Genomic DNA, 72,089 nt, shown 5'->3' on the forward strand with positions numbered 1-72,089 from the left:
GCAAAATAGATAAAAAGGCATGACCCAATTCTGTTTGCAAGAGAATCATGTTAAACTCAAATATACAGGCAGTCTGAAAGTGGAAGGAAGGAAAAAATTATTCCATGCAAATTAAAAGCAGAAGATAACTGAATAGCTATACTGATATCACATAAAATGGATGTTAAGTCAAAAACTGTTACAAGGGACAAAGAAGGACACTACATACTGAAGAAAGAATGAATTCAATAAGAAGACCTAACAATTATAAATATATATTCATCTGACAGCAGAAGTCCCCAAAATATAAGAAATAGATACAGACAGAATTAAAGGGAGAAATAGATGGTTCTGTATTAATGGTAAGAGACTATAAGCACATCACTTTGAAAAATAGATAGAACATCTAGGCAGACGATCAGTAAGGATATAGAAGACTTGAATGATATAATATAAACCAACTAAACCTAACAGAAATATAGAACACTGAGCCCAACAACAGCAGAGTACGCATATTTCTCTAGACGTGGGTCATGTTCTAGGATAGACCATATGGTAAGATAAAATACAAATCTTAATTAATTTTAAAATATTAAAATCATACAGCATGTCTTCTACAACCACAATGGAATGAATACCAGAGAGAGAACTGGAAAATTCAAAAATATATAAAAATTAGTAAGTTCAAGTGTTCATGGGGTATTTTCTCAGGGGGTGGAGATCCACACAATAACCAAAAGAATATTGAATACCCATCCTGGGGTGTTTGGCTCCATTCTCTAATAGGACAGCAAGAATCACCTAAGTACAAGGACAATGTCTAGTGAAGGAAGACAGATCATTTTGCCAGGTCCCTGATATTGATGATTGTATTTATGAGCATTTTCTTGTGAAATTGAAACTTAGCCTAGTAATATATATTGCCTAAGAGTTACCTCCTGAAAACCTTCTTGTTGCCCAAATGTGACCTCTCTCTGAGCCAAACTCAACATACAAATGCAACACCATCTCCCTGGTATCTGACATGACTTCCAGGGATGAGTATCCCTGGCACTGAGGGATTATTACCAAGGACCAACTGGCTACGCATCTGGAAAAACACCTTGATCAAAAGGAGGAAATGGTAAATACAAATGAGTTTTTATGGTTAAAAGGTTTCAAAGTGAGTAAGGAGGTCATTTGAGAGGTTATGCTTATGCAAGTCTCAGCAGGATTTCATTGATTACCATAGTAAACAGTGCCTCAAATAGTGGGGCTTCTGAGTGCCCTGAAGATATCCAGAAACTACAAGCCAGACAGACAGCTCAGGAATTCAGCCCTCTGTCAGTGGGTCTTACTTCGAAATTTTTTTCTTTTTTTTTTCTTTTTTTTTTTTAATGTTACATTCAAAAAATATGAGGTCCCCATATACCTACCCACCCCCCTCACCACACTCCTTCCATAACAACAACCTTCTCCATCATCATGGGACATTCATTGCACTTGGTGAATACATCTCTGAGCACTGCTGAACCACATGGTTAGTAGTCCACATTATAGTTTACACTTTCCCCCAGTCCACCCAGTGGGCCATGGGAGGACATACAATGTCCAGTAACTGTCCCTGCAGTACCATCCAGGACAACTCCAAGTCCTGAAAATGTCCCCACATCACATCTCTTCTTCCCACTCCCTACCCTCAGCAGCTACCATGGCCACTTTCTCCACATCAATGCTACATTTTCTTCCATTACTAATTACAATAGTTCCAGAAGGCAATATCAATAAGTCCACTCTAATGCTTCCCAGTGTAACCATTAGACTCATTTATAGCTTCCCTACACATGGCTCTTCTGCCCCTTTTATTTGAACCTATAATTGGCAATATACTTGACAAATATATGTCCAGAGACTTACATCTTTGATCCATTCATGTTCCAGTTGTGCTCCAAATTTCAGCAGAGTTGCAACACCTACTCTCCAGTTTATTGGACTCATCCAGGACAACTAACAAAGAGGTGATGATGGACAACACCCATCCCAAGGAACAGAGAGTATCTGCAACTGCAAGCAAGAGAGTTCCATACATCTGCCCCATGGAATCTCAATCCCCTCTCAAAAGAAGCAGAGTGGGCATCACCATCCCCAAATCTCAAGATTGGAGAATGAACAATGAACTAAAGTAGACTCATTATTATTCTACTATAGACTTATTATTATTCTAGCAATGGAAGAACTCTTACAATTGATGTAAATGTGATTGCCATCAGAGGTTCTGAGGGACAGGAGAGGGAAGAATAAGTGTAATATGGGAGTGTTTTCAGGACATCGGATTTGCCCTGCATGACAATGCAGTAAGAGATACAGGTCATCATATATTTTGTCATAACTTATAAACTTGTGCAGGACAGAGTGTAAACTATAATACAAACTGTAGTTAGGGTTAGTATCAATGCTTCAATATGGATTCATCAATTTTAACAAATGTACCACACTAATGAAGGATGTTGTTAATGTGGCAAAATGTGGGAGGGGAGAGGTTGGGGCTAATGGGAATTCCTTATATTTTTTATGTAACATTTCTATAATCTAAAGCTTCTTTAAAAATAAAAAAAATTAAACAGCACAATTTTAAATAATGGTCAAAGAAGAAATGGGAAATTAGGAAATTTCTTGGGGCAAATAAAAATGAAAACACAGTACGCCAAAAGTTATGGGACACAGCAAAAGTAGTTCTGAGAGGGAAATTTATAGCTGTCAATTATTACATTGAAAAAGAATGATCTCAGATCAGAGACCTAAACTCACACATAGAGGAAATAGACATAGAAGAGCAAATTAAACCCAGAGCAAATGGAAGGAAGGAAATAAAAATTAGAGCAGAAATAAATAAATAATTAAAAAACGATAAAAAGAATCATAAACTAAAAGTTGGTTCCCTGAAGAGGTCAATAAATTTGCCAAACCTTACAAAGCAAAAAAGAGAGAAGACAAAAATAACTAAAGCCAGAAATGAAATGTGAAAATTATTACCAACCTCACAGAAATAAAAGGAATTATGAGAGGACAGTGGGAACAAGTGTACACAAATAGCCTAGATGAAGTAGACAACTTCTTAGAAACACAAAAACTACCTATACTGACTCAAGGGAAAATAGAAGATCTTCACATACTAATAACAAGGAAAGCAATTGAATCAGTCATCAAAAACCTCCAAACAAAGAAAATCCGAGGACCAGCTGGCTTTACTGATTAATTTTGTCAAACAATCCAATAAGACTTAATATCAATCCTGACCAAACTCTTCTAAGAAACTGAAGAGGGAGGAACACTTTCTAGTATGATTTCTATTCATACTATGTATGACCCTAATAACAAAGCCAGGTGAAGATAACACAAGAAAAGAAAATTACGACAAACATCTCTTATGAATATAGATGCAAAAAATCCTCAAAAAGTACTAGCAAACCAAATTCAATGGCACATTAAAAGAATTATACATAATGAATCCAGTGGGATTTATCCCAAGTATGCAACACTGTTTCTCCATATGAAAATCAATAATGTAGTAGACAACATTAATAGAATGAAGGGGGAAATTGCCTGATCATCTCATTTGATGTAGAAAGGACATTTGACATAATTCAGCACACATTCTTGATAATGACACCTAGAAAACTAAGAATAAAAGGAAACTTCATCAACATGATAAAGGGCATAAATGAAAAATCCACAGCTAACATTCTACTCAGTGTTGGGAGATTAAAATCCTTCCTCAAGATCAAGAACAAAGCCTTCACCAGTGTTTTTCAACATTGTACTGGAAGTTCTATCTAGAAAAATTAAGCAATAAAACGAAATAAAAGCATCCAAATTGGTAAGGAAGAAGTAAAACTTTTCCTTCTTGCAGAAGATATGTTCTATATATATAGAAAATCCTGAAAAATCCACAAAAAGCTACAAGAAATAATGAATGAATCCAGCAACGTGATGTGGAAAAGATCGACATACAAAATCAATGTTGTTCCTATAACCTAGTAAGGAACATTCTGAAGATGAAATCAAGAAAAAATTCCATTTACAATAGCTCCTAAAAGAATCAAATATCTAGTAATAAAATTAACCAGGATTAAAAGATTTGTACACAGAAAACTACAAAGCATTACTGAAAGAAATAAAGACAGTCCTAAATAAATGGAAGGACATTTTGTGTTCATGAACTGGAAGACTAAATACAGTTAAGATGTCAGTTCTATCCAAAGCACTTACAGAGTTAATGCAATCCCAACCAAATTTCCAAGAGCCTTCTTTATATTTATATCAAATTTGAATGGAAGGCGGCGGACTTGGCCCAGTGGTTAGGGTGTCCGTCTACCACATGGGAGGTCCATGGTTCAAACCCCAGGCCTCCTTGACCTGTGTGGAGCTGGTCCATGAGCAGTACGGATGCGCACATGGAGTGCCCTGCCACGCAAGGGTGTCCTCTGTGTAGGGGAGCCCCATGCGCAAGGAGTGCACCCCGTAAGGAGAGCCACCCAGCGCGAAAGAAAGTGCAGCCTGCCCAGGAATGGTGCTGCACACACAGAGAGCTGACATAAGATGACGCAACCAAAAGAAACATAGATTCCCATGCCGCTGACAACAACAGAAGTGGACAAAGAAGACGCAGCAAAATAGACATGGAGAACAGACAACCGGGGGGGAGGGGAGGGGGAATAAATAAATAAATCTTTAAAAAAATTTTTTATATGGAAGGGAAAGGGGTCCAAATGAATTTGGAGGACTCACATCTCTCCATTTTAAAACTTATTACAAAGCAACAGCAATCAAAACTGTGTAGTGCTGGCACACGGCCAGGCATATAGACCAATGGAATTGAACAGTGAGCTCTAAAATAAGCCTTCACATCTACAGTTAACCGACTTTTGACAAGTGTTGTCACTCTTCCTCTTGGGGCCTGGCCGGGTGAGGCCTGCGGGTTTGTTCTCTCCATGTACCGTCGCTTCCTACTTCCTGCTCAGCCACTTATGCCACCCGTTCGATCCCACTGGAGTGGGGGAGACAGAGGGCGCATGGAGAGGGTCCATAGGAGCCGGACAGGAGAGGGTACACCACTGTGCCAAGGTTACCGCGGCCAAGGAGGACCCAGAAGAGGAGCCGAGCAGGTAAGGACGTGCAGAGACTTTCACACACAGCGACCACTCTGGAGATGCAGGCTGATGGTGCAGGTCTGGTTTATTGAGGAAGTGCTACAGCTTATATGGGCAGGGAGAGGGGGTTGATGTAGCGTGGCGAGTTTTCATAGGTCAAGGTCCAGGTGCGATGCTGATAGGCTGCCGGATTCTTGTTGCCGGGGTAAGAGGAAGGTTTCAGTTTGGCGGGCGTGGGAAGGTAGTGCAAGCTGATGCCATTTGGTGTTATCGGACATTTTAGAAAGAGCTGTGGCTGCATGAGCCTACAGATAAGTGTGCCAAGTCCACTCAATGGAGAAACAAATGGTTGTGGGAAAACTGTATATCCGTAGGCAGAAGAATGACAGTGGACACTTACAAAATTGCATACAAAAATTAACTAAAATGGGATCAAAGTCCTAAATGTAAGAACCCAATCTATAGAACTCTTAGAAGACAACACAGGAAACATCTTCAGGACTTTGTGTTAGGCAATGGTTTCTTAGCCTGTACACCAAAAGCATTAATAACAACAAAAATATAGCTAAATGGGACATCATCAAAATTTAAAACTTTTATGCATCAAAGAACTTTATCATTAAAGCTTAAAAGACAATCTATAGTGTAGGAGAAAATATTTGGAAACCATATATGCAATAAGGGTTTAATATCCAGAATATATAAAGAAATCCTACAACTCAACAACAAAAAGACAAATAACCCAAGTAAAAAATTAGCAGAAGACTTGAGTAGATAGTTCTTCAAAGAAGATAAAAATGGCCAATAAGCACATGAAAAAGATGTTTGTGGTTGTTTGAAACTGTATGTACCCCAGAAAAACATGTTCTTAAAGTTAATCTATTCCTGTGTGTGAACCCATTGTAAGTAGGACTTTCGACTAGACTACTTCAGTTAAAGTGTGAACCACCTGATTCAGGATGGATCTTTACTTCATTACTGGAGTCCTTTATAAGTAGAATCAATACAGAGAGAAAGAATGTCATGGAAGCAAGCTGAAAGCAACGAATCCTAGAAGAGAAGGGAGAGACCAGCAGATGCTGCCATGTGCCTTGTCAGGTGGCAGAGAAGCCAATCTTTGAGAAGAAAGCATCACCTTGCGTTTATTTGGATATTTTCCTGGCCTCAAAACTGTAAGCTATAAATTACCATTGTATAAGCTAAGCCATTTCATGTTATTTCTTAAAGCAGCCTAAGAAACTAAAATAATGTTCCTTATCATCAACCATTAGGTAAGTGCAAATGAAACCACAATAAGATACTATTTCACACCCACTCAAATAGCTACTAAAAAAAAAGCAGAAAATAACAAATGTTAAAGATAATGTGCCAGAATAGGAACACTCATTAATTGTTGGTGGGAGGGTAAAATGGTACAGCCCCTGTGGAACACAGTTTGGCAGTTCCTCAGAAAGTCAAGAATAGAATTACTGTATGACTCTGCAATCTCACTTCCAGGTATAACCAAAAGAATTGAAAGCAGAGAGTCAGACAGATATTTCCACACTGATGTTCATAGCAGTATTATTCATAACTGTCAAGAGATAAAAGCAACTCAAGTTTTTATAAACAGACAAAATCATAAATGAAAGGTGATATATACATACAATGGAATATTATCCACCCATGAAAAAGAATGAAGATCTAATCATCCTGCAACATCAATGATTCTTTTTTTTTCCTAACCTAATTTTTTAAAATTGATTTTGTAAAAATATTACATTAAAAAAATATGAGGTCCCATTCAACCCTACCACCCCCAACCCACCACTCCATCCCCAGCAACCCTCACTCCCATCATCATGACACATCCATTGCACCTGGTAAGTACATCTCTGGGCATCTCTGCACACCATGGTCAATGGTCCACATCATGGCCCATACTCTCCCACATTCCATCCAGTGGGCCCTGGGAGGATTTACAATGTCCGGTGATTGCCCCTGAAGCACCATCCAGGGCAACTCTAAGTCCCAAAGGCGCCTCCACCTCTCATCTCTTCCTGCCATTCCCCATACCCATCAGCCACCATGTCCACTTTTCCCACTCCAATGCCACCTTTTCTCTGTGGACCTTGGATTGGTTGTGTCCGTTGCACCTCTATGTCAAGAGGAGGCTCAGATTCCACAAGGATACTGGATGCAATCCTTTTGCTTTCAGTTATAGGCGCTCTAGACTCCATGGTGTGGTGGTTGTCCTTCTTCAACTCCATCTTAGCTGAGTGAGGTAAGTCCAATAAATCAGATTGTAGGAGCTGAAGTCGTTGGGGCTCAGGGCCTGGCTATCATATTGTCAGTCCAGAGATTCAAATCCCCTAAATATATCTTAAACCCCAACACCAACTACAATTCCAGTAAAGTAGCATGAAAGTCTTGTGCAAAGAGAACCCCTCTGAGTTCAACTCCATCACGCAGAAACACCAGCTCCAAAGAAGGGCCATCTGATATGGCAGTAAACCCCATCTGCCATGACCATAGAACCCGTGGGTCTCTTTAGCCCTCAAAGGAACGAATACCTGGGGTTGTATCTACTTTATCTGTCTCTTAGACTCTGCTCAGTTGTGCTTAAGGGCAATCCTTCTGAAAGCCTCCAGACTCTTTTTTAGAGACTTGTAGCCATATAAACTCATTTCTCCTTTCCATTTCCCCCTTACATTAGGTCAAACAGCATTTTAAAGTCATGTTATTATATGTAGACAGGGATATTCTGCTGATCCACATTGAACCTTCAATTCAAGGTTATTTTCCAGTTGCATCATCAGTTGGTACTTGGTAGTGATCCCTCGGTGCCAGGGAGGCTCATCCCCGGGTGTCATGTCCCACGATGGGGGGAAGGCATTGCATTTACATGCTGAGTTTGGCTTCGAGACTGGCCACATTTGAGTAACATGAAGGCTGTCAGTAAGAAATTCCCAGGCACAGTGCTGCTCTAGGCCTTGTTCTTATTTCAGGCATATAGGCTCATAAGCATAGTCATTAGTATCATGCTTTCACTGTTGGACCCTCATTCCTTCCTGGTCCTTACCGTTGCACCTGGGGGACTGCCGCTGCTCCCCTAGGGGCCACGACAGAGCACCCCCAGCCAGGAACCCAGTACCCCCCCCAGCTTTAGTTTTTAATTGTTGCCACTGTGAGTATATCCAAACATTACAATGCACCCTGGACATATGCCCTGTATAGCTCCCTGTCAGCCCTATATCACCTGTCAATAGTGTCCTATACCAGTATTCCTCCGCCACCACTGCTGAACCACTCTGTGATCCAAAACCTCCCAAAAATTGAAGCCCAATATAATGTCAGGATCCCTTACTAGCAAAATGGGATAAGGCTATGGGTTTAAAGGTCAGATACAGAATACGTGTTGACTTGGAAAAATTCTACATCTTAACTTTTTCTTTTTTTTTTTCCCTAATTATTGAACTTCTCTTCACAAGAGCCCTAGACCACAGCAATTCATATATACAATATACAGTACGCCCACACATCCACCATAGAACCTTTTCCCTTCCACAGTCATATTCTTATAACTTATTCATATCATATTTATTTAAAGTGATGTACAGACTCTGAGACAATACCTTTCAAACAAGGCAACATCCGCGCTTACATTGTGGTCCATGCTTTAGGATATACAGTTTTCTAAATTTTTAGTTATCCTATGTTTTACATTATGGTTTACATTATTAGTCTGTCGTCCCCTATATGTTTATGGTGTAATATTACATGTTTTATATCCATCCCTGTGCACTCTCGTGAAACTCCTCTCTTACCCCACATTTACTTTGCTTCCACACATTTAACATCCATTTTCCCATCCCCTTGGTGCCCACAGTGACAGCCAACCTCCATTTCCCGAGGAGCCACGTCCAGAGACACTTGCAACAGTGTTCAGGGCCCAACTTGCTCAACTGCCCCAATGCCCTGGGAGCCACCCTTTCTCTCGAGAGATATGGTTCCCTCTATTTGATGGCATTAGTCCTCCCCAGGATGTGGGTCCATCTCCACTCTCACTACTTGGGTCTCTACCCAATGGTACCACCCACTTTGGCAAAATGAGTTTTCAGACATTTCCCAGGAGCCCGTCCCGCATCAGACCATCCCCTCTGAGCATCCTAAAAAAGTAACCCTCTTAATTATATTTTGATACGATTTTCTCAGCATTTTACTCTCAACCAACACCTGACACTCTCCTATGTTTGTATGCTACCCCTCCCTCCCCCCACTTTTTGGGAAATATTACCCATCCGCCCATCCCCAGCCCCCCTCAAACCCCGCAAAGCCCCACCCAAAGGCAACCCCTTGCCCCCATTTTATCTCTTCTTTGTGTTCATACTTACCGCCAGCTCCTCATAAATTCCACCCCTGCAGACGTCGGCTCACATCCTTCCTCCACCCCCCAATTTCCTGTAAGCCTATCGTTCAGTCTCTAGCTCTCTGAGGCAGCTTTCTTATTTCATATCATTGAGGTCATGTAGTATTTGTCCTTCAATGCCTGGGTTGCTACACTCAACATAAGATTCTCAAGGTTCATCCATGTTATCACGTGTGTTTGTAGTGTATTTGCTCTTACAGCCGAGTAGTATTCCATTGTGTGTATATACCACATTTTATTGATCCACTCATCTGTTGATGGGCATTTGGGTTGATTCCAACTTTTGGCGATAGTGAACAATGCTGCTATGAACATTGGTGTACATATATCGGTTTGTGTCCTTGTTTTCAGTTCTGCTGGGTATATACCCAGCAGTGGTATTGCTGGGTCATATGGCAAATCTATGGTTAGTTTTTTGAGAAACCGCCAAACTGTACTCGAGAATGGTTGAATCCTTCTGCATTCCCACCAGAAGTGAATGATTGTTCCCCTTTCTTCACATCCTCTCCAGCATTTGTATTCTTCTGTTTTTTTCATAGCTGCCAATCTTATGGGAGTAAGATGGTATCTCATTGTAGTTTTGATTTGCATTTCCCTGATAGCTAGAGATTTGGAGCATTTTTTCATGTGCTTTTTAGCCATTTGTATTTCTTCTTTGGAGAAGTGTCTGTTTAAATCTTTTCCCCATTTTTTAAATGGGTTGTTTATCTTTTTATTTTCAAGAAATAGGAGTTCTTTATATATGAAAGTTATAAGTTTCTTATCAGATATATGGTTGCCAAATATTTTCTCCCACGGTGTGGGCTCCCTTTTTACTTTCTTGACAAACTCCTTTGAGGTGCAAAAGGCTTTAATTTTGAGGAAGTTCCATTTATCTATTAGTTCATTTGCTGCTCGTGTTTTGGTGTGATATTCATGAATCCATTTCCTATTACAAGGTCCTGTAGATGTTTTCCTACACTGCTTTCCAAGGTTTTTATGGTCTTGGCTCTTATATTTAGGTCTTTGATCCATCTTGAGTTGATCTTTGTATAAGGTGTGAGATGGTAATCCTCTTTCATTCTTCTACATATGCCTATCCAGTTCTCCAGGCACCATTTGTTGAATAGGCCATTCTCTCCAAGTTGAGAGGGTTTGGTGGCTTTATTGAATATTATATGGCTGTATATGTGATTTTCTATATCAGAGCTTTCAATTCGATTCCATTGGTCTGTGTGTCTCTCCTTATGCCAATACCATTCTGTTTTCACTACTGTAGCTTTGTAGTATGTTTTGAAGTCAGGTAGTGTGATTCCTCCAATTTCGTTTTTCTTTTTCAATATGTCTTTGGCTATTCGGGGCCTCTTTCCTTTCCAAATAAATTTCATAGTTAGTTTTTCTAGTTCCTTAAAGAATGCTGTGTTGATTTTTATTGGGATTGCATTGAATGTGTAGATCAATTTTGGTAGGATAGACATCTTAATAATATTCAGTCTTCCTATCCATGAACAAGGAATAGTCTTCCATTTATTTAGGTCTTCTTTGATTTCCTTGAACAGTCTTGTATAGTTCTCGGTGTATAAGTTTTTTACCTCTTTAGGTAAATTTATTCCTAAGTATTTGATTTTTTTATTTACTATTGTGAATGGTATTTGTTTCTTGATTTCCTCCTGATCTTGCTCATTATTGATGTACAGAAATGCTATTGATTTTTGCGCATTGATCTTATAACCTGCAACTTTACTAAACTCATTTATGAGTTCTAGAAGCTTTGTTGTAGATCTCTCAGGGTTTTCTATGTATAGGATCATGTCATCTGCGAATAATGAAATTTTGACTTCTTCCTTTCCAATTTGAATGCCTTTTATATCTGGTTCTTGCCTCAGAGCTCGAGCAAGTACTTCTAAGACAATGTTAAATAGGAGCAGAGACAATGGGCATCCTTGTCTTGTTCCTGAGTTTAGAGGGAAGGATTTTAGGATTTCTCCATTGTAAACAATGTTGGCTGTAGGTTTTTCATATATACTCTTTATCATGTTCAGAAAATTTCCTTGTATTCCAATCTTTTTGAGTGTTTTTATCAAGAAAGTGTGCTGTATTTTGTCAAATGCTTTTTCTGCATCTATAGATATAATCATGTGATTTTTTTCCTTCAATCTGTTTATATGGTGTATTACGTTGATTGATTTTCTTATGTTGAACCATCCTTGCATACCTGGAATAAATCCCACTTGGTCGTGGTGTATAATTCGTTTAATGTGTTGTTGAATACTATTAGCAAGTATTTTGTTAAGTATTTTTGCGTCTAGGTTCATTAGAGAAATTGGTCTATAATTTTCCTTTCTTGTGGTGTCTTTGTTTGGCTTTGGTACTAGGGTAATGTTGGCATCATAGAACGAGTTTGGCAATGTTCCTTCTGTTTCGATTTTTTGGAATAGTTTCAGCAGGATTGGTATTAGTTCTTTCCAGAATGTTTTGTAGAATTCACCTGTGAAGCCGTCTGGCCCTGGGCTCTTCTTAGTTGGGAGATTTTTAATGACTGATTCTATCTCTCTGCTTGTGATTGGTTTGTTAAGATCATCAATTTCTTCTTTCATCAATATGGGTTGCTTATGTGTTTCCAGGAATTTGTCCATTTCCTATAAATTGTCATTTTTGTTGGAATATAGTTTTTCAAAGTTTCCTCTTAGGATAGTCTTTATTTCTGTGCGTTTGGTGGTGATATCACCTTTCTCATTTCTTATTTTGTGTATTTGCATCTTCTCTCTTTTTTTCTTTGTTAGTCTCACTAAAGGTTTGTCAATTTTGTTGATCTTCTCGAAGAACCAGCTCTTGGTCTTGTTTATCTTTCCAAGTGCTTTCTTATTTTCTATTTCATTTAGTTCTGCTCTTATCTTTGTTATTTCCTTGCTTCTTCTTCCTGTTGGGTTACTTTGTTGTTGTTTTCCTAATTCCTTTAAATGTGCAGTTAGTTCTTCAATTTTTGCTCTTTCTTCTTTTTTGATATATGAATTTATGGCTATAAATTTCCCTCTCAGTACTGCTTTTGCTGCATCCCCAAAATTTTCGTATGTTGTGTTATCATTGTCATTTGTTTCAAGGTAGTCATTGATTTCTTTTGAGATTTCCTCTTTGACCCACTGTTTTTCTAAGAGTGTGCTGTTTAATTTCCTAATCGTGGTGTGAAATCTGAGCCTCTGTCCCTTGCAAATTTCCAGCTTCACTCCACTGTGGTCAGAGATATTGTTTTGTATGATTTCAATCTTTCTGAATTCATTCAGCCTTTCTTTGTGGTATAGCATATGGTCTATCTTGGAGAATGATCCATGTGCGCGTGAGAAAAATGTATATATCCTGCTGTGTTTGGGTGTAATGATCTATATATGTCTATTAGATCCAGCTCCTCTAATATACTGTTCAAATGTTTTGTTTCTTTAGTGATTTTCTTTTGAGATGTTCTGTCCAGAGTTGATAGTGGTGTATTAAAATCCCCCACTATAATTGTAGATGAATCTATTGTTTCACTTAGTTTTTCCAGCGTTTGCCTCACGTATTTAGGGGCACCCTTGTTAGGAGCATAAATATTTATAATTGTTCGATCTTCTTGACAGATTTTTCCCTTTCACTAAAATGTAGTATTCTTCTTTATCTCTCACAATTGTTTCACATTTAAAGTCTATTTTGTCTGATATTAATATAGCTACTCCTGCCCTTTTTTTTTTTTTTTTTTTTTTTTTGGTTATTGTTTGCTTGTATGATTGTTTTCCAGCCATTCACTTTCAATCTCCATGCGTCTCTGGGTCTAAGATGTATCTCTTGTAGACAGCATACAGATGGGTCATATTTCCTTATCCAATGTCCCAGTCTGAATCTTTTGATAGGTGAGTTTAATCCATTGACATTCAGTGTTATTACTTTCAAGGAATTATTTGTGTTAGCCATATTTTGAATGGATTTGTGTTTGTGATATTTTGTTTGTATTTTTTCCCTTCTATTTTTGTCTTTTTTTGTTGCTCTTATACTCTCTCCAACTTTGCCTGTCCTGTTTTTTCCTTTCTTCCTGCAGAACTCCCTTTAGAATTTCTTGAAGGGGAGGTTTCTTGTTGGTATACTCTTTCAGTTTCTGTTTATCTGCGAATATTTTGAACTCTCCATCATGTTTGAATGCTAGTTTAGCTGGATAGAGTATTCTTGGTTGGAAATTATTTTCCTTTACTACCTTGACTATATCATACCACTGCCTTCTTGCCTCCATGGTTTCAGATGAGAAATCAGCACTTAATCTTATGGAGCTTCCCTTGTATGTGATGGTTTTCTTTTCTCTTGCTGCTTTTAGGATTTTCTCTTTGTCTTGAGCATTGGATAATTTGACAAGTATATGTCTTGGGGTGGGCCTGTTGGTGTTTATGACTATTGGAGTGTGCTGTGCTTCTTGGATATGTACATCTGTCTCTTTCAGTAGATTTGGGAAGTTTTCAGCCATTATTTCCTGCAACACTCCTTCTGACCCCTTTCCCTTCTCTTCTCCTTCTGGAATGCCTGTAATACATATGTTTGAGCATTTTGCATTGTCATTCAGGTCTCTAAGTCCTAGTTGGATTTTTTTCTATCTTTTTATCGACCCCTTCTACTATCTGTTTGATTTCTGATGTACTGTCTTCCACATCACTAATTCTCTGCTCTGCCTCTTCTAGTCTGCTGATATTTGCTGCAAGTGTATTTTTTATTTCTTGAACTGTGGTGTTCATTCCCATCATATCTGTTATCTTTTTGCGTATGTCTGCAATTTCCCCTCCAAGTGTTGTCTTCATGTTGTTACCCTCTTTCATTACTTCATCAAATTTGCCAGTGATAAATGTTCTGAGATCTTTCATTGCTTGTGCAAAGTTCTGCTCCCCTTCCTGATTTTTAGTTTGTTGATTGGATTCAGCCATGTTTTCCTGATTACTGGTTTGGTTTGTAGATTTTTGTTGCTGTCTTGTCATCATTTTATCTTGACGTGTTTAATCAGTTCCTTAGCTTCTTTGTCTAGTGTTGGAGATTAATTAGCTGTTGCTTTTGCGTGTTATATCTTCTCTTTGTCCCTTTGTTCTTCTTATTCTAATTTCTTGTTGCTGGTTAAGTTCACTTTAAAGGAAAGTATTAATGCCGGGGAAAGGCAATTGTGTAAGCAAGGGAAAAATGTAAAGTAGTATTGGTGATATATGTTAACAAAGCAAGAATATGAGATCTGGGAGGATGGAGGTTAAATTCATGTAAATTGTGTAGAGTTATAGCAGTAGGTAGAGTACCTATTATGAAGTAGATGAGTGAATATGGGAGGAATATGGTATGAGCTAGAAAGTTATTGTTTTCATGAGAGAGGGAAAGAGAAAAGAAAGGTAATAGTTTCAAGAGTGGATAACAGACAGAAGACAAAACAAAGGTAATAGAAATTAAGAGTTAGACACTTTGTGGATCAAAGAAAGGGAGGTGGGAGGTGGAATGTAGGAGAGACAGTAGATGATGGCGGATATCAAGATGTAGGGGAAAGGGGAGAGTGTAGGTAGTCTAAATCGGTTCACACAGAAATGAGGGAGTGGAGGATGAGAAAATCCAGCAACTGTGAGGTGTTCCCTGTAGCACCTATTATATAATTGAGTTAAAATAAAATAAGTAGAAAATGAGGGACAAGAGGGAGAGAGAAAACAGAAAAAGAGAAAAAAAAGAAAGAAAGAAGAGAACAAAGTAAGAAAGAAAAAGGGGGTGGGCAAAGGATCGGGAACAAGTAGGGGAAAGACAAAAATAGATATACATGAACCACAATTACAACAGGAACTACACCAACAAAAAAACCCTAAATAACTGAATAAAAAAAAGGACTTTGGGGGATATGCTAGGAGAAAAGACTAGGGGATAATGCAATATTAGCAATCAGGACATTAAAAAAAGTGAAAAATAAGATTAAATGAAAATAAGAACAAAACAAAATAAAACAATAAGGGAAAAACACAAACGTTTAAGGCTAGGGCATTCAAGGACCTCAGATGGACCTCAGGGCATGATGGATTCAGGGGTGGAAAGTCTGAGATATTGAAGACTCAAGAAGTGTGAGTCTCTGGGGTGTGGGCCACCAGAGTTTAGGAGATTCAGACCTGGCCACCTCCAATCTGGTCAACAGGAAGCCTAGGAGCCCCGCAGTGTAACACAGCCCTCAGGGATCCCCGCAGCTGGGTGCCAGCCCTATGGGGGAAGTCAGATCCGCAAATTCTATATTATGTCTGAACCTTGCAATTCACTTACTCAGTTTATTATATTAGGATATATCATCAATTCAGCTTTTGGACAGCTCCCACCCTGTGATTCTACACAACGGCTGCCTGAGGGCGCCTCTACACCGCGGCCAATTTAATGGCCCAGATCAGAAGTCCGGCCCGTAAGTGGGGCTCCTGTTGGAAACTCCGACAAAACCGGTGTTCCCAAGCTTCACAAAATATTCCCCAATCGGCTACCAGATGTGTCCCCCTCCTTCGCCGCACCCTATAACAATCTCCCAATTACGCCCCTTTATTTATAATTCCGTTGCAGATCGGCAGCCGGGCCTGTGGGGGTGGGGCTCCAGGCGGAAGCGCTATTACTTGTGTCCGCAATCAAAAATTCCCCCGCTTCACCACAAAACACGTTCTGTCTCCCCAAATCTATCCACAAAGGCGTCCCGTCCCATCAGCCCAACAGCACGCCCAGGACTCGCGAATTCCCCAGCACCGCAGAGTCACCAAAAAACGCAGCGGCAGCAGCGATACCGAGGCTCCACCCACCCCCAAGGAGGGGGCAACCCATGTGCAGGTCTCACCTCCGGGCAATAGAACCCAAATTATATCTTATAGAGCAATCCTCTCCGTTACCTTCCCTCCAAATCAATGTCCAGACACTTCCTGCCCTGCAAAAATCCCGAAAAAGCCTGTTCTCGGAGAACCTCCAGTGGCGCCCAGCTGCCTCTTCCCAGGAGAGACCGAAAGGCAAGCTCAGTCAGCCACCATCTTACTTCCCCCTTCTCTCATCAATGATTCTTGAACTTTGAAGGCATGGTGTTGAGTGAAACAAGACAGACCCAGAATGACAAATATTACATGATCTCATTGATCTGAAATCTTTACAATAAGCAAAGTCATAGATTCAGAAAGCAGAATACCATTACCAGGGGCCAGCATGCAGGCAGGGAATAGGAAGTTAATAATTAACTGATACAGAGTTTCTCTTGGGATGACAGAAAAAGTTTTGGTAATGGATGGTAGTGATGGTAGCACAACATTGTGAATGTAATTAATACTGCGGAATTGTATAAGTGGTTAAAATGGGAAATTTTAGGTTGACTATCTTAATGGAATAAAAATTTTTAAAAATCATATAACTGTACAACACTCTAAATCCTAACATAAACTATGGGCTGTAGTATTATAATTATAATAACATGATTTCATTAATTTTAACAAAGGTACCATGCTGATGCAAAATGTTAATAATAGGGAAAACTATGTGTGAGGCAGGGTATATGGGAACTCTGTACTACTGTGTAATTTTTCTGTAAACCTACAACTTCTCTAATAAAAATAGTTTAAAAATGAAATAAAAAGCAATATATATGTTTATAGATAGGTAAATATAGATATAATTCCATGTCTTTGGGATTGAATCATGTTTCACACAAAAGACATGATTAACCCAAGTTCCTGTGTGTGTTAATAACCCATTTGTAAAAGCATCTTTGAATATGTTAAAGTGAATCAGTACATGGACTCCTTTGTAAACAGAAGCTTCAAAAATCCTATTTCGGTATGGACAAACTGCATAAGACAATAAATGTTTTTTGTTTAAGCCAACCTGTTGTGTGTTATTTGTCATAGCAGCTCTGGCAAACTAAGGTACCAAAATGTGTAAATACATTTTGTCTCATATTTAATAAAGATACTTGCAAATCAGAATATACCAAGAAACTAATGTTTAATAGGATAAGCACATTACAAGCATATGAACAGTATTATTCTTTTTTTGATGCTTCGTTAAAACTGCATGTATTTTTCTCATATACCACCCTATTTTTCCACTTTGTATTAATATCATACATTTGTTATAATTAATGAAAGAACACCTAATACAAATAATAGACAATAGACAGAACTATTTTAATAATTTTTCATCAAATGTAACAAAGGTAACTACTGTTTAAAAGTACTACAATTATTTTAAAAAGTGTTATCATTATTAATAAATGTCCCATACCAATGCAAGGAGTTGGTGATGGGGTGGTGTACAGGAATCCTATGTTTTATGCATTAAATTAAAAATAAATTAAATTTTAAAACTGCATGTACAGAAAAAAAATCAGAATAGTATAGAGCAAAATGTTAACAGGGGTTGTCTCATGGTGTGATTACAACCGCTTTTTTCAGTGTGTTAGGTTGCAGAAATGCAATATACCAGAAATGGGTTGGCATTTACAATGGGGATTTACTAACTTACAGACTTACAATTCCGAAGCCATGAAAATGTCCAAATCAAGGCATCATCAGGCAATGCTTCCATCTCCAAAGACTGGCTGCCAGCCATCTTGGACTCCTCCATCACATGGCAATGCACGTGGCAAGATACATGGGGGTATCTGCTGGTCTCTCCCTTCTCTTCCAGGCTTCCTTGTTTTCAGCTCTGGCTTCAGTGGCTTTCTCTCTTCTCTGGTTTTCTTCCTCTCCATACCCATTCCATTTATAAAGGAGTACAGTAAGGGGATTAAGACGGCACCCTTGGCTATGCCCTACCAAATCAACCTAATCATAAGGTCCCACCTAATTTAAGAACATAATTTTCTGGGGTCCATCCAGCTTCACACCATCATAGCTTATATTTTCTTCATTTTATTATGCATGTGAATTTTTTATAAAGAGAGAAAGTTCAAAATAAATTATTTAAAATATATGGATTAGTTTAATAAGTTTCTGGTTGGACCAGTCTCTGTCCTCAAGCCAAATGGCCTTAAAATTAACAAATGCATCCATGTATCTGAAGTTGGAGGGCTTTGAATCTAGTGTATACATCACCATCTGCTGGGATGACATTGGTCACTATTTCAACACTCTGGCTCAACTTTTCCATCTATAGGAAAAGAACATTCTACATTTTGGCTTAAAACTCCTTCCACAGACAATCTTCTGTGATATTATGATATTGACTCACACCTAATCAGTAACTATAATTCATTCTCCTACTGGGGTAAGAAGGATCCATCTTTAAGAGGGAAAGAAATATGATACAGGAAAATTTGCTGAAATTAAGAATTGGGGTGCAATTGAAAAACCATATTCAACATATCAATAAATCACATCTCTGCACATTTCTACTATAATAAAGGTATGATTGTTATTCCTCAAATATTTACCCTGATCAAATTTTAGATGAAATCTTAAATTCCAAAAGTGAGGAGGGAACAAGGTAACATTTATCCTATACTGACTTGCAAACATGAATTTACCCTTTAAATGTCAGAGAGTAATTTAAAAGAGTAAAGACAAAACAAAAGAGTAAGGACAAAAAAGATGAAACAAGTAAACCCACTTACCTCCATGTCACAAGCATAGTCTTTTCTTTTAAAATACAAATCAAAAATACACGGGGCCTAAATATCAGATTTTATGGCAAATTCATTTTTAGGACCACATTCTATTCTCCTTGAAAAATATAAAAGTTTAAGAACTTAACTCACTAACAAAACCTTGATTTCTTGCTTATTTAAATGAAGATTCCTCTTATAGCTTGACTATTCCTCTTCCCCAGATCTCAAATCACATTATTCAGTTGGACTTTCTTTTCTCCAAGACAGGTCAAACAACTCACACACATTTTCTGACTACAACAACTACACCTTTCTGTTTCTGTTCCAATTTTTTTTTTTCTTCCTTTTGAAAAAGAAAGTCAACTTCAAATGGAAGGGTGAAATTGAGGTCACAAATCTCTCACTTGATTAATCCTCTTTTCTCACTATGTCCCTTAATTTTAAATATTTAAAAATCCCACGAACTAGCTGTGTAAAATCAAACTTTTTAAAAAAGACAATCATTGTAGGCCCACTGTGAACCAATCTGGGGGAGATGATAACATAGGTCAGAAGAATTCAGGCAGTGGAAAACCTCAGGATATCAATAGCCACATGAATTGGTAAGAGTTGGAGCCAATTAAGTAGCTTGCCTTCTTCACCCACCAGTATTTCTCAACAGAGGAAAGTAAAACAGAAATAATCTCTAGAAAGGGGGAAAGCATGAAAGTGTAACACGGTATATCCTTTCAGGGGTGACGTTGTGTAGAAGGTGGAATACTGTTTGCATTGACACCTGTGTTACTTCATTCAACACTGGTAGATTTTAACTTTTCTAAGTCTGGTTCCTCAATTCTTCAATTAAAAAAAAATGCCAGTTTTAGAGGATTATGGTGAACCATAAATGAGCTAATGATTCTAGAGTACTTGGCAAAGCATAAAAAAAAGAACAAATATCTGGAAATGGTAGGTAATCCTAGCTGTACTGGGAATGACAAACTAGAAGAAATGGTAGTTACCTTGGTATAGTTTGTGGTGGTCATGGCAGCAATAGTGATAATGGAGGGCAACATTGAAGGTTGTAGGCGCAGCAGCAGCAACAGTAATTCTAGAAACATGCTCTCAGTATTTGCATATTGATTATACTGACATTCTTGGAAACCATGGGCATACCTCATCCCATCATGTTGATTAGGGATCAACACACTACAACCCACTCCTGGTTTTGTATTGCCTAAGAGCCAAAAATAGTTTTTTTTAAATACAATATTTTTAAATGGTTACCATTTAAGTGATTACATTGTTGTAGACATCGAGAGAGGTTCAATTATTTGTATATGAAAAGGCAAGGACTTATTATAATTTTGGGAAGGAAAAAGTAATTTATTTATGGCTGGCCAAACTCAGGAGCTTTCTGTTCAAAATCCAAGCCCCAAACAAGGTTTTTGAGTTCTTTTTATACAGAGGAAGGGCCAAATAGATCTTTGTTTCAGTGCTCACTAAGCTTGAATTAACATATATCTTCCACATCATAGGTAAGCTTTTAGCACATTTGGTTTGCATATTCCCTGAATATTTAAAGTTTATAGAATTTGCATCTCTAAATTGTTTTTCCGGTACTGGAGTCATTGCCATGGTTACCAAGGGCAGGGCTGCAGCTCTTACTGTCCCACACGCACAGCTCAGAACACATACAACTCAGATTATCTATGAAGAGATGAACAGCCTCCCACCCATAGCCCACATCAATACAAGTATCATATAATAACCTCCATTTTGGCTCTTGGTCCACAAAGTCAAAAATATTTACTATCTTGCCCTTTAAAGGAAAAATTTACTGACCCCTGTCCAGTATTCTTGATTACTACAAGGATATCCTTTATTAGTATATTCACTTATCCAAATGGTTCTACATGTCTTCTAATCTGACCCAATTTCACAAACCCTTGCAAACCCCCAGGTCCTCAGCAAAATCTTCTAAACACACAATGTCTCCTCTGAAATTTTTTCTTATCTTCTTAATATCTTCTGAAGACTGAGTTTCCTCTGTTTTCTCTCCCACACAGATGGTACTGCTGTGCAAAGAATGGGCAATATTATTCCCCTTGCCTTTTGTGATACTTCTAGACTATTCTCTCCTCTCCAAAATTCCAAGTTTCTTTGAAGTTCATACTATCAAGTTAAGTATGTGAATCAAGAAGGGCTTAATTACAATATAGTAATAATCAACCCAGAATCTTAGGAACTTAAAAAACAAAAGTTTATTTCTCAGTCTTACAACATGTCCATTTCTGGTCTCCAATCAGTAGAACACTTGACTCTATGTCACCCTCATTTAGGGACCAGGCAGAGAAAACCTGTACCATCTGAAATGTTGTCCTTCAACCTGGCTGAGGGAAGGAGTCATGGATTGACTCTTGAAGATGGGCTTTTAGAGGCAATATCTCATGCTCACTGTAATTGGCCAAAGCAATTCACATGAACTGATCTAACTTCTTGAGTGCATTTCTACACAATGACTTGAAAGAGAAAATTGGAAAATATTTGTGGCCTCACAAATAGCTACCATGTTCTACCTACTCACTATCTCTCTTTATTGCAACCATATGAGGATTTCAGGATCATTACCCTAATTCCTTGAAATTTTAGCACCTTCTCTCTCTCCCCCAACAATTTTTGTCCTGATTGTCAGTGATATTAATCTCCATGGAGACTATCTTTTCAATTGCTGGCCACTCAGTTTGTTGACTTAGTCTCCATTCCACCTCAGTCATGTATACCTGTTAATCACACCTTTATGTTTTCATTACATTTACTATTTTTCTCATATTTCTTTTTTTTTTCATTTTGATTTGAAATTGAGTCTATTTTATTATTATTTTTTATTTTTAAAGAAGCTTTAGTTTATACAAATGTTACACTAAAAATATAGGGAATTCCCAGATGTCACACCCCCCCTCCCTCCCACACTTTCTCACATTAACAACATCCCTCATTAGTGTGCTACATTTGTTACAGTTGATGAACACATATTGAAATATTGCTCCTAATGGTGGACTATAGTTTACATTATAGTTTACACTCTGTCCCACACACAAAATATATAACGGCCTATATCCATCATTACAATGTCATGAAGGACAATTCCTCCATCATTGCAATGTCATGCAGGACAATTCCAATGTCCTTAAAATGTCCCCATATTACACCTATTCTCTCTCCCTCTCCTCAGAACCTCTGTGGTCACTGCCTTTATATCAATGATAAAAGTTCTTCTATTGTTAGAATAATAATGCCTATAGTAGAATAATAATAAGTCTATTTTAGTCCATTGTTCATTCCCCAATCTTAAGGATTTTGGAACGATTATGCCCACTCTGTTTCTAATTGAGAAGGGGCTTAGATCCAATGGGGCAGATGGATGGCATTATCTTGCTTGCTGTTGCAGACTCTCTGTTCCTTGGGATGGGTGTTGTCCAACATCTTCTCCTTGTTAATTGTCCTGGGTGAGTCAAATGAACAAGAGAGTAGGTGTTGCAATTCTGCTGAGATTCATGGCTCAACTGGCACAAGGACAGACCAAAGATTTAAGTCTCTGGGACATACATTTAACAAGTATAGTACTTATTATAGGTTCAAATAAAATGGGCAAAAGAGTCATGTGTAGGGAAACTATGAATGAGTCTAAATTATTGGGTGCAAATGTGGTCTCTCTCTGAGCCAAACTCAGCATATAAGCGTACTACCTTCCCCCCAGCATGGGACATGACTCCGGGGATGAGCCTCCCTGGCACTGAGGGATTACTACTAAGAGCCAACTAGCAACACATCTGGAGAAAGACCTTGACCAAGTGGGAGAAATGGGAAGTAGAAATGAATTTTTATGGTTAAGAGATTTCAAAGTGAATCGACAAGTCATTCCAGAGGTTACATTTATGCACATCTCAGCAGGATCTCATGGACTGCCACAGTAAACAGTGCCTCAAATAGCAGGGCTCCTGAGGACTCTAGAGACAAACAGACTCTATAAGCAGGACAAACAAGCTCAGGAATTCAGCACATTGTCAATGGGCCTTCCTTTGGAATTTATGCTCCCCAGTGTAACAGTTAGATTCATTTAGAGTTTCTCATATTTCATTGTCCATCATAATAATCACTCCCTTGCATATTCCTTCAATTATTTTGCCCTTCTCTCCCTTGTTCCTGCTCATCTAAAAAAAGACAAACCAGATTAAATCCTGGTCTCCAGCAATGCCACACCAGGACCCAAATAGCTAAGTGTCCATAGAAAAACACACAACCTTGCACACATATAGATTTGAAGCTATATGTACCCAGGAGAAGTATATTCTTAAAACTAATCCATTCCTGTGGGTGTGGGCCCATGATAAGTAGGATCTTTTGGTGAGGCACTGTGGATTGAACCTGGGACTTTGTACATGGGAAGCAGGTGCTCAACCACTAAGCTACACCCACTCCCCCAGTTGGATTTTTTGATGGATTAGATGTAAGTCACAAAGAGTAAGGAATCAGGATCATGTCAAATTTTGGTCTGAAAAACTTGAACAAAGGAGTTGCCTTTACTGAGATAGAGAATACTGTGAGAGGATCGGATTGGGTGTTGTAGCATTGATGTGGAGAAAATGGCCATGGTAGTTGCTGAGGGCAGGGAGAGGGAAGAAGAGATGAGAACTGGGGGCATTTTCAGGACTTGGAGTTGTTCTAAATGATATTTCAGGGACAGATGCTGGACATTATATATCCTGCCATAACCCACCAAATGGCCTGGGGGAGAGTGTAAACTACAATATAAACTATAATCCATGCAGTACAACAGTGCCCCAAAATGTATTCAACAAATACAATGAATATGCCACAATGATGAAAGTGGTTGTTGATATGGGAGGAGTAGGGTGGGGTGGGGAGTGGGGTATATGGGAACCTCTTATATTTTTTAGTGTAACATTTTTTGTGATCTATGTATCTTCGAAAAAATACAATTAAAAAAATTACTATTTAAAAAAAACAACAAAAACTACCATAACCCTTCACTTGGATTATGTTGTCTCCTAACTGGCTTTCCTTCTTCCACCTTCATGTCCCCTTTCATATAGGGTTAAAGTACCTATAAATTGCACAGAGAGCACATATCAAGTGCATGCATATTCATATAGTACTTAGAGTATCCTTTTTGAAGCCACATCAGATCATGCCACTCATCTGCTCCAAACTTTCCAATGATTTCCCATTTTCAATCAAGGAAACCCCAATCTCTTTATGACCTAAATGGCCTTTATATAATATTGCCTCTGCCTCAATTTTCCTACCTTTTTTTTTTTAACCTTTCTCATATTTCTCCTCATTTCCTTCAACTGTCCCAGTAAAGGCCTTCCATCTCTAAAATAACATCCCACCCTATTACTCTCAATTCCTATATTGCTTATATCCTACATTCACCTATCATAATACTTATACCTACCTGAGGGATGTGTGTGTGTGCATTATTCCTGACACCTAGAATGTGCTCAATAAATACTAGATTTATAAAATAATAGATAAGTGTATTAGTGGACTTAGTCATGGAATTCATGGGGAAAATTCCAATAAAACTTTTAAATAAAATACCATGTGATTGTTTTCTGATTTTAAATGTAATACATTACCAAGTTGTAATTTTATTTTTATTTATTTATTTATTTATTTCTCTCCCCTTCCTGCCCCCCACCCCAGTTGTCTGTTCTCTGTGTCTATTTGCTGCGTCTTCTTTGTCCGCTTCTGTTGTTGTCAGCGACATTGGAATCTGTGTTTCTTTTTGTTGTGTCATCTTGTTGTGTCAGCTCTCCGTGTGTGCGGCGCCATTCCTGGGCAGGCTGCACTTTCTTTTGCACTGGGCGGCTCTCCTTATGGGGCGCCCTCCTTGCTAGTGGGGCTCCTCCATGCGCGCATCAGCACCGTGCATGGGCCAGCTGCACACGGGTCAAGGAGGCCCGGGGTTTGAACCGCTGACCTCCCATGTGGTAGGCAGATGCCCTAACCACTGGGCCAAGTCCACCGCAAATTTATAATTATTAGAAAATGCAGGTGAAACATATTAAGGAAGAGGATACTAAACCTATCACTTAGAAAATCAGCATCTTGTAATATTTGACTCTCCTCTGTTTTAGTATAAATATATTTGTGTATATCCACGAAATTGAGATTTTTATAGGTACAACATTCTATCTTGCCTTTTCAGCTCACATTATATCATAAGAATTTTATATAAAAATGATTTAACAGCCATATAATAATTCTGCCTTTCTAAGTACCATAATTTATTTTGCCATTCCCTTACAATTAGACATTCAAGCTATTTACAAATTTTCATTATTTAAAAAAATTCTAAGACTCCTCCTTGTATGTAAATCTTTACCCATACTTCTGATTATTTATTCAAGATAAATAATTACAGGTTGCATTACTGGATCAAAGACTAGGGAATATTTTAAAGACTCATGCATATAATCATTAATCCCCATAAAACTTGTGACTATTAACATTCCTATAATGGGAATCTTGATAGATATCTTGATAATTAAGATACTCTAGATAGTCCAAAATGCTATTTAAAAATTCCGATGATATAGAGGAAAAATGCTGCATCATTGTATAAAAGAGAATATTTTTATTACTAATGAGTTGACCAGCTTTTCACATAATTTAAGGCCAATTCTTAAATCTATGCTCTGTCCAACACTCGTGACTCTCAGGCAAAGCATTTGCCGTGCAACTGGGATTCCTGCCTCTTCAGTAAGAAAGAAAGCACTTCAATTTTATTCATTACCGCTGGCCTCTTGCCAAGCAAACCCTTCATCATTCTTTTTTTTAATGTTGACCCGACCCAGTGCTGTCTAGCAATTGATCCAACCAACACCTAATTAAGGGGGTGTGTATTGATGGTAAATAAGCCACACTGTAATTTATAATGGCTTTACTTCAAGACTTGTTTACCTAGGGGAAAATGAGATTCCTTCTCTGTGAATTCAAACAGTGTCTCTATCAGAATCTCCAAATCAAACCAAACGGATTTGCCACAAGAATTTTATGTCTAAAATTTCCCAAGGTAACAGACTAAAAGCACAATTTATGCATTGACATAATAAACTGTTACTTGTTTCAGTGTGATTTGCAGACCACTATTAAATCCTTCCTAACCACAATAATTTATGTAACTTAGCTTCCTTAGCATCTTAAATTTTATCATTAGAGAGACCCTTTGGCTGATAAATTTCAATGCTTTCCAATATGCATCTCAGTTACCAGGGAACCAGTGCTGACACACGAAGCCCTTTTAACTCATTATCTGCCTAGCTCTTTTTGAGCCATCTTTGATGGCAACTATGGGTGAAGAAGGATATTTTGGAATCTAAAACATTCTTTTAGGAATAAAGGTTTTAGTGAACTCCCAAAGTATGTATGGTGACTTGGAGTTAGGTACCCCAGAAAAATACATTCTCAACGTTAGTCCATTCCTGTGGGTGTGAACCCGTTGTAAATAGGGCTTTTTGATGAGGCTACTTCAGTTAACTTGTGGCCCACCTGAATGAGGATTGATCTTAATCTTTTCATTGGAGACTTTATAGAGGTCTTTCCAAAAAAAAATTGACTCATCATTTTGAGGTTAGAAGTAGCCCAAAGTCAAGGTGTCAGCAAGGCAGTGCTCTCTACCTGAAGACTATGGCGCTCTGGAGCTGGCTACCTGCTATCCTTGGTCTTTGGTTTTTCCATCATATTGGTAATACACACTGTAGCATTTTCCTTTCTTTTCTGGGTTCCATTGACTTCCAGCTTCTTATCCCTTCCAAGGCTTTCTTTTTCTCTGTCCCCTTGATTCAAAGGCTTGAAGAGTCCAATATAACCAGACAGCAGTCCTAACTTTGATTTTATTGAAAACCGTGTTGCGATCCCTAAAAGATTTCCTGTTGAAATCTAAACCACTAAACCAAGAGAAAGGATGAAAAGCAATATTTATAAGTGTGTCGTTAGGTGCATTAGTTATAGGAGTCATTCTCTCTTCTACTCTTGGTTCCTAAATTCTCTCTATTAGGGAAATAGTGCAGAATAGCGCTCACTGGTTCAAAGCATGTAGCGTATGCTATAGGAAAGCACCCCAACATCACAAGGTATTCTACCCAACTGGTGTCAAAAATGAGCCATCAGTAATATCATTCTATATGGCCCGCTGCTTCAGAATGATTTAGTGCATGCTATGACCAGGGACCAGAGCAGTTGCTGAGGAGTCTGATCCACCTTCTCATGCAATTTATTTCTGCCTTGAAGAAAGAATATGTTTGTTTGAAACTAAAATGCTGATGCTTCTACAATTTTTATTGCCACTACTGATTGGAGACAGACACCATGTTTTCCCTTTCTCCTACACTCCCCTCCCCCCCCCCCCCCCATATCTCCTGCTAGCACTTCCCATTGGCAGCAATCTGTCTGAGGAAAAAAGTCTGGAAATGTAAAAGGCCGTCTTCTAACACCAGGAATAGAAAAGAGTCTCTAGTAGTAAGTGTGGTAATGAGGAGCAACAAACATCATCCAATAGTAGGACCATCCTCAAAGATTATTAAGATGGAAACACCCACAGAGTTACCACTGCTCCTTCTCCCAGTTTCAAAGACTCTCTCGCGCACTTTCTCTCTCTCTCTTTATATAAACACTCATATATACACACGCGCACACTGTGTGCGTGTGTATCTATATATATGTATATAAAACTCTGTAATCTATTTCTTTCTGGAGCTAAAACCCCAGTCCTCAACAGGAAGAAGAAATTTTCTTAGGCACCAAGGGCAAAATAGAGTCTTATAAGATACAAAATGAAACCATTATAATTGCTCTATCTAAAAATCACTGAGCCCCATGTTGAGGGCTAGGGCTTTTTCTGACCATTTTATTTGTCAAAACTCAGCAAACTCTCATCTCAAGCAACTCTGGATAAGCACTATGATAGTCCCAATCTCAGTGATCAGAAAACTGAGGCATAAAGAGGATAAAAACCCTGCCTGAGGTCACCCAGCTAGCACATGACATAGCAGGGATACAAACCCAGCCCAGCTGGCTCTATCCTCCATGCTTTCCCTCACTATGACTACCTGCCTTTCTGACCTAATCTTATTTTCACATCCAGTGCCTTTTATACTCAAGGTGACATTTTTTGAAGCAATTAAGTGGGACTAAACTTAGCTCAACTATCCAACTGGATTTCATTACCTACGTGTATCCAAATGAATTAAATTAACCTACACTAGATATAGGAGAAGCACAATCTCAATGTAATTTCTTCTCATGTGAATGTGGGCCTAAAAAATGGGCACAATTAAAGGAATAGCACACTGTCTGGCAGATAGTGATCTTATAATAAGTGCATGTTATATGAATCACTTCTCTGCAAAGGTATATGGCATACAATTTCTGATACATAGTAAGATCACTCTATACTACATGGTGGTTAAGAAACTTCTTCAAAGATGAGGTATTAGTTGTCAATTTATTTTAACTTCCTCTTTTGTTCTGTCCCAAATGAGGGAGACTTACCTGAGTCCAACATCTATATTTTAGAAGAGATGGATGCAAAACCTATCAATTCTTTTTGAGGAAACCAGACAAGGTTACTGGGCTACAAAGCCCAAAAGATATTATACTGACATTTTCTCAGGTCAGACACTTTGGCAGTAATATATCAGGGAGCCCTAAGTAAGGATTTGACTTCTGGTGCCCTCTCTAAAGTGTTGAACACACTTTAATTATCTTTGAGTTATGAATAATATTGGAGCCAATTAGGATAAGGTTATAGTTTCAAGGGTGGAACCATAAAAAGGAGCTTCTGGTTCTCACAGCAAACACCAAGAGAGCCTTTAGACCTGAGATGTTCTGGTCTTGGGCCTATATATAATCGTGATCCCTGATTCTCCTTGTCCCTAGCTAATAGAAATTGAAATTGTAATGTGGACATTATTATCCCTGCCTGAAAAAATTAATAAGGAATGTCCTGATTGTCCTTCATCCTAGTAATGTGTCTGGACCAAAGCGAAAGGCAAAGGAATCCACTGGTGAAAATGGATAAAATGGAAGCCACATCCCAAATCGTCCCTTCTCCAAATTAAATGTTTTTTTCTACTCTTTCTATAGCTCCTGTTCTCCTTTAGGCTTTTATTCCTATGCATGGAAGACCACTCCGCTGCTGCCATTAGAAAGAAGTTACTGAGGATATTTGCCTTAAATAAAACTGGTCCCTCTCTCTACTGCGGTCTACCTGTTCTCACCCCAACCATCACTGACATGGCTGCCTCCTCATAGCAGTTCATACCCAAATCCTCACTTCTCTATTCTCTCTCTGGTCCTTCAGATAAAAAATTAAAAAAAAAGGGCCAGAGTTAGAAAGTGTTTAGTCATTCATTCCAATACAGAAAACGTTAATTCATTGTCAAATTACCAAACAGAACTGATCTTCTGTTCAACTCTTTAATTTGATTTTTAAATGAAATCTTAAGGTCTGCCCTTCATACCTAACTACCAGCTGCATCCCACAGCAGGCATCTCCTTAGTGTGACAGGCAAGCATGTTATGCTAAGGAGATAATCACAACAATTAACAGAAAAGAGTATAATTTCATCCTGTTTGGTACAGTTGGCCTGTCAAAAATAATTAGGTTGAAATAGATCTCAAGCCACCCCCTGCAAATTTGGAATAAAAAAGAAAAGAAAGACAACACCAAAGAACTTTTAACTTGGTCAAATTAAATGTTCTGAAATGTCACTGCTGGCTGAAACATTAAATAGAAACTTAGTAAAAGATTCCTTTTAATTCATTTAGAGGTGCTTAGTTTCTATTTCAGTTATTCTCAGTGTAATTACTAAAAAAATTGTATAGGCAGAATGTTAAGGTACAAGAACTGACCAAAAAGATAATCTTTCAATAGCCACAAGGAAATGAGGGAAAAAAAAAAAAGTAGAAGTAGTTCTAACTGTTCCGAACCCAACCTTCAGTTTTGCTTGCTCCAGTTTTGGCATTATAATTAATCCAGAGCTAGGTATTTGTGTTCTGGCATCATGTCTCCACTCATGCCTAATTAGCTGTGAGATTCGAAACAACTCACTTTACCTGTTTAGTCATCATTTCAAGCAAAAGTGATAAAGTACCCAGATTTAACATTCCCTATACCAGGTGTCAGTTAAGTGGCCCCCTTTACTACCTACAGGTCAGGAGTACTACGGCATGGAGGACAGACCAGAGAAGTCAATCCAATCCACACTGTTATCAGAGTCATCAACAAAAATCACCACCTATACAGGCTCTTACATAAAGAAGATACCAAGTGAGGTCAGCTTCACTAGTGGGCTTTGGTCCCCCATGGCCAACAGTTCTGCTAGGCATTCTACCCAGGAAGATAGTCTACAAGTACCCCTCTTGTGCGCTGTAAGGGAGGGACCCTGTCCCTTCCTCCTGGGAAGAGAAACAGCAGCTGGCGAGTAAGCCAGGAGCCATTAAATGCACAAACTTGGCCAGGCATTCTCCAGTAAATGTTTACATATCATTGGGGCAAAAGGAGAAGGATTGTGCCAGCAGGCTCTTTGTGCCAGGGGATGAGTTTTACCTCCAGGCACTGCCAAGAGAGTCAGCTCACATCCATATTCTGTCCTAGGAAGTAGGCTAACACAACTTGTCCTGAGCACAGAGTTTATTTGTGGGTCACAGGAAAAGGTAGCTGGCCATGCTTGGACCATATCCTATCACAGCAAAGATAAACAGACTTCAGCGACAAAAGCTGGTCTCAATCAGAGCATTATCACTGTCCCTAGAAGACAAGGGTCTAAAAGATGTAAGTCTTTTTTTTTATCCCCTTCTATTTCCTGTTATTAAAAAGGGATATAGATGGTCATTAACTTAAAATGCTTTCCCTTAAGAAGCTTTTAGTCTAGTTGGTGAGGAAGAATCTAAATGCATGGCATAACTAGAGAAACAGAAACATCACAGAAAAATACATGATGACAGACCAACAGTGCAAAATCTAGCCAGTCAACAAAATGAAACATCACCATGGTTTGGATCATATATTGCCTGGAGATTTCATATAATATTTTTCATATCCTAAAACAAACTATATGGAGTCATACAAAATTTGATCCTTATATAGAGCAGAAGATTGCAAAACGTATAGGAAGTTCAGTGCAGATGCAAATTCTGTCAACAGTGCCTGTTTTCACAGACTGCTCTTCTCAGATCTTATTTTTTTATATTGTCATGATGCACAACCTAATTTTCTAAAGAAGCACTCTCTGCCTTTTGAATTTACTTTCTCTCAAAAATCTCCCCATTATATTTTTGTTGCTATTATTATTTTATCAAAGCACTATGACAAAAACATGAGTAATTTTCCTACTTTCCAACTCTTAAATCCATTTGTATTTTTTTACCTGCTTTTGTTCATCTGAATCTCATGCTTGCTGCCACTTTGCAGGCACTATTTTAGTCCATGGCATGATGTGCAATATATTGTTTATTCATGTTCCCTCCTCAATAAATTGGTACCTCAATGAGCACATGAATTCTTGCATATTCCTTTCTAAGCCCATCTCCTTTATAGTGTTTGTTGCATAGTAAACATGAGCAGACTCTATTTATCTCCTACTTGATGATCATCCTTCCCTATTATCTCTTTGTAACACAGCCCAGGTTTCCCTCACTCACCCCATCTTTTCCACACAGCCATTCTTATTATTTTTCCAGTGATTGAGGTCAGCTGATACTTGGAAAGGGTAATTTCTTTCACACTTTAAAAATATTTGTAGTAAAGACTCTCTAAGATAGACTATCTCAGCAATGCAGTGATGTCACCAAATTGCCAGGTTCTTTCCACCTTCTTGCTCTGCAGCACTCAGCAGGCTAGCTTGGTCCTCCCTCATACTGGACCTGCTTCTGTTTGTAAAATGGCTCACACAGTTCCCAGATTTCACCTACAAACAAGGAAATGAATAGAAATTCTAGGTAATGAGATATTTGGAGAAGTATTTTAGGGACATATTAAAAAATTGTTCTTGTCAATAAAAAGACAAGCATAAAGAAAAAGTTGCTCTTTTTTGTTTCATATTTTCCTCTAGAACAAGGGCTGCCATTTTGCAGCCTGTCTTGGTTTGTCAGGCTTCTGTGACAGAGACCACAATAAGCATTTACTTGCTCATGTTTTTAGAGGCCAGAAATCCAGCCTCAGGATACTGGCAAGGCTTGCTTTCTCCTTAAACACTATGGCATTCCAGTGCTCATTTGCTGGCAATCCTTGGGTTTTATTGACTTTCCCATCATCAGGGAATGTCCTATACTTTCTCTTATGGATTCTTGCTGACTTCCTTCTCCTCGTTCCTTTCTGTGGCTTTCTCTTCATAAGGTCTCCAGTAATTCCACTCTCACTCACTTGGGCCATAGCTTAACTAAAAATAACATCTTCTATAGGCCCTATTTACATTGAGTTCACAGATTAAGAACCGGTCTAAATTGGGGTACGTGAGATGAAGCTGAGAGAACAACAAAGCTTTTGAGGAAAACAGAGCAGAATGGTGAAAAAATTGCTGCTGACTTAACTAAGCTGTGGTACTGCCCTATCACAGAACTTATTATATAAAATAGATTTTCCTTTTTGTTTCATTGTTTGGGGGTTTTATCATACTTAATTCAAAGTCACTCAAGAGCTACAAAGCCATCCTCTGAATTAATAAATCCTGAATGAATTATTGAAACTTAGAGAGGAACCTAGATAATTTGTCTAAACCAGTGTTTTTCATCTCCGGCACTATTGACATTGGGCTAAATAATTCGTATTCCTTTGCATTGCAGGATATTTACCAGACTCCCTGACTTCTACCTACTATGTACCAGTAGCACTCTGTCATGTTTAGGCTGTGTCAACTTAGCCACGTAATGGTGCCCAGTTGTTTGGTCAAAAGAACCCTGGCTCATTGTAATACAAGGGCACTTCATGGACTTTAATCCTCAGTGAGTCGATTGCATAGATGGCTGGTTACATCTACAATCAGCTAAGGAAGTTGCCATCAGCAAAGAGTGACGTCTCATCCAATCAGCTGAAGTCCTTAAAAGGAGAAGCGATTTCAGCATTCAGAGAGAGAATTCTCATCTCTACTTCAGACAGCTGGCATCTCCTGGGAACTCATCAGGGATCATCATCAGAGCCCCTAGTTAGCAGCCTGTCTTGCAGAATTTGGACTTGTGCATCCCCGGTTCTATTTCCCTAGAAAACCCTGACTAATACACAAACCCCTCAGATATGACAACCACAAGTGTTCCCAGACATTGCCAAATATCCTTTAGGGGGAAAAATTGTCCCCAGCTGAGAGCCACTAGTCTGAAAATATCATTTTATAGATAAGTAAATTCAGGCTCAGGGAATGAGGTGACTTTCTCAAGGGCACATGGTGATACAGTAGCTGGATGAAGTAGAAAATCATGTGTACTGATTTTCGGCAAATGTTCAAGTTACCATTCCTCTTCTCATCCAGGGGCCACAGTGTTGTGCTGATGAATTAATGAATTGAGAAACATTATATGAATGAAATAATACAAATGTATTAGTATTAGTTTTGGCTGTGTAGGACCAAAACCCAAAATACAAGTGTTTCAAGCAAGGTAAATATTTATGTCTTTCTCACAACGTCCAGGACCCGCTTCTTTTATCTCCTTGTCTCACTACCCTAAACTACCACTTAACTTCAGAGTCTAAGATCCGGCCATCTCATTCTCATTTGAGTAAGTGAGAAGGGCAAAACACAATGGAGTTCATTACACTATCTCTGAGGAAGTATTGCATTTCTCACACCATTTCCACTCACTTCCCTGGCTAGAAAGGCCAGATACACTAGTCTTGATTCTGGGCACCTGTATGTCCAGCTAACATTAATTGTTCTGTTACTGAGAAAGAAGAGAGGAAAAGATAATGGAAGATATCGGGCAGTCTCCACTACAAAAATAATGGAAAGGAGAGAAGAGAAGGAAGGAAGGCACAAAAGGGAAAGGATAAAGGAAGAATAGAAATGTAAACTACCAGGCACCTAGCAGATCCTCTCTCCTCTTCCTATACTCCTTTTCTTCCTTTGGAATTGGTTATTTAAGTGCAATCACTAGTTGCTCAGTCTATATAAGAAGAGGATAATTATTTAAAACTAAAAACAAAAACTAAATGGAATTAAACTAAATGCATTAAAACTAAAATCAACTTTTCTGATATTTTTAGGCAAACAGAACTATGGGTTTCATCTCAAACTGTTTCTGACAGCACTGCTATGTGAAATTTGATTATTATTATTATTTTTTTGTTCTGGAGTTTTATCCTGCTGCTTTCTGACATTAATCCATCATGTCTGCTGGGCTTACAGCCTTTACTTCTAAGCTAGTTAGTGAGCAAAGCTGCATGAACACAACATATTATTATTATTTTTTTTAATCTCATGCTCATTTCACAGCAGATGGGGTAGGAAATATGTTGCATGACAGATGGTTATTAAAGAAGTTTGCTGGTTGATCAGAACCCATGTGGGCTTTTTGTTTACAAGGTTGATCATGCACTGGAAGGTTACATTTAGGCAATTGCCAGAGCAGTTTACATTGCTTCCAACTGCTAAAACTTGAGGCTGAATACTTTTTAGTTTCAGATTTACGATGAGCAATTCCATTTTAGTTCTTGGTGCTTAGGAAACTATCTTTTAGGAAACATTATGCTTCATTCATTTATCTATTCATTCAAAAATTTTCATTAAGCGCCAGATGCTGTTCTAAATGCTCAAGGAGATTGCATTCTTTGAGACTAAAAGAGATGGAGAGTAACAGACTCTCAGACTTACATTATGTCCTGCATAAATCCCTTCCTGACACCCCACACTGAGGTTGCTGTGCCTTCCTCGGCTCTTGGAAAGAACTCCATCCTCAGTGTTATCTTAGACTTTCCCAGCTGAAGCACAATTGCTGCTTTCCTTGCTTCTCCTCCCTTTAGAGTGTAAGATCTTTGCAATGGTTTGTTTTAGGTCTCAACTTGGCTTGGTTATGGTGTACAGTTGTTTGGTCTCTCCTGGCCTATCTGTTGTTATGGAGGTAATTTGAAAAAGGGATTTGCATCTACAATGAGTTGCCTTTAAGCAAAGGGGATCACCCTCAATAATGTGAGTGGGCTTTACCCTATCAGGTGGAGACCTTAGGAGCAAATACTGATAGTTCCAGAGAGAAGTAAGAATTATGCCTGGAAATGACATCCTCTCCTCCTCTGACTTTGCAGCCTTGTGGTTTCTCCTATGAAATGTGGACTCAAGATTTCAATATCTCTCTTAGCAGAATTTCACTGCCTTGCAGAATTCCGAACTGTCAGCCTCCACAATCCTGTGAGCCAATTTCTTAAAGTGCATCTCCTCATGCATGTGTGTGCATGTGTGTGTATTTATGTAAATACATGTGTATTTATATGCATACATACATATACCCTGTTGGTTCTGCTCTCTGGAAAACTTTAATACAATCTTTTCTCTTTTTCTTTCTTTCTTTCTTTTTTTGAGGTATTGAAGCCAGGGATTGAACCCAGGATCTTGTATATGAGAAATCAGCAACAAGCACTGAGACGTATCAGGTCCCCTGAGTTGGTTTTGTCATTTGCTTGCTCATTTTGTTTTTGTTTTTGTTTTTAGGAGGCACTGGGAACTGAACCCAGGACCTCCCATGTAGGAAGCAGGTGCTCAACTGCTTGAGCCACACACATCCACTCCCTCAATGCAATCTTTGAATAGAAGGATCATCTTAATCAATTCTTAATACTGTGTTCCTAACACACAAAAATAGGGTTGAATGAATAAAGAATAAAATTAAAACAAAATTTATAATTTGTATTTTATTTAACAAATGTTAAAAAGAAGGCGATGGGAATACACACTGAAGGTTTGAAGAAAAGAAAGGACAAGATAGGTTATTGAAGCCAGGGAAGGCTTCAAGAAAAAAAGCAAGGAGAGACTTTAAACAAAAAAGGCATCAGCGCCTCTCACCAGAAACAATTCTTACTACTCTAATTGGCTTCAATTTGTCTAGCAACATGCACTGTCAAAGGAAGAGGCCACCTGAGATAGTCAATTCCATCACCAGCTGGTGAAGTTGTACTCTATTTGCAACTCTTAAGAGTTGGCTCTTGAAAAGTTATCATTTTCTAAAGATATGTCTATTCAAGAGATATCTGCTTGAATGGCTAATGCTTTCTCTTTACTCTTTGGGATAAGCTCTACTGGGATGGATAAAAGCTGTCAGCTCTGCAGCTGCATATGTGGCTGTTATATAGATATGGTCAGCCAAGACTTTGCAGTAATCCAGGAGGAAATGAATTTGAAATGATGTTATTTCATAATAAAAAAAAACATATTCAAAACAGGTGAAATATTTATGCAAATTTAGCACATTGTACAGAGCTTAAATTGAGATATTGGAAACCTACTTAAAATGGCTTCAAATTCCAGCATTTCTACTCAATAGCTTTAGAACACTATGTTATGCTTTTACACTATATTACATTTCTAGCATAACTTATGAAAAAAATCCCAGAACTCAGAAAAACTGTATCGTACAATGTGCTTGCACTAATAGATTTTGGAGTGCTTCATGAACGAGCAATTCAGCATTAGAGCAAGCTGGTAAAAGTTTATACCTTCTTTCCTTCTCTCCATCTTACTCTGTTATTTTACTTACAATTGACTATCAAGACATATTTTCACCCATTTAATTTGTGCTAAACGTGGTCTACAAAAAAGAGAAAAACATTTAAACGTTGGTTCATTTATTCATCCTTTCCTCCTCCTTTTCTTTTTTCTCACCATTTTATTCAAGAGGCATTCACAAATACTTTATACTACACACATGAGGAAGGCAAAGTAAATACAAATACTTTCCTTCAGTCAATTTCATCCAAGATATTAACTAAAATAATTCCTGTTCCCCAAGACCTGGTTAGCAGAAACCAAAGGTGAAGACTAAGAGACATGAAGCACTCATTACTCTAAAGAGAACCCAAACTACCAGGGGGAGATCCCATCTTAGGACTTTTTAAAAGGCCATTAAACAAGCTCTGCTACTCCATCTCCACCACCTGTCACTCACCCCACTCCTTGGAACTGCTGGAACTTTGCTCTGCTCTTCCCATGGTGGAAGGGAAAGGGTGCTTTCCTGACAGCAGGGCAGATGAGGGCTACCCTAAGAAATTTAACTTATAGAGATGTCTACAAGGAGAGTGACTGGTGTCTTATCATCGTCCAATTTGATATTTGATTATGCAGCAGACTTGCTGACCTGCCTTCTCAGACTAAAGGAGCAGCAGAAGAGGAAAGATGGGAAAAAGCTGGCATGGTAGAGATGAGGGTATGACCTGAATTTTGCAAAAATGCCTGAATTTCTAATACATCGAAGAGACACAGTAGAAGATACAGCTTGAGTTGAATAGCAAGCATCCTACACAAGAGAGAGGATAAGGGAACTTCATCACCTAGAGACTGTGAGGAATTCTTTCAGAAAAGGAGGGTTGGAAAACATCAAGCCAGAAACCCTTAAATCAAGCAACTATGCAAGGGAGAAGGCTCCCATAGGGTTCCCCCAAGCATTTGTGTTGTGCCTCACAGGACAGCCAGTACTTGATGCCTGCCACGAAGAGGGCATCTCTGAGTTAGCAGAAACACAGTAATGTCTCTGAGTTAGCAGAAACACAGTAATGCCTAAGACTGAAGAACTGGCAGATTACCAGTTATTTAACTTAAGTACTGCTGTTTCTCCTATTCCTTTGTCGAGATACCCAACTCCAGAGAAGAGAGCACTGGAAGTGGAAATGGACCAGACCATGACTCCCTCCATTGTGAGGTGCCAAAGCTGGAAGAGTAGTGAATCAGCAGGCCATGTCCCATTCCCAGTGAAGGTCCTGCCATAGACAAGACAGCCTGAACTATAGCAGAAAAGGAAAGGAGACAGAATTTAAGTTACACTGGACTGGACTTTGATTTTTACACCACTAAGCAATTTTTAAAATTTATTTTTTATTTAAGTAAATAACACTTTCATATAGTTTAAAAACCCAAGCATTGACAAACCCAAATTGAGGAATATTCTACAAAATAACTGACCAGTTCTTAAAAGTCATAAATATAAGGAAAGAGTGAGGGACTCTCTTAAATTGGAGGAGACTAAAAGGCAATGTCTAAATGCAACATGGGATCCAGGATTGGATCCTAAAACTGAAAAAAGCACATAAGTGAGGAAAGTGGTAAAATGTGAATAAGGAATATGTTTAATTAACAGTATTGTACAAATGTTAATTTCCTAGTTTATATCATTGTGCTATTGTTATGCAAGGTGTTACCATTAGGGCAAGCTAGATGAAAGGTATATAAGGACTCTATAAAATTAATTCAAAACAAAAACAAAAAAGAGACTAATACAATGGGATATATATATATGTTTTCTTTCTCCTACACACACACACTTGCACACAACATCCTGAAAACACTTCTTTTACAAATCACACAGAAAATCAAGGTGAAATATAACCATATTTTCTCAGAGGAAGCTGAAACCCAGAATGGTGAGCTTAAAGTCACAACTCTCCTGAGAGGATTTGCTAATGACGTCTATCAACAAGAATAGAGGTTCTCAAAACTCAGCATGTACCAGGTGAATCACCTGGAGCACCTGCTAAAAAAACATTGCTGAGCCTCAATACCAAAGTTTCTGACTCAAATGGGGTATGGCCCTAAAATTTACTTTTCTAAGTAAATTCCTAGTGATAGGGATGTTTCTTTTCCCTTTGAGAACCACTGCCTCAGAAGCTTGGACTTTAACTGCTATTCAGAGAATAATGAAGAAAATAGGCTGATGAAGTGAGGAATTCCAACTGAGATGTCCACAAAGGCCTGGATCATTGAAGGAACACAAATTTAGTGAACGTTTAACAAAAAAATCTACCTGTAAGCATAAGGGAGAGAAAAAGGAGCATCTCAGTTCCAACTGGTAGTAGATTGAAATGAACATTTTCCCTAAGAATTTAAACTTGCAGGCTTAATTTGATTTTGATCTGGGAGTTCAAATTGTTGCAATTCTTACTAAAGTACAAATTGCTGAAGTACCTTTGGATCACATGCATCTGTCAGAAGCAAACACAGATCTCCTCTTGAGGTTGAGATGATTCTCAGTCAAGGCCTAAGAAAATTCTCAATAAATATCCTGGGCATTCAGATGCAATTTCCTAATCCAAAATTATGAAACACATGAAGAAACAAGCCAACTTGAACCACAGTCAGAAGAAATAACAAATAGTGGAATTAGAACCCAAGGATTTCAGATATTAGAACTATGGGTTAGAGAAAATAAGCAAGTACTTTAAAAATACTTTTAAAAATTAAAAAAAAATCAAAAATATAAGCAGAGAAACAAAACGCTCAACTATCAAGTAGATCTGAAGCATAAACAGAACATTTACATGTGAAGAAATATAATACTGAAATTTAAAACATTTCCTAGCCATCATTGAAGAAGGAATTAGTGAACTGGAAGACCGAGTTTTGTACCAAGCAGGCATTCAAACCCACCAGTCCACCAACACAGTCCTTGCCTGCATTATCATGACCTTGACATTACAAAATAGAGTAGAGATCATTTCCATTCCTCATCTACTTGAGCCATCAGTAGCATTTCCAACAGTTGAATTTTTCTTTTTGTGAAATACTTCTTAACTTGGGTTCTGGAACTCCTCTCTCTTGTTTTTTGTTTGTTTTTTCCAACTTCACTGGCCATTACTCCTTGGTCTTCTTTGTTCTTCCTCCTCATCTTAAAGTAAAACAAGGTTCAGCCCTTGAACCATTGCTCTATCTACCCTTATTATCTAGTAGTTTAACCCAATTCCATGGGCAAATAGCATATATATGCTAAAACTCATAATTTTTACCTCCAGGTGAGACCTTTCCAGTGAAGTCCCAATTATATATCCAGCTGACTACATTTCCACTTAGATATCTACAGAATTATAAAATTTAAATCAACTTTTCATTCTTCTCTCCATAGCCTTGCTTATTCTGCACTCTTCCCTATCCCGGTAAATAACAATTCAGATATCTCCATTTATTCAGTGAAAATTTTTAAAAGTGGGTCCTAGAAGTTGTCAGCTCTTCCCTAGATTACATTTTTCTTACAAGCCTTCCTGTTTCAGCTCCCCATCTGGCAGCTGGAAAGGTTCTTTTCATGGTAGATCAGATCACACCAAGCTTTGACCAAGTCCTAACAAAGCCAATTTCCTTTCAACATTTAAAAGATTCTCCATTGTGCACCTCCTTATTCACTAAGACAAACTCCTATCACTCTTTCCCCTCCATTCCAATTCACCCTCCTTGTGTTTCCTTAAACATTATCCAGCATGCTCCTGCCTTCTCACTTGCTTCTCCATCTAAGATATACTTCTCCCATTCCTTAATCCTTCAAATGTTGCTCTAAGTCACTTTCTAACTATACCCTACACAAGATCATAATCTTGCAACACTGCCCATCCCTCTTAACTTGCTTTACTTTTCTGATTGCGCTTCCTGCAATCTTGTATACTATGTAATTAATTGTATACGGTATATTTCTATCTACAAAAATATAAACAAATAGAATGTAAGCACATAAAGGCAGGGACATTGCCCATTTTGTTCATTGCTCTATTCCCACACCTTAAACAGTTACTGGCATACAATAGGAGGTCAATAAATATTTACTGAATGAATGAAATTATCTGGAATGCAGTCAGACAAAGAAATGAAAACCCTCACATATAAATTAAGAGACATGGAAAATAAAATGAGTAGGTCTGATATTATTTAATTTGGAGTTGTAATACAAGAAAATAGAATAGGGAAGAGTGAATATTTTAGAAAATTGCTGAAAATTTTATAGAATTGAGATAAGTCATGAATATTAAGTTTAAGGATCATAATGAATCTCAAACAGGATAAATAAAATGAGATCTACTCCTTAAAATATTGTGGCAACCAGAGAACATCAAAGACAAAGGGACTATCTTCCAGGCTCCTATAGAAAAAGTCAAAATAACAACAAAAGAAAGCTAGACTAATAACTTTTTTGATGTTAAAAAATGGGAACCAGAAGCCCATAACATATTAAAATGAAATTAATGAGAAAAAAAGGTAAAGTTTATCTTGGCATTGTCTTTGAGCATTTTTCAAGAATTAGAAGTAAATGAAGAATTTTTCAAATAAAAAATCTCGTATTGTCCATACACCCTCATTAAAGGATGCACATTAGAGAGAAAGAAAGTGAAATGGAAGAATAGATAAGCAAACAAAGAGGTACATAAATGGGTGACCAAAAAAAGTATAAAACAATATAGTAAAATATCTATCAAGATGGAGCAATATAGAACACTGGGGAACAACTTCATGTAAAGCTAACCAAAGTTTAAGTGAACCAATGTTTTATTATTCAGGGAAGGTTAGAGGTATTGATTCACTTCATAATTTGTTAAATATTTATTTAACAATAGTTTTAAAATATAGATAGATTAGAGGGGAGGTGTACTATTTAAAAGTCACATAAAGCATACAGGGAAGAGAGAAAGAAAAACCTGAAGCCTATAAAAGCTAGAAAATAAAACATAAAACTTATGATACCAAAGAATCACACAAAGTGATCATTATAAATGCAGTAAATATAACTTACACTAGTCACTAATTTAAAGAAAGACTATCAGATTGGGTTAAAAAAATCAAATGATAACTCCTAAAATATAAGGCCATAGAAATAGCAACCATAAAAAAGGGCAGAAGAAAGTATATTAGGCAAATTCTAATCAGAAAAATTTAGGGTAGCTATATTAATACCAGGCAAAATAGACTTTGAGGCAAAAATGTTACTAGAGATTAATAGAGCCAGTACACAATGATAAAATTAGTCTTGGTGAAAAATGAAATCTAACCCTGTATATGATAGGGTTTCCCAGTCTATCATTGTAGTGCACTTTCCTTGGGCACTGCTTTGCAGTGGCTACACTATATTAGCACCATTCCTTGACATTATTGCTTAATCACCCCAGTTAGACTATTTACAACTTTAGATATAATCTTTTAAAAACATGAATGATGTTTGGTTCTGTGTGTATGTAGATATATACATGAAAATTTACTGATTTTTAAATTTAATTTGCTTTTACCTTTCACATTTCTCCTAACATCCACATTATATATGATTGGGATTTCTATCTTTATTTTTGTTTAGATGTTTATAGAACATCTTAAGTTTATAGAACATCTTAAGCTATAGAATAGCTTAAGTCTGAAACAAATCTGACTTTTATCAAATTTCTAATAAATTGCTGTTTCTCTTGTAAATTAAAAATATTTCTATAAAAATAATTGAATATAATTCAATTTAAATATTCATTAAATGGAGGTGAATCATCTATTTCAACTATAACATATTATTTAAAATATTTTTGTACAAAATTTTAAGTAATGATCATATTTTGTGAATTTTACATCATATTAGATGTGTCCCCTAGTAACCTCTTCTTCAGTCTAAATGATTCCACACAAACTATACCAACAAAATTAACATCTTAATCAGAATAGACAGAGAATATGTGTGTTTACAAGTGGAAAACATAAAATAAATCTCTTAATTTGTACAGTTACAAAATTATAAGGTCAAATATTATAACAGGTTAGCATTATGCATGAGTTCCAAAAATAGATATTGGATTATGTTTGTAAACTGGTCTGTACCTGGTATGATTTAATTATGATTAAGGCTTTGATCAGGCCACATCAGTAGGATGTTGAGTCTCCACCCACAAGGGGGCAGGGACTCACAGATAAAACTACACGGCAGAACAGAGGAGTTAGTTGGAGTTTTGATGTTGGAGTTTTGATGCTGGAGGTTTGATGCTGGAGTCATGAGCTGGAGGCTCAGGAAGTAAGCACTCAGAGGAGCTTGGTCACGAGAAAAGAGGGAAGGCCCCGGAAGAGAAACTAGTCATTCGCATTATAGTCTACAGCTGGTCTTGTGGAGAAACACAGCAGCTGAGCCCAAATAGAGGCAAACCCCAGGAAGAGAGGAACCCTGGAAGCCTGAACCCTTACAGACACTGGCATGCCATCTTGCTCCAACACATGGCGATAAACTTTAGTGAGGAAAGTAACTTATGTTTTATGGCCTGGCACTGTAAGCTTCTGCCCCAAATAAATACCCTTTGTAAAAACCAACCAATTTCTGGTATTTTGCATCAGCATGCCTTTAGTTGACTAATACAAATATATATAGCAAAAATGAACCAACCTACAAGAAAAACTGGCAAGTCCATACTTTCTCCATAATTGATAGATAAACCTCCCATGCCTCCGAAAGTGAGCAAAGACAAGAACAATGCAATTCTCTATTTTCCTACAAAGTATAGTTTCCTATTTTATTGGATTTTATGTTTGAAATAGTTCCAAGATATTTCTTCTGCCTCTCTCTCCTAATTCATGTTACCAGGTAAAATCTCATTATCAGGACAAATTAGATTTTTATTATCTGTCATTTTAATATCCATATTTACCATAAGCTAGTTCTAGAGTTAAATATTCCAATACTTACAAACTGTCCTTTTCTGTGGTTTCCCTCTTTACTCTGGCATAAAGGTTTTATTTAAATTTGTCTCTTTTATAATCTTTATTGTCTTATTCAACATTTAAAATTTATCCCATTTACCCAATTTAATTTTAATATACCATTTTACCTGTTTTAAAGCAAACTTTGAAGAACTAAACTTAAAAACAATTAAATCTTATTTAAGTAAATTCTAAGATAATGCTCATAATATTTGACTCATATTAGTCACTTTATTTGGGGCTTTAGGAATAATAAATATGTTGACAGTAAGGAAAGAGTACATAGATAAAACTCATGTGGGGATTATGAGAAAACTGTGCATTTAAGCTACACTTAAGGAGATATCAAGAAGGAAACCTAGTATTTAGACAAAATATTATATAAGCAATAAATTAAAAACTTCACAAAAACAAGTTTTTAAGAATTGACTAAGAATCTTTTTGCCTTTTTAATGGTAATTCCAAATATAGACCGGGACTTTTTAAAAAAATATAAATATATGTTTTCTATTGCTTAGGAAGTAAGATCTTTGAAAACCTATTTTATTAAGCCTTCCAGGAAACTTTGATTTACACTGTGGTAGATCATGCATTGTCAAGAAGATAATAATTCCCCAAAGGGGATACAAATTAGTATTGAGAAACAAAAAAATATCTTGGATACTATAAGGGTTTGTGATTCAGCAAATACAAACCTCCCTGGCAAAAACACAATTCCTTAGTATTTAATTTCACTGAAGAAGGGGAAATATATCTAAAAGTCTCCTAAGAGGAGCCATAAAGAAAAAAAAAGGTTGAGTAACACCGAGGTGGAGCAATGAGGGCAGGGTAATCATACAATCCTTTGTAAACATAAAGAACCTTGAGCTATGTCAAGAAAAGAAGAGGAAGTGGATTCCAAGTCAGAGACTTGTCCAGTTCTCAATTACAGTTATATCTACTGTACAAAAACTGGGTGCAAAGATCAGGAAGGGGGTAGTATCTTTAAATTAAAAAGTTATTGTGCTGGGTCATTAATTCCAGAGGTGAGAAGTAGTTGCTGTCACAGGGGTGAGTAAAATAAAATTCTAGTTGAAGCTGCTGGTTTTCTAATAAGTAAATGTGAGCAGTATCGGGTATTCAGATCCAAACTATTTATATGAGTCCTGCTACTGAAATCAAGTTTCAAGATTCAGGAAAATCAGAATAAGGTTGGGAAATGGAATCCAAGACAGAGTAAAAAGAAAGGATTCAGAACATACATGGTGATCAAACATGATGAGCTTTGGAGAAACCAACTCTCACTTGTGTGCTAATTGGCATGATGTGTATGTGTGCGGTGTGCAAGCAATGATGGCATAAATTAACATATAGTTCAATATTACCAGGTTATACCTTTCACAAGGGCATGTTTCTTGTTTATGGCTATTTCCCTCTCATCAAGCACCAAATAGTTGTTCAATAAATATTTGTTGATTGAGTAAATCTAGGACTGGGTAGCATACAGTTTACTGTCCTTGAAAATTAGCTTTGTCCATTAAGCCTTTACATCTTCACTTTATGGAACATAGAATATTTCAGAATAGAGTGAAATATACATACAGGGTTATCTTAGTTTTTCTGAGCTTCTGTCACAAATACCACACAATAGGTCACTTTCAACAATGGGGAATTGACCAAAGTCTACAACATTCTGGGGCTGGCTTCCAGCAATCCTTAGGGTTCCTTGGCTTATATCTCCACCTCACATCCCATGACAACATCCTCTCCTCTCCCTTCCAGGTTCTACTGACTTCTGACTCCTTCCTATGGCTTTCTCTTTATGAGGCCTCCAGTGATCTGAATTAAGTTGGCCACACCTTAACTAAAAAATAACATCTTTAAAATGTCCTATTTATAGCAGCTTCACACCCACCAGGCCATGGATTAAGATTGAGAAGATGTCTAAATTGGGGTACATAATTCAACTGACCATAACCTGTTTGTGCACAATTTGAGAGATCCAGAGATACCCAGAACCTTTCCATGCACAAGTTCCTGAGTTGTTTGATATAAAAACAAAACAAACGAAAATATCTACTTTCTGCCAAACGGGAAAATCACATGGATTAATTACATCTTGCATTAGCTTGTAAATTTGGTGTTCCATCAGGCCATTTCCTAGCATTTCCCTTGACACAGTGGTTGCTGTACTACAAGGAAACAAATATTCAGAATTTCTTCCTAAGATCCAGGGAGTCAGAGAGGTTTTATTCAATCAGTGGACACTCACAACCAAATCAATTTTCTGATCAGAATCCGTTCCAAAATCCAGCCTGTCTTTCCCTCCCCAGAACAATGTGAAGGTCTTGGACCCCTGTCTTTGAAATGTCTATCCTGGAGTTTTTTTAAACCATATGCTTTTTAATAATTTAAATAATCCTCTGGCACAATAGAAACCCCAGCTCAGACACATACCTTTCCATTCTTAGTGAAAATCATAATAAAAGAGAATTGCCTAGGCCCAAACCATTTCAGTAATTACACTAACCTAATAGCGTTTAACAGCTTTTCCAAGTGGTTAGCTTATCAAAAATGACAAATTTCAAGTTCAACAATCCTTTCATATAATTCCTTAAAGTGCCACCGAAAGAGGAGAGTGGGAGGTATGTAACACAATGATTTCCTTCCCCTTCATTTTCTTCCTCCTCATACTGCTCATTCTGGCTAAGCTCTATTAGCAAGAGTAATTTAAGAACTTACAGCACAGAGGTACAACGCCAACTGCACTCTATTTAAAGAAAGAGTGAGTCTAAGTGCCGCACTCCACGCACCGGGGCAGCAGGGCAGGCAGGACCTTCATAAATCTCATACTGATCTAAAGAAGCAAGATTCTGGTGCATAATGGATGTACAGCAAGCCTCACACGAACCTCTTTCTGGAGACCTGGGTCTATTTCTGAGAACAAGAGGCACAGAATTGTGTGACACAGCACTTGTTCCTGCATTCGTCAGGTTTATTTAGCACCATCCGTATGCAAGTCACTTTTTGTAACTGGGATGATTTAGAACAATGACTTACTTAGAGCTACCGCCCACATCGATCCTACATGTAGACAGAGGAAATGGCTGTTAACGAGTCATGACTTAAGGGGTGCCACAAGGCCGCCTCTGTCCAAAATTGTCCCTTCTCATAGATCGTTGTGGCTTTATTTGCTCATCTTTTTGGCTTCATGAGAAACCCTCTCTTGTGTTAAACAACCAGAAGGAGGGAAGTTCCATTCAATAATTTCTTAATAATAATAAAAGCCTCATGATCATCTACTCTATCCTAGTCCAGCGATTCTATATGTGGCTCCTATATAGGATCCCATAGCCTTTCCACATTTTTTCACTTTTGCACAAATATGCAGAACAATCCAAGAGCCCTAATAGACACAAGTGAGGAACAGTTCAGCAAATCACTGTAGTTAATTATTCTCCCAAACTCTTTAGCACATACCAAGATCCCAGAAAGATTTTATGCAAGTCAGCTCATTTTAAAGCATGACCACCATAAGAAAATTAGGGGGGGGAGCAGGAGTTAGATGCCAGAAAGGGTACTTAGGCCACAACAATGGGGAATAAAAAGAAGTTAACAAAATTTGAGGATTTACTCATTCAACAAATTGTTCCTAGCACTATTCAATGTATACACTCATTAGTGTTGGCATTATATCAATGATATGACGGACCTGACCCCTGAGTTCATAAAACTCAGAACCTAGTAAAAGAGAGACCAAGAAAATCAAGAAAACACATAAATAATAAAATGAGAACTGTAATAACTGTTACAGAGAAAACAAGAGATACAGTGGTGGGAAGATACATTAGCAATTATACAACCAGAGTGACATTGAACTTAGGAGTTCTTTACTACATAATGCAAATGAAGGAAGGAAATGTGTCTAACCTTACTTGTTGTCTTGGATCTCAAGTTTACAGCTTCCAGGCTGTATAGATTAGAGCCCCCAAGGAATTTGATGTACACAGGTGGCTGGGAATATATAAGACAGCATCTCTGAAAATTAGCCCAACTGTATGAGGGTTGGTAATGAAAATTTGAAGAATTACATGTTGGAGGCAGACCAAATAACGGCAAACTCATAAAATTGTGGGCAGTGAGTTGAATTAAATTCTTAAGGACATCCAAACATTCCTATGCCTTAAGTACTGAAAGATGAATGAAGTCAAGTCATACCAACCATTAAGCACTGTCTATATTAAGTGAGAATATTTTTCTGGTGATTTATACAAAATAAAATGATTCTCTATTATTTGGTAGTAGTTTGGGTTGGCAAGACACAATGTGTTGCAATTAAAAATGTATTAAGTTTAAAAGACAGCATCTTTACCTTACAGGTATCTGTTACAAAGCATAGGGAACAAAGGATATCACCCATCTCCCTTCTACCCAAGTCCAATCTCCTGCCAAGGAGAGGTTGTGGGAGAACAGGTCCAGGTCTAGTGCCCAGAAAGAGAGAGGAGACCAACGGTGCAGCAAGAAACTATCTAAGAAGTAACTGAGTCACATAACTGTTGTACAGTCAAAAATAATGGCTCCCAAATTGTCTGTAAGGTCTGAAGCACATGGGTTGATTTATATGTTAACCCAAGCCCTCCATGCCTGCCAAAAAAAAGAATAAAATGCAGAAAACCCTGATTTTGGGACCCTCTGAACTGGCAAATCCCTAACTGGACATAAAACCAAGGACACTGAGGTCTAAAAACCCCTCCCTAAGAATCAGGGACATATTGGAAGACAACCATGTAAACTGCAAATAAGAAAGCAAATGAAAATATTATCAGTCAATACTGAGTCATCATTCTCCCCAAACACTGAAACAAAGGCAAGAGTTGTAGACTAGCCTTTGAGAATTAAGAAATTTCACCTTAGAAGACTGTTCCCTTAATCAGAGGGTAGTTTTGGAGTTTGTCCCAAAAGCGATGAAGTATAAAGTCCCATGGTATCTTTAAATGTGTGCTGTCCTCAAAGCAGAGCTATAATGGAAAGTGTAAATCACCAAAATGTTTGTCAAGAGTTTGTCACTGAAAGAGAACCAGTGAGGTCCACTGAGGGATAGAAGAAGTTGGTTAAGACATTTGACACTGGGAAGCGGACTTGGCCCAGTGGTTAGGGCGTCTGTCTACCACATGGGAGGTCCGCAGTTCAAACCTCGGGCCTCCTTGACCTGTGTGCAGCTGGCCCATGCGCAGTGCTGATGCGCGCAAGGAGTGCCATGCCACGCAGGGGTGTCCCCCATGTAGGGGAGCCCCATGCATAAGGAATGTGCCCCATAAGGAGAGTCACCCAGCACCAAAGAAAGTGCAGCCTGCCCAGGAATGGCACCACACACACGGAGAGCTGACACAAGAAGATGACACAACAAAAAGAAACACAGATTCCCATGCCGCTGACAACAACAGAAGTGGACAAAGAACACGCAGCAATAGACACAGAAAACAGACAGCTGGGGTGGGGGGGATGGGGAGAGAAATAAATAAAATAAATAAATCTTTTAGAAAAAAAAAAGAAAAAAGGTATTTAATACTTGATTTTATATAAATCAAAGGACAGCATGAATTATATCACAAAACCATGGGCATACATTCCATGGCTTTGTTGCATGGGATATCAATTTCTGAGGCTTAAATAATTTTATCTCTGCAGAATACCATGGCAGAAAGAAATGAACTGTGATAATCCAGATTTCCACTTGGACTCTTATTTACATGATGTACTCATTTGTTTCTCATTCATTCTGTAGATATTTATTAAAGTCTAGAAGGATCTGCTTGAGATACTGATATAACAAGACGGACATAACCCCTGCCTTAACAGAGCCCACTGTCTAGTGGGAAAAATTTAACTACACCGAGAGAGAGAAAGGAAAATATATATATATAAATTTAAACATTTATGAAACATGGGAAAGAAAATGCAAGGTGCTCTGTGAAAGCAAACGGGGCCATCTGATTTAGTCTGGAAATCAGAAACTCTTTCTTTAAGTAATCTCCAACTGAGAGTCAAAGGATTAGTTAGGCAGTTCTAGGCTGTGGAAGGTGAGAAATTTCCACACCGACAACTACCTGTGCAAAGTAGCCTGGAATTTTTCATCTGATTGGCAAATACAATCAAGTTTCGTGATGCATTATAGTGAGCATATGGAGAAACAATTCTACCTACATATTGAATGTAAATCGGTAAAATGCCTGTGAAGTGCAATTTGGAAATGTCAAAAAAATTACTAACCCACATACCTTTTGACTCATTAATTCAGCATCTGTGACTATAGGCTACTCAAACATATACATGAACGATATCATAAATGTATTTAAAATAACAATTTGGGTGTTAATACAAAAAGTTTAGGTAAGACAATGTTTATCAATGGGGAGTAGATAAGTAAAATATAGCATACCCATATAAAGGAGTAACATGATAGGAAGCATCATACAGTTATTAAAAAAAAAAGAACAAGGAAGTATTATATATATTGATATGCTATTTTCTCTGTAATAGACTCTGTTGGGGCCTTATCCAGACTTACTGTGCTGAAGGACCTATTTTTCTAGGATGAGTGTTGGCTGTAACCAATCAGAGCTTCACCTTTCCCTCCCTAGAGAGTTACCTTCAGCCAAGAAAAGCTTCCATTTCCACCAAAGATGCCAAGGAGATTACACACCTTCCAAGGGAGTAAGAAGTAGTGATCTGAAGCTTTGTCTGAAGGCAGAAAAGTCTGTGGCATGATTACTATTCAGAGCTTCCCTCTGGAAACGGACTGAAGCTTGACATCAACTGAATCCACATTGAAACCCAACTTCTTCTCATGGCCTGGTCTGCTTCCTTCCCACTCTTATAGGTTTCACTAGACAGTACTCACTCAGTAACTTACTTGAACAAAAAATTCTAGGGAACCTGAACTAAGAGGGCTTCTTTTACTTTCAGGCCTCCCGTGCCATAAAATATGTGAAATCACTTGATACGGAAAAACTGAAAGTCATTGAGAAAGGGACACTTGGTTTGAGCTGCAGACAGCTGGGCTAGAGTGACCCATGTGCTTTTCCAAAAAGTTTTCAAAAACAACTCAGTTTATTCTGCAAGTTAAAGGATCAGTTCTACTCCTTACATGCTCCAATAAACTAATCCCTACTACCTCAACACTATCACCCAGCTTTCTGTAACAGTTCTTGGCAACTTGATATTCACCCTGAAAGAGACTGGATTCCTCATAACAGAGAACAACCATCATACAGACTCTATGACAGAGCATGTAATGGAGAAAAGCAAAACAAAACAAAACAGAAGTCTCACTCTTGCATCAACATCCATAGGGGATACTCAGAAACAATGATTAGAGACAGAATGTACACTCATTTCCATCAATTCTGTTCTGATTCCCATTCTATTTTAAGTCATATTCTATTCTTCCTTATAGGCCAGGAAATTAAATTTTTAGAATGGTTATTTCAAGTGTTACATAAACATTCATTACATATTCTTGCCCACTGGAAGCCCATAACTGAACTAGTAATTTCACCAGTGCTGAACTGCCTTAATAAACATTGAGCCAGTGAAGATGAGCCACCGCATGTATAGCTCATAATTCTGGTGCAAATTTGAAAATGACAAAGTACACCTAAGGGTATTAGATGGTGTGCTTCCTTATCTGTCTTTTAAAAGACTGTTTTCTAAGAGTCCAGAAATATCCTCTCACAGCTATTTAATGTTTTGGGATTCTAAACAATGGGTGATTGATTTTGTTTGGTCTGGCAAACACAAATTATCCTATAATCATTTCAGCCTGCCAGCCATGCTTATGTTGACTTGTTTGTGTTTTAGAGAAGAAAATGCAGTGACTCTCATGAAAAATGGAAAGGGTTAGAGGCAAATAAAAGATTTCTCTGTGCTGAGGGAAAATGCAGCTACTTTAATTTTCTACACGAAATGTGTTTCATTTGATATCAAAGTAAAGTGAATTTGAAAATAAAAAAGGATGCTTCAGTTTTCAAATAAACTGGTCCTTCAGACATCCATTATCAACTTTTGATTCCATCCTTTACTCCATGCAAAAACAAGGCAGACACTAAATGGGTTGACATTTTTTTCCTTTTCCATCCTAAAAACATGGTTATTTATGAAATAAAAAAGATACAGTAATGGGTTTAACACACACATATACAATGTTATAAAACTCCTTTTAAACAAATAAGAGAAATGATTACTAAGTAAATATTACTGGAAAGAAGGAAAGGACAGAGGTAAGAAAGGAAGAAAGGAGAGGGGGGAAAGAAAAAGTAAAGGAGTGTCTTTGCATGGGCATAGATGAAACAATCTCATTCCAATTATGGATAGTGTGGTATAGGGGAAAGCTAGGGCTTTTCTCTGCCACTCATATTTCTAAGATATTGTGATCACCAATACTGCTTTCTAGACATCTCCTTCCTTATTTGAAAATGAGTAAGCAGAACTATTTATTCTCCTCTGGTTGACCTCCCATGATTCTAAAGTAATTTCTGCCATGGCAGTTATTTAATAAATGCCCTGACAGTACTTCCTGGAATGTTGATAAAAGTCAAAAGGGTAAAAAGTTTCCAAGGAACTAAGCATAGTTTGAAAAGTAAGAGTCATTGAAATGTTCCAACAAAGATGAGAAAGATGTAAAGTCAGCAATATGGAAATACCCTTTTGGGTAAAATAAGAAACAATTATATTCCTTCAGACATTTCTGAGCAGTTCACCTTGATAGTCTTTGCCATTACAGTTTTGTCTCTAAAGTACAAACCAATCACATTTGATCTAATTACTCTTCCTTTTGGATACTCTGACTTGGCTGGAAAAGTTTAATTGCAAAGTATCCTCTGCTTTCACAATGTTAATTTTCAATGTTTGACTCATACTGCATGTGGACATAGGGATAAGGCCAATTGTGCAATGTTCATTATTAGCAAGCCCTTTACATTAAAAAAACAAACAAACAGAAATAATAACATCTGCCAAGTTATTTTGGATTACGGTGTTTTAAAAGTTGTTTCAGGGACCAAATCTGAGTACATTCTTGGGTTTTCAAAGTACTTCTATAGCCTTGAAATAGACATAAGTATTAACTTCTGCCTCATAATTCTAATAATATAAATAAGCACAAATCCCATATGAGTTCCATTGGAGGGCATGCAAATTAAATCAATATTTATTGAGAAATTCTTATGTTTAGGCCATTCAAGAAAATCTCGTTTAAAATGGGTATGTAAGTTAAAAGAAGTTTATAGGAGTTGTCGTACTGTGATTATAATCTTCTGTACTTGATTTCTCAAAGGTCAATCATATCCAAAGGACAATATCCATTGTCCTCTGGGCAATCTCCTGAGGTAAGAAATGCAAGAATCATTTTTCCCTTTTAATAGGCAGAAAAATAACTAGACAGATCATGACTTATTTGAGTTGCTGCAAATCTGTGGAACAATCATCATTAAATTACAAGGTTGCTTAGTAACAGCAGAAGCCCTTCCTTATTGTAACAGTTTGAAGCTGGGTGGATCTCAGAAAATCATGTGCTTAAGGCTAATCTATTCCTATGGGTGTGGGACCCTTTGATTAGATTGGGTTTCATTGGAGGTTGATTGGATTACTTTGGTTAGGCATGACCCAGGATGGGTCTTGGTCCTCTTGATGGAAACCTTTATAAATGGAGTGCTTAAAACAGAGACACACAGAAAAAAAGCTACAAATACAGAGAGAAGGAACCCAGGAGCTGAAAGAGGAACCTGGAAGAGAGGAAGCCACAGACAGAGCTGCCAGAAGCTGAAACAACAAGAATGGGAAGATAAGCAGTTGCCTCCATATACCCTGCCCTAAGCTATGCACTGTGAATAAAATGATGAATGAGATAAAATCTTTATCCCAAGAATCTTACCAATTGCTTCCATTATGAAAAACAGAATAAACCACAAATCAGACCATAAAACAGGAATTCGATAGTAATATTTCAAAAATGAAGACTTATATTTGCAGCCGATATGAATTAACCAGTACAAGATTTCCTATCCTGTCATAAAATCTAGAAAACTGAAGAAAATGCATGAAATAATTGTATTTAAAATTATCACAGAACAGGTAATGTAGGACTGTGATCACTGAAAGAAGAAAAAAAATGAGATGAACCCTACAAGAGCTTCAGATTTCAGCAAGGAGGCACTTTCTGGACTGTAATGCAAGGATGAAAAAAATACTCAAGCAAACACTGGAAGTCACAATGAGTTGAAAAAACAGATGAAATAGTTCAGAGAAATTGGGTCAGCTGATATGTATGAGGCAGAATACTGGAAAAGAGATAGATTTGTAGGAGTAAGAATTCCAGAAATCTCTACAAGATTTTTCTTAAATATTTGGCTAAATCCCAAGCTGAACACACACAAAGTAAAACTTCACAATTCTAAGTATAGACCAACTGCTAGAGAGCTCTAAATTTTAAAAATTCCCAGAAGCCACATAGGAATGTGAAAGTTTTTAAATTGAAAAGAGAAAGTTCAGAGAGAACCCAGTGCATTTAGTAGGGACCAAAGAAGTGTCACACCTTAGTAGTAGATTAAACAAACCTCAAGAAATATTACTCCAGATTTTACGTAAGGAAGCTTAAAAACAAGATTTCAAAGGATCAAGGTTATCCACTAGTAGGTCTATTGTTTGCCAAAACAAAATTTAACACTGTATAAAGGAAGACAACAAAATTCAAACACTCAGTATTGTAAAATTCACAATATTTGACATTCAAAAAAATTATTAGATAAAGAAAATTATTAGATGAAAAAATAGGAAAGTGCAACTCATAATTAAGAAAAAATGTGGTCAGCGGAAACAGACCCAGAAATGACAAAGATTTTGGAAAGTGCACATAAGGACTTTAAAACAGGTATTATAAAATGCATAAGGAACTAAAGAGAAATAGGAATCTAATGAAAAGAAAACTAGAAACTATTGTTAAAAAATGGGAAGTGAAAATCTAAACAATACCATATCTGAAATAAATCAGTGAATAGACTTAACAACAGATTAGTTGCAGAAGAAAATATCAGGAAACTTGAAGATATAGCAAACAAAAAAAAAAAATACATCTAAACTAAAGCAAAGAGAAAAAATGTGATTTTAAAAAGTAAGAAACAGAGATATAGTGGCCTATGGGGCAATATCATATGCCTAAAGGGTGTGTAATATTAGTCACAGAAATACAGTAGAAAGGAAAAGGCACAAAATTTTTCCAAAGTTAATGAAAAATCTAAACCTACAGATGCAAGAAGCACAGTAAATTGTAAGCAGGAGAAACCCAAAGAAACCACACTGAGGCTTATCAAAATCAATATACTGAAAAGAAATGATAAAGAGGAAACCTCAAAAGCAGTCGGAGCAAAGGCATTATGTACAGGAGAGCAAAGAGTAAACTTACCACTGACTTCAAACCTGAAACAATGTAAGTCAAAGACCAATGCAATAATAATTTACCTATCAAGCCAGAATTCCATATATTTGATCTTCTATAAGGCAAACAATAACTTTCAGGCAAACAATAACTAAGATAACAATGAACAAAAGAGCAATTCTAAAACAAAAAAGATGATAGATTTACAACAAACTATACCAATAACTACATTAAAGTTCAAGTGAAAAGGTAGCCGAATTAAAAAAAAAAATCAGGACGGCAGACTTGGCCCAGTGGTTAGGGTGTCCGTCTACCACATGGGAGGTCCATGGTTCAAACTCCGGGCCTCCTTGACCCATGTGGAGCTGGCCCATGCACAGTGCTGATGCGCGTAAGGAGTGCCCTGCCACGCAGGGGTGTCCCCCTCGTAGGGGAGCCCCATGCGCATGGAGTGCACCCCGTAAGGAGAGCCGCCCAGCACCAAAGAAAGTGCAGCCTGCCCAGAAATAGTGCCACACACACGGAGAACTGACACAACAAGGTGACACAACAAAAAAGAAACACAGATTCCCGAGACGCTGACAACAACAGAAGCAGACAAAGAACACACAGCAAATAGACAGAGAGAACAGACAACCGGGGTGGGGGGGAGGGGAGACAAATAAATAAACAAATCTTTTAAAAAAATCAATTCCCAATTTATACTGTTTTTTGAAAACACATTAAATGAAAACACAGAACCTAGTTTAAAAATAAAGGATGGAAAATAATATACCAAGCAAACAAAAATAATAAGAAATCTGAATTACTGTAGAAGACAAAGTAGACTTCAAGACAAAAATATTACTGAAGATAATGATCGCTTTTATAATGATAAAGGAGTAAGTTCATCAAAAAGTTGAAAAAATCTAAATGTGTTTGCATTTAATACCTGAAGTTTAAATTACATGATTAAGAAAAAAAACAACTGACAGTACAGAAAGCAGAAAAATAAACATAATTATAGTTGAAGATTTCAGTACTCTTCTTTCAGTATTTAGAACATAGAGAGAAAATCAGGAATATAAAAAAACTTTAAAAACACTACCAATATACTTGTCATAATTGATATTTATTGAATTCTAGACCCAACAAATAATACATTCTTTATAAGTTTATAACTTCATAAATTCACATGGAAAATTCACCAAGATAAGCCATATAAAGGGATATAAAAACATTATTAGTAAATTTGAAAGCATTATAATCCTACAGAGAAGGTAAAATGGAAACAACAGAATTAAAATAGAAAATGGTAAAAGGAAAAGAGGTCTCAAAAATCCAAAAGTATTTGGTAAACCATACAATTAATAAAATAATCATGGATTAAGGAGGAACTCACAAAAAAATTAAAGCAGGTGTTCTTATCAAGGGCTCCATGAGCTTGAACTGAAATTTTAAAAAAACATTATTCTTGTGGGGAGGTGTTGGTGTGGGTGTGATAAATTTATTAACTAATACACAGTAGAGTGTGGACTTAGTAAGGGGTCTGTAGTTTTCACCTGACTGGTAAAGGAGTCTGTGGAACAAAAAAAAAAGTTAAGAACCCCTGAATTAGAGTATATTTTGAATTGAATGACAATGAAAATACACAAGTGAAAATTTGTGGGATAATGATAAGCAGAGCATAGGAAACATTATATAAATTTAAATGCTCATATTAGAAAAGAAGAAAAACTTAAAAATAAAATGTCAACTCTTCCACCATAAAAATCTAGAATCAGCAGATAAAGAAATAAAGTAAATAGTTGTACATAATAATCTATATAAAAGTAGAAATAAATAAATATTAAGCAAAAATATTAAAGAAATATTAATGAAAATTAAAGTTAATTCTTGGAATGATCCATAAACTTGATAAACCTCTACTCAGACTGATCAAGAAAAAGTGAGGGAAAACACAATAACAAAAAGGAAACACCAGGAAAGATCCTACAGATATTAAAAGGATAATAAGGAAATATTATAACCAACACTAAGCCAATAAATTTGACAAAAAGCTTAACCTCTTTAAAAGATACAAGTTTCCAAACTGACATATTAAGAAGTAAAAAAAGTGAACAGCTCTATATCTATTAAATACATCAAAAAATCTTCTCATGAAGGAAGCTCCAAGTATAAATGGCTTCAATGGGAATTCTATTAAAATTTTAATAAAATAATCATTAGAGTCCTATACAAACTCTTTTAAATAATAGATGCAAAAGAATCACTTCTCAAACCATTTCATACAGTAAGCATTATCCTGATATCAATAACAGGGAAAAAAACTACAAGAAAATAAAATATAAGTGAAAATCCTTAAAGTATATATGCAGAAAATATTTTTTCATAAAATTAGCAAATCACACCTAGTAATATATAAAAACAATAAGCTACCATGACCAATGAGGTTTATGCCACAAAGAAAAGGTTGACTTAACACTAGAAAATCAATCAATATATTCCATCATGCTAAAATTATAAAATTCAAAACTGTATGAACTTTTAGACACTTAAAAAGCCATTTGACAAAATTCAATGTCTGTTCGTGATAATAACTTTCAGCAAACTAGAAATGAAAGAAACTTCCTCAGCCTGACAAAGAGAATGAACAAAATCCTACACTTGTCATCACTCTTTTTGTTTTTTAAAATTTATTTTATTTCTCTCCCCTTCCCCTCATTGTCTGCCCTCTGTGTCCACTCGCTGTGTGTTCTTCTGCCTCTGCTTGTATCATCAGGCAGCACCAGGAAATTGCATCTCTTTTTTGTTGCATTATCTTGCTGCATCAGCTCTCTGTGTGTGTGGTGCCACTCCTGGGTGGGTTGTACTTTTTTCACACAGGGTGACTCTCCTCACGGTGTGCACTCCTTGCGCTTGGGATATCCCCATGCAGGGGTGCCCCTGCATGGCACAGCACTCCTTGCACGCAGCAGTACTGCATGTGGGCCAGCTCACCACATGGTTCAGGAGGTTCTGGGTATAGAACCCTGTACCCTCCATATGGTAGGCAGATGCTCTATCAGTTGAGCCACATCCGCTTCCCTGTCATCACTCTTAGTAGTGGAAAACTGAAAACTTTCTATGTAAGATTAGGAACAAGGCAAAGATGTCTGTTGACACCCACTCCTTCCAACAATACACTGGAAGTCCCAGTCAGTACAATAAGGCAATTAAAAGAAAGAAAATGCATACAGTTTAGACAGGAAGAAGTAAAACACTTCATTCACAAATGACTTGAGTGTGTATGTTAGAAATACTAAGGAAGCAACATATAAATGATTAAAATGAAAAAGGAAGTTTAGTAATATCACAGGGCACATTCTAACCAGAAATATCTGGCTTCCAATTTTTCCATCAGCACTTGTTATTGTCTGTTTGTTTTGTTTTTCTTCATCACCAGACTAATGTGTAAAGTGGTATCCTATTATGGTTTTGACTGGAACTTACCTAATAACTAATGATGCCAAACATTCTTTATAGATCTTCTTTAACCATTTGCATCTCTTCTTTAGTGAAATGTCTATTCAACTTTTTCCTGTATTTAATTGGGTCATCTGTCACTTATTGTTGAGTTGTAATAGTCTTTCATATAGTATAGATATATTATTTCCAATATTTTTTTCATTTCTATGGATTGTGTTTACACTTTCTTTGTAATGTGCTTTGTTTTAACACACAAAGTTTTTCATTTCGATGAAGTACATTTATTATTTCTTCTTTGGTTTCTTGAGCTTTTAGTTCCATATCTAAGAAACTGTTGCTAAATCAAAGATTATAAAGACTTATACTTATTTTTCTTATAAGAGTTTTATAGATTTAGCTCTTACATTTAGGTGTTGACCTATTTAGAGTTAATTTCTATATATGGTGTGAGATAGGTTTCACATTAGTTCTCTTTCATGTAGATATCCAGTTGCCCCAGCACCATTTGTCAAAAAAACATTAATCTTTCTCCATTGTATAGTTTAAATCCCCTGTTGAAAATTGATTGATTATATATGTATGAGTTGATCTCTGGAGTCTCAATAATATAGCATCATTCACTAAGTCTATACTTATACTATCATCCACACCTTGATTACTCTAGCTTTGCAGTTAAGTTTTGAAACTGGGGAGCATGAATTCTCCAATTTTGTTCTTTTCCACAATTGTTTGGCTATTCTGGCCCCTTGTAGCCTATATTTTGCTGTAACTGTTATTCATTACTTAAGGAGTCATGATGTTAAAACACTAGACAAGTATTCTACCATAAAGAAGATTTTGGCACTGGTTGAGTTCAAGTGAGGCTGATTAAGACAACTGGAGTATTCCAGGGAACCACTAGACAAGTCAAAAAATTACTCCTCTAGATAAGGCTTTGAAAGAGTGCAATCCCCATTCTGTTGCCTTCTACTACGAGAATACAAGCTTTTATTTTTCAATGCTGCCACAGAGTTGGGGAGCAGAAGATGGCATGGGTGTAGCTTAAAATATCATAAGGCTCACTATTCTTATCAAGGCAGCCTTTTTTCTTAATTAAATATTCCCCAGGTTGCTGCACAACTTTAGTTAATTTCCAGAGTTCTACAAAAGTTGAACTTGACATTTTTTGCAAATTTTTGCCATTGCCTTCTCAGGAGGAGTGAACTTTTAAATGTATTTCCACTGCCTTTTCCCCTGACATCCAGGTATGTATATCCATTTCTTAAATTTTATTAAACTTTATTCTGAAAATGGGTACATTTTATTGTGTATATTATACCTCAATAATGTTTATTTTAATAGAAAAAGATAGTATGTCCATAAAACAATTACATATCGGACCAAATTTGGATTCTATTTTTCCTCTTATACTGAAAGGACATCTGCTTGTCATTCTGTTTAGGACTTTGATTTAATTGGAATGCCAATATATTGAGTGCTGGCCAAAGGAGACCCATAGAAGTATACTCTGGAGAAAAAAGAAAGGGAAGGTATTTTTCTAAGAATGCATTTATAAATTCCAGTTTTCTTGTTCATAAAGTAATAATAACAGCATCCACCTCCTATGAGTTTTTTTGAAGATTAAGTAATATAATTCACATAAAGTATTTGGCAAAAGCCTGTCATGTATTAAAGTCAGATCATTAATAGCAATGCTACAATTATTAGCATCATAAAGAACTAAGGGATTGAAATTTATTTAGACAATACAATATTAGAGGAAAAGGAACACAAGAGACCCCAAACTGTTAATCTGCTATAAGACTTATCATAGAAAATAATGACCATAAGTTTACCTTCATATTAAGGAATTGTTTTTCACCCCAAATGATTTAAATTGCAAGATAGTCCCAAGTGCAACAGAGGTATTTTGGAGAATACGGTGCCAAGAATAGATATAAAAAGCTTTCTCCCTGAAGTTCTTTAGGAAAATGACAAAAAAATATTGTCTAACAACGAATGAACTAGTTTCCTTTTAGTACATATAATTACACAACTAGGCAAGCACCTTACCCCAATTATTTGAAATAATATCACCTGCTACAGATTCCTTCAGTAGGCCATGTTTTCATCTTTACAGAGGAGAAACCACATTTAAAATATTATCTCTGATTGGGAAATAAGTATTTTGTTCTCACTTGAAATTATTTGGGGAATGAACGTGGGAAAAGATGCCTCAAGTAAAATTGTTGAAGCAGATTTCTACTTATGCATGAAGACATCGATCCTTCTGAAACGACCTAGTTAAAGACTTAGTGGTGTTGGGCACGGAGACTTGTTCTATTGGCATTCACTGGTTCACCCTTACACTCTCAGTCCTCAGCTCTTTCACACCATCTACCATCTTAAATTTAGTCCTCTGGTAGGCATTATTCCAGAACTTTGGTCAAATACCTCCATTTATTCCACTTATTCACATTTAGTACTCTAAGTACCACACAAGAGAACAATCAAGTATTCTTTAGCTATAACACCAGAGAGTAGCTTTGGAAGTGAAGAATTAATGTAAACACCAAGTTCTATTTGTTTAATCATAGTTATTAATACCAATAAACAAGTTCCCAGATCACACTTTGAAGTAGCGTTGCAACTATCAGTCAGCAAAATTTTTCTATAAAAGGCCAAATAGCAAAGATTTTAGGTTTTACTGACCAAAACAAACTCTGTTGCAACTATACAATTCTGCAGTGGTTATGCAAAAGCAGCAATAAACAATATATTTTAAAAATGACTGTGGCTGTGTGCCAATAAAAATTTATTTGCAAACATAGGTGGCTGACTAGATTTGGTCAGTAGGCTGTAGTGTGCTGACCTCTGCACTAGACCAAACTCACATTTTTCTCTACAGACAATTAAGATTTTTGTTATTGTTTTGTTCGAGGCTTGTCTTTTATCTGTACATGCTAAATACATTGTTCTTGTTATTTTTATCAGTTTGTAGAATTTTGTCAATTAAAAGTCTGTCTATATCACTTTCCATATATATATATGTGTATATGTATATATATATATATATAAAATAAGGAAAACAACAAATAGTTACTAAGCAATAATCATGTGCAAAGTTTACTGCCACAAAAGTACCATATTCATCATTCATTCATTCATTCATTCATTCATTCATTCATTCATCTACTCAATCAAATATTCTAATAGACTTAAAACATTAGTAAATTGCCTACATTTCTTTATAAAGTCTCAAATATGTACAGGAAGAGTAGGGAAGGTGGATGGAATCTCTATTCCTATTTCCTGTATTCACTTTCTAAGCTTTGATCCCTCTGGGATAACTTACACACAGTTATTACATAGGGAAAATCTAGCAAATAATGTTTGTTAATTCCTTATTATCATTATATGAAATCATTAAAGAAGTCAAATACACTTTTGATGTCTTTGAATTATGAGATGTTTAAGCTATTTAAATATATTTGCCCCCAAGAAGTCTATTTCCCTTGTGAAAAACAATCCAGTTAAAAATCTTCCTTTTTGGAATATAACACAATTGACATTGTTTTACTCTGTGTTATATCAAAACTAGATAAAAGGTAATCATCGGTGTGGGAACAAAGGTGGTTGGTTTAACTGGAGAGGCAATTATGAGACTCTGAATCTTATCTGAAAAATAGAGTAGGTAATGAGCAATTGTTATTCATTCCTGAAGTTTCACTGAATTCAAAACTTACTTAATTTCTAAAAGATAAAATAGGACTGTACAACATAGTGAACCCTATTATATGGACTATAGCTAATAGAACAAGTATAAGAATGATCTTTTATGAACTATATCAAATATACGATACTATTAATAATACAAGGCAGTAATAATAGGGTGGCATATGGGAAAAACATACCTGATGTAAAAAATGAACAATAGAACCATTTTAATAATCTTCCATCAACTGTAACAAGGTAAATACTATTAAAAATAGCATAATTATGTTTAAAAAGTGTTATCATTAATAGTAATAAATGTTCCATACCAATACAATGTGTTGGTGGTAGGGTGGTATATGTGAATTCTGGAATTTTATTCATGATTGTTTTGTAAACTCACTTCTTTAATAAAATATAAATAAAATTAGAGGATACACACTCAAAAACAATTACTTAATTTCTTCTTATTAGTAATGTTCATGTGTAATTTTCTCATTATAAAAATTAAATGTTATTGAAAGGAGTATTTGAACAACAGAATGTAGTTTTAATTTCATAGTTAAAGGTAAGCCTCAAATTCTAAATGTAAGTTTTAAGAAAGAGTCATGAAAAACTTATTTGAGTATCAGTTAACTGGAAATAAGAATTAAACATTCACTCAAAATAATATGTAAAATAGAAACCATTATTTTAATTATTTTTAAATAAGCTAATATATAACAACCTTATTTGCCACACTGAGACAATTTCATGTCCCCATTCATTACAGGATGAATGGTTTCATTCATTGATTTATTCTGCAAGTATTACTGAAGCACTGATGGTGAGCTAGACAGCCTGCAGTGTATAGGATGCAAAGATTTGTAAAATACATTTCAACAGGGAATCAGTAGGGTGCCAAATACAGGCCTCGATTTGTGCATTTAAATGTATCACTTTGGAGGTGTTTGGGATCGGGAGGATAGCCATGGCCATTTGAGAATGAATCTCCCACACATCTTCAAGGAAAACAACCAAAAATTTTTTTTAAATGCAAATAAATTCATCTATCATTTGTATTCTCATCATTGTTTGGAAATAGAGACTACTATAAACTTCAAATTATCTTTATTTTTTTTTCCATTTTTTTTTTATTGATTTTGTAAAAATATTACATTAAAAAAACAATAATGAGGTCCCATTCAACCCCACCACCCCCACCCCACCACTCCCCCCCCCCAGCAACACTCACTCCCATCATCATGATACATCCATTGCATTTGGTAAGTACATCTCTGGGCATCTCTGCACCTCATGGTCAATGGTCCATATCATGGCCCATACTCTCACACATTCCATCCAGTGGGCCCTGGGAGGATTTACAATGTCCAGTGATTGCCCCTGAAGCACCGTCCAGGGCAACTCTAAGTCCCAAAGGCGCCTCCACATCTCATCTCTTCCTGCCATTCCCCATACCCATATCAGCCACCATGTCCACTTTTCCCACTCCACTCCAATGCCACCTTTAGGTAGAGAAATAAAAAACAAATTTCAATAGAACTTCCATAGCCTCTTCAAGTCTGTGGGTGTGGATAGCAGGGTCGGGGAGGTTTAAAAGACTCCTTCAAAGAGTAGAGGGAAAAGAAGGACTTATACAAAATCATTCCCAGAAAAAGAATGTTCAACAATAAATGCCAAAATGACCAAAGGTCATGGTTTCATACATATGTCCATCAAGCTAAAATCCTGTAATCCTTAGCTGCACCCTAGGGAACAAAAGATTTTCCACTGTGTCGGCAAGGAATCCACATCACCTTATTTTTCAGTGTTCAAGTTCTTGCACAGTGACTAGTGACACGGGCTTCAGAATTAGAATATAATGAATTTGAATTCTAGTCATAACCCTTATTAGCTGTGTGACCCAAAGTAATTACTTAATCTTTTATATTCTTAATGTTAACAGTTGTTAAAAAATAAGTCTTGAAATAGTAGAAATGGGGAAGAATTAAAGATAAATAATAATGAGATATGAAACTGCAGAGATGTGGAAATTAGCTCATGTTCATGCTAAAATGTTTGGGATTGTTTAATTAAGGCAATGTAAAGAATAATGGAAATAACTAAAGACGTAAAACAGTAGTCAAAAAAATCACTACAATAAATCCAAAAGTAGTTTGAGTTGTTCAGTCACATTATAATGAAAATAAATAAATAAATGTATCAACAAACCATGAAAAGATGGTGGAATCACTAGATGTAAATTATACAGTTACTCCAACCAAATTCTGTTCAACAAACTTTATGGCTGTGCAATTATTATTTCTAAAGAAATGAAGAAAAATGCATCATGAATTGTATTTTGGGAGCTTACTAAAGCATTTGATTGCTGTGGCTCATAAAGTTTTGCTGGGAAAAAATTAGTAAAATTAATTTTATATGAGCAGAGGAACATGGCCTAAAACCCTGAAAAAAAAAGAAAAGAAGTCAGAAAGGAGGATAAATTGGAAAGTACACAGTGGCTCTCAGTGCCTGGTCCATAGATTGACTGCATAAACTCTCCTGGGATTTTAGTAAATAGTACATACACACAATATGCCTAGGGCCCACCTCAGGTCATTTAACAGTGATTCTCGGTAGTGTAACCGGTAAATCTATATTTTTAAGAAGATGTCTTAGAGGATCCTAATGTGCAACCACGTTTGCAAATTACTAATTTGGCCAAGTTTGTTGGCAAAAGGATAGCCTAAGTCCAGCTAAGAGCCAAAATGCAAAATTTATTTAAAATGTTTGTGCATGTGTACAATCTGGGGAAAAAGGAGTATAATTGGTCTGAGCCACCTAAGCAGGACTGTGTTGCCAAACCAAACCCCAGAAACATTAGACTGTCTCCACTCTGCCTGCCAAAAAAACATTCCCTGCAGATACATACCTTTACTTGAGTCTCTATTCTGCCACAAGAATACATTTTTTTCTACAACTCCTTATTAAATCAGAACTATGCTTCTAGTCCAATACTTCTCAGAGATGGTTCTAAATGAGATAATAAGTGTTACATGAACAAAATGTTTTATGATTAAATAAACATGGGAAACATGGTCTTCTAAGTATCTGTCACATATAAATATGCAGTTTGGATCTACAAATATACGCACGCAGTGTTTCCAAAATACATATGCCTATGGAATACTTTTTCATGTCACAGAATATCTCTGTAGTCTATGCTTCTGCAGTACACACTTTTGGAATCACTGTTCTATGCCCTTTCAAAATCTTTGTTTTATTTGTAAAGAACACAGGCAGTAAAAGCAAGAGACCTGCCATTATATACCAGTCATATATCATTTATTCTGGTTTCCCATCACAAAAACCTTTTTTTTTTTTTTCAGGGAAAATCCCTCATTTTTCAGTCTCAGTAAGAGGCAAGGCCTTAACTCATAATAGGAATCAGATAATTCCTTGTTCCACTACTGGAAGTTAATTCATGATAATGTGTTCTAGGCTCAGCTAATCAGATATTTCCATCACAGTCTCTTGAATCATGAATGGGTGATCTTTATGCATTTATATTCATTGAATAATTCTGATTCAAGGTAAGAATAAATTTAAGACAATGATATCTAGTGTCTAAGCAGCAGTGTAATGTGCAAAAGATTTAAATAGATACTTCCTTAAGGAAGATATTTTGATAGCAAATAAAAAAATGAAAAGTTGACCAACATCATTAGCCTTTAAGGAAATGCAAATTAAAACCACATCATCTTCTTGGATTTATTTATGCTGTTTGGGATTTTATGTCCTTCCTGTATTTGAATATTCTTGCTTTTTACCAGTTCTAGAAAAATTTCAGTCATTGCTTCATTGAATAGTTTTTTTCCCCACTATTTTGCTAATCTTTCTTATTGGTACTCTGATTTGAAGAATTTTGAAACTTGTAATAAACTTCAAATCTCTTAATATCTTTTGTTTTGCTTATTTTCTAAATCTTTGTGGCATATTTCATTATTTCTGCAGAGCTACCTTTTAGATCACTGATTTTTTTTTCTTTAATACTATATTCTGTTTAATCCATCCCTTTAGTGTGTAACTTCAGTGATTATTCTTGGTTAGAATACACTTTGTTTCTCTTCAAAATCAACCATATTCAGGTTTTAATTTTCTTTTAATGTTTAAATAGTTTAATTAAATTTATATTTTGTTAAATCCAGTATGTACATCCTTTGAAATTTATTTCTGTGGATTATTTCAGCTGATTTTAGAATATCTCCCTTAGGATAAATTTGCTTTAGCTCCTACAGGATTTCTGGGGTGCTAACAAAATGGGGCTAATTAATATTCACTTCCTATTTTAGGATTTCTGGGAGCAGGGGGTTAGTGTAATTTTGTAAATCTAATCCATGTGAGGATATCCTATGATTATGAATTCTCTGGTGAGATTTTTTTTTTCTTTTACCAAAAACCTAATACGAAGCAGACAGTATACATGCTTTAAAAAAAATTGAAGTTTAATTAGCATAAGATAAACTGCACATGTTAAATTGTATAATTTGACAAGTTTTGACAAGTGCTTACACCCATTGAACCGTCCAGACAATTAAGATAATGAACATATAGTTCACTCACAAACATTTCCTTGTGCCTTTTGTAATTCCCCCCTCAAGCCCCTTTTTGCTTAGGTAAATACTCAGGAATGGAATGACAAGGATATATTGTAGGTCTATGTTAAATCTGTTAAGAAACTACCTGTTTTCCAAAATGTTTATACTGGTCTCCAATCCCGCTAGAAGTTTGAGACCATCAATCACTATACAGCCAGGACAATATTTAATGGCAAGTCTTCTTAATTTATAATTTTAAAAATTTATCTTATTTTTTTATTTTATAAATTTAAAAAAATTTTAACTCTCCATCTATAGAGTCGGCTAGCTATATGGTTGTCTTGATCAATATCCCCCGAAAGTTAAAAAATTGTCAACACTGGAACATATAAAATTTAAAGTTCCTCAGAGAGAATGCCATGGAAAAAGTAGAAGAATTCTCACCCTGCCTTTACCCAGATTCTGCATGGACTTCCAAACAGGGGGGTAGTTTGAAGGTCCATCTGAAGCAGGCAGGAACACAGAGAAGCCTGGCTTTCCCTTGATGCCCTTTGCTTGTTCAGGCCCTTCCTGTGGTTCTCTCCATCCCCATCTAGACACTCAGCTTAGAGTTTTCCTCTTCCGTCAACTTGGACAGCTTTGCTAATCACTCCCTGCTTGAGCCACATACTCCTTACTCTGGCCAGCTTAGTTCAACCCCCTGTGCCAATCTGGATTCACTGGTTGGGTTTTTTTTTAATTTTTATTTTTTAAGGTCCTGTAAAATGATAAGCAAAAGTCACAGCATCTTGATTCTCATGGGGAACAGCGTATAGTGGGGAGTGAGGCATTTCTCAAAAGATCACATCAATAAAGGTAAAGTGAGAACTTGCGAAAGTGCTTTAGAGGAAGGGCCATGGTGCCACAGGTACCTACAAGAGGGAACTGACCGAGTCAAGGAGGTCAGGAAAAGTTACCTGGCAGACATGATCAAACATGCTGGGATCTGCAGTAAAGTTAGGAGTTAAGTGAAATTGAAGCCTAAATCTAAAATTGCTGAAAAATCACCAGAAAAAATATATTTATTCTTTTGTTCATGGTTTCCGATTTATAGATTTTACCAATGTATTTGTTTTCTGTGGCTTTTTTCTGTGAAAATTTATCACTAACTTGGTGGCTTAAAGCAACATGCATTTATTCTCTTACAATTCTGGAGGCCAGAAGTCTAAAATTGGTTCCACTGGGCTGAAATTGAGGTGTCAGCAGAGTTACATTCCCTCTGGAAGCTCCAGGGGTGAATCAATTTTCCAGTTTATAGAGTCTGTCCTCATTCCTTAGACTATGGCCCCTCATCAAGCTGCTTTTATTTTCCCCTTCTTCCCTCTTCACATCATCTTCTTCCTCTCCTAGAGTAAAATCTCTCACCACCTCTCTCTTAAAAGGATACTTACAATTGCATATAGACACCATCCCTGAATAATTCAGAATACTCTCCCCCTCTCAAGATCCTTAACTTAATCATATGTGTAAGTCCATTTTGCCATGCTAAGTAACAGATTCCGGGAATTTCAGACCTAGATATCTTTGGGGGTCCTTATTCAGCCTACCATAATCAATGGCTATATCTTCCCACATTTAAAAAAAGAAAAGTATCTCCTGTTCTCTCACTGCCCAGGTAGAAACTGTCGTAGATGCTCTGGTGCATTGCCTAGAAGCTCCCTTCAAGCTTGAGGCCCTCATACCTGGAGCCTGTCTGCTGGAGAATCAGCTGAGTCCTTACAAGGACTTGCCCTTGGCCCTAAGCACCTGCCTTGTCCAAGGTTATATGACTGTCACCAGAGGGCAGCTCACACTCTTTCTACGTCCAGCTTGAATACAAAGACACTCAGTCCCCTTCCTCTCTTCAGGACCGGTTTGCAGGACAATCCCAGCCCCATAGCTCCCGATGGGATCACCTGGGCTCTCGGTTGAGCCTGCTGAGCTTCCTTCTCTGCCCAGTTCTACATGGTTCAATGCCTCACAGGTGCTGCTCCAAGAGCTCTCCCCAGTAAATCTCCTGCAAGCAAATCTCCATCTCAGAATCTGTTTCCCAGAACCTGATCTGTAGCTTGACTCATCCAGAATTTTAGCTCTATTTTTTAGGAATGCTTGTTTTCTTTTATGTAAAAACACAAAATAAAAACATGAATGTTGCTGAGTTATCTGTTCATCCTTACTTCCCGTATCTCCTATCCTTCTCTTAGAATTATTTTCCTTTTTATTGTCGTACTTCTAACAAAAATAGGAAGCTTTCTGAGTTTTTATGCCTGAGAATATTTTAATTGTCCCTTAAATTGAAGAGACAGTTTGACTGAATATAAGATCCTAGGCTCAAAGTGCTTTTTCTTAAACACTGAAAATATTACTCCATTATCTTTTTACATGGAGTAATGCTTTTGAGAAGTGTGATGTCTAATTGATTTTCATTCCACTGTAGCTGATCTACTCTTTCTAAAGTTTTTTAATTTTTCTCTTATCTTCGATGTTCCTAAATACCATTGTAATGCAAGTAGATGTACAGCTCTCTGTCCATATTTAACATACCATCAGATCTTTCATGATATGTCAGTCATCCTTTCTAGAAAATTAATGTCATTTTTCTTTAAATAAGCTCTTCCCTTTTTCTTTCTATTCCCCTCTAGTTCTGAGAATACTACCGTTACTGAACAAAGCAGTGGGTCGTCTGCCCAATCAAATGACAAATTACTGAGGCACTGGGGCTTAAAGGGAGAAAGTTTATTGCTAAGAGCAAAGCAAGGAGATTAGACTCCTATTAGCCTAAAATCTGTGGAATGGAGTCTAAGGAGTTTAGGGTTTTTATGGATTTGAACAAGGGGAGGTGGAGTTGGTACCATTACCATAACAAGTATAAACAAGGAGTGGAATGTAAAGTAACCATTACAAAAACAATTACAACAATTATAGGACCATACAGAAAGGTGGAACTAAACTAGAACTAAGCTAAAATAACTATTACAACAGCAAGTATAAACACTATAGTCAGCAGTTACCCTACAACCCAGGTGTTGGTACCCCTTTTCCTCCATCTGTGTCTTAAATTTATTTTTTTTAATCTTTCATCTCCTTTTCCCTCTCTTTCTGCTGCCTACTAGAAGATTTACTCAACTTAAAAGTCTCTCAGCTTGGTTTGTTCTTCAGCTGAATCTAAAGCAGGCTAGTAAGATAGGAATCAATAAATGGACCTGGAACCTGGCAAGAAGTCCACGTGAATGTCAATAACCCCAGGATGGTTGCTGGAAGACCCTTCCCAAGATTCTGCCGCTCAGAAAAAGACTGCCTCTGGGAGCCAGGGGAAGCTCCGGATATTCCCCAAGGACTTTATCATTGGGCTCTCATGGGAGATTGATGGGAGAGATAACCAATCACAACACTAAACAGCTGGAACTCCTCCCCTGCCATTAGCAAAAAGATGCGGTAATTAACAGTTCAAAAAGACAGGCACAAGGCCTGAGCGCTCGCTCGTGGGCTTTCGCCTGTGGACCCCTGTCCTGCCCTCTGCGCACCACTCTCGCAGTTTTTCCCCTGCCGTGTGGCCACGCAAGTAAAACTTGGGCATTTATAATCCATAATGGGGAACTGTAGTCTGCAAATCAGCCCTTTTTATCACTTTTCAGCCCCTTCCTTTCTAACTGGGACTTCTGATCTGTTATTTTCTACCATTTCTTGTCCTTCCCTACCTGAATAAATTACTGGCCTAATTTACCCGACGTGCTCTTGAAATTCATTTCTGCAGCATAGTCAAGAACTTAAACAAAATCTGGTAACAAAACCATTTTTTTATTTAGCCCATTGTACTAGTCAGGGTTCTCTAGAGAAACAGAATCAACAAGGGATATCTGTCTATAGCAAGAAATTTATCAGAGTCTCTCAAGCCGCCGTTGGGATGTACAAGTCCAGGTTCCGCAGGCAAGCTGCAACAAGGAGCTCTGATGAAAGACCAGTGAAGGTTCTTGATAAGTTCTGGGAGATGTTGACTGTTTAAAGACTAGCTGGGAAATGCTTTCTCAATGCTGGAATCACTTCCCCTTTTAAGGGATTCAACTGACTGGGTTAAGTGTCACTCATTGCTGATGGCAATCTCCCTGATTGATGTAATTATAACCAGCTATCTATGATTTACCACTGCAGTAAAGTCAATAGTGACTAAAGTCCACAAATACCCTTGTATTACAGTTAGCCCAGTGCTTGCTTGACCAAACAACTAGGCACAATTACCTGGCCGAGTTGACACAATAGCCTAACTATCACAGCCCATATTGTATTCTTTAGTATATCTATTTGTATTTCATAACCAATATTTCTACCTGATACCTTTTAATAATTTCTTGCCTTGTTCTGTTTCATAGAATCAAAGTTCTTTTTAAGATATTAGTGTGCTTATTTCAAATTCTTATCTATATGGTTGATTTATCCTTCCTAATATGATATAGGTTTTCATTATTTTCTTTCTTTCACAGTGGTTGCCCTTCTCAGGTGTCCAATTACTTGTTAATTTGTGTTGTCTTGGGACTATCTGCTATCCTTTCAAGTATTGTGTATTAAGATATGGTTGAAAACCCAGGCTATAGTTTGTTTCCCTCCTTTGAGTTTAAAAAGATGGAAGGATTTCAAACAACCTTTTGTAATATTGTTTGTAAGGTTATAAATCTTTGGAAATGAAAAGAAATGGTTAAAGCATATCATAGTGTTTGTAACTATCACTGCTATTGTATGGGTAAGAGAGTGGTTGAAAGGGAAATTCAAGGTCATGTATAGTACTAGAAAGAAAGCTAAAAACTATAACATGGTACTATATAAGATAGCAAAACCTCATATAAAACACTAATATGGGGATATTGCATATTTAAGACTGTTTTTACAAAATATAGATACAAATATACTAAGGAAAAGGAAAAAGAATAGCAGCTATGTACGGTAGGTGAGGCACAGAGAGGCTGAGAGGTGATGTGCTTTGTTTTTATTATTTTGTTGGAATAATGAATAATAACATTATTATTTTCTGATTGGGGTAATGAATGCACAAATATGTGATTACACCAAATACCACTGACTGTACTCTTTGGATGGATTTATGCTTTATTAATATGTAGCAATAAAATTGATTTGTTAAAAATATTTCAGAAGGGAATGTGATCCAGAAAAGAAGACCTCAGACACCATGATTTCAATTTACC

This window comes from Dasypus novemcinctus, chromosome 7 (assembly GCF_030445035.2).
Source record: "Dasypus novemcinctus isolate mDasNov1 chromosome 7, mDasNov1.1.hap2, whole genome shotgun sequence".
NCBI classification, from domain to species: domain Eukaryota; kingdom Metazoa; phylum Chordata; class Mammalia; order Cingulata; family Dasypodidae; genus Dasypus; species Dasypus novemcinctus.